The 66,775-nt window shown below is 33.1% G+C and overlaps 3 protein-coding genes and 1 long non-coding RNA gene across 5 annotated transcripts; 3 read left to right on the top strand and 1 right to left on the bottom strand.

Annotated features, from left to right (window-relative positions):
- Positions 1-9,136: 9,136 nt before the first annotated feature.
- Positions 9,137-10,659, top strand: LOC547496 (metallothionein-II protein). 2 transcript variants are annotated; one of them, XM_006601794.4, is made up of 2 exons: positions 9,137-9,298; positions 10,265-10,659. In XM_006601794.4, exons 1-2 carry the CDS (start codon positions 9,174-9,176, stop codon positions 10,437-10,439), a joined length of 300 nt encoding a protein of 99 aa, XP_006601857.1. In that variant the 5' UTR covers positions 9,137-9,173; the 3' UTR covers positions 10,440-10,659.
- A 5,018-nt stretch (positions 10,660-15,677) lies between these two features.
- Positions 15,678-40,051, top strand: LOC106796813 (uncharacterized). Its single transcript, XR_005889584.1, has 6 exons — positions 15,678-16,658; positions 16,762-16,838; positions 18,464-18,510; positions 19,405-19,542; positions 39,623-39,688; positions 39,780-40,051. It is a non-coding gene; the product is annotated as an uncharacterized lncRNA (long non-coding RNA).
- Positions 40,052-44,047: 3,996 nt separating this feature from the next.
- LOC102662763 (serine/threonine-protein kinase MPS1-like) lies at positions 44,048-45,900 on the bottom strand. The gene is made up of 2 exons (XM_006603349.1): positions 45,855-45,900; positions 44,048-44,817 (listed from the first exon to the last, which is right to left on the bottom strand). The coding sequence occupies exons 1-2, from the start codon at positions 45,898-45,900 to the stop codon at positions 44,048-44,050; spliced, it is 816 nt and encodes a 271-aa protein (XP_006603412.1).
- Positions 45,901-57,932: 12,032 nt separating this feature from the next.
- On the top strand, positions 57,933-65,984 carry LOC102662893 (DNA polymerase epsilon catalytic subunit B). Its single transcript, XM_041011891.1, has 9 exons — positions 57,933-60,840; positions 60,934-61,034; positions 61,742-61,922; positions 62,021-62,126; positions 62,204-62,283; positions 62,393-62,569; positions 62,929-63,016; positions 63,153-63,299; positions 65,125-65,984. The coding sequence occupies exons 3-8, from the start codon at positions 61,891-61,893 to the stop codon at positions 63,213-63,215; spliced, it is 546 nt and encodes a 181-aa protein (XP_040867825.1). The 5' UTR covers positions 57,933-60,840; positions 60,934-61,034; positions 61,742-61,890; the 3' UTR covers positions 63,216-63,299; positions 65,125-65,984.
- Positions 65,985-66,775: the final 791 nt, after the last annotated feature.

Below are 66,775 nucleotides of genomic sequence, written 5' to 3'. Positions count from 1 at the left end.
TCTTTTAAAATTCACAAGATTTTTTTTATACTAAAATAATTTTTAAAATCTTTTGAAATCCTAATTAAATGTACTCCCTTATTTAAGAGGTCATTACTCCTTTGTATTTGTATAATTTTTTTACCATGCTAAACCGTTTTCTTTTAATCCGTGGAAATTAAAATAATTATGTCTCATCCTACTCAATCAAGTGAGTTAAACTCTCTTAGACATTATGATGTGGACATGGCAAGGACTAAGGGCAAGGAATCTTTAGAAGGAATTGGAGGACATATGACAAGGGCTAGAACAAAGAAGGCCAAGGAAGCTCTTCAACAAGTGTTAACCATGCTATTTGAATTCAGGCCTAAGTTACAAGTGGAGAAGTTTCGGATTGTTAATTGCACTATGTTTCAAGAAGAGTAGAGGGCACCACCTATGTTGAGTGGTTTTATTAGCATTGTGTTAGTTGAAATAAAGGCCCAAACTTGTGTTAAAGTGACTGTTAATTCTCTTTGGATTTGCACCACCTATGGGCTTGTTTTAATTTGAAGAAATTAAGGTTTAATAAGGTGAAAACTCTAGGCTTGTGGCTGCCTCTTGGCTGACCAGGAGTTGCGCATTTTTTCCACATGTTTTTGTGTCTTAATTCAAGTTTTAATTAGGTATAATGACACCATCAATTGTTGTTATTGTCTTAATTCTAGTTTTAATTAGGTATAATGACACCATCAATTGTTGTTATTGGTGATCATTTCATCTTCTCACTTTTGTAACCAACTTGATACCATTCCTATTTATGGGATGCGCATTTTCTAATAAAGAAGACAATAGACCTTGAATTGAGTTTTAATCACCTTCTAAAGTATTGTTGGATCAAGTGGCCTTGAAATAATTAAGAAGGGGGGTTGAATTAATTATGAACGCGTCTTGACTAATTAAAAATTTATCCTTCTTAATGTTACTAGATTCAATTAGGCTTTACTACTAAGTTCTGAGAAAGTAAAGAACAAAAAACAATAACTTAGACAAAAGTAAAGCGGAAATAAAAAGTACACAGCGGAAATTAAAGAGTGTAGGGAAGAAGAAGACAAACACAAAATTTATATTGGTTCGGCAACAATCCGTGCCTACATCCAGTCCCCAAGCAACCACCGGTTCTTGAGATTTCCAATAAACCTTTAAAATCCTTTACAAGCAAATATCCACAAGGGATGTACCCTCCCTTGTTCTCTTTGAACAACTAAGTGGGTGTACGCTCCACTTGAACTGATCCAAAGGAGATGTACCCTCTCTTGTTCTTAGTATAACAACCCAAGTAGATGTACGCTCAACTTGTACCACAAAGGATGTACGCTCCAATGTGTTAAGACAAATAATTCTTAGGCGGTTAGTCCCTTGAATCTTTGTAAGGGGAAACAAAAGATATCTCAGGCGGTTAGTCCTTTGAAATCTTTTGTTTAAAGGGAAAGGGAAGAATCAAAAGAATTCTCAGGCGGTTAGTCCTTTGAATCTTTTGTCAAGAGGCGGAAGGGAGAATCAAAAGAATTCTCAGGCGGTTAGTCCTTTGAATCTTTTGTCAAGAGGAAGAAGGGATGAAAAGATAGCACACTTTTGTTTTCTGCAGAATTTCCACTTGCAGAAAAACAAAGTTTTGAAACAAACTTTAGAAAGCTTTTTGGCAAAGAAAAAGCAATGGGCAATGGTTAGAGAAAGATTGTGAAAAAGAATTGTTTGGAAGAATATCATATATGTATTGAATGTGTGCCAAAGTCATGCTTTTATAGATTCTTCATGTCTGGTCAAAGAAACCATTGGAAGAGTAATGACTTTTAAGAAAACCATGTTAAGAGTTATAACTCTTAACTTTTTCTTCAAAACTGTTCACTGGTAATCGATTACCACAAAGGTGTAATCGATTACATAATGCATTTTATGAAAAGTTGTGACTCTTCACAATTGGATTTGAATTCCATCGTTCAGATTCACTTGTAATCGATTACTAATATAGAGAATCGATTACACTGTTTGAAAATCATTTTGGAACATTGCAAACCATTTGAAAACATTTTGAAAACCAAGCTGGTCACTGGTAATCGATTACCAGAGAGTAATCACTCAGGTAACTTAAAAAATTTGAGAAAATTCTTTTGTAAAACAAAACTGTGCTATTTGGTTTTTGAAAAAATCTTTTAATACTTATACTATATGAAATCTTGACTTGTTGCTTCTTGATTTCTTCTCTTGAATCTTGAATCTTGGATTGGATTCTTGATGCTTGATCTTGAAGTCTTGAATCAATCACTTGGGCTTTTGTGATCGAGGTCGTACCCGAATCAAATAAACATTAAAAATGCAGTATCTAGGAAGTGATCCTAGGTCGTCTCCCAACGAGCAATGGTCAACCAAACATTCATAACAGATAGTAATAAAACAGTAACGAATTGGGGGGGGGTTGTTTGTTTTTGTAATTTAAACAGCGAGCAAATTTTAATTAGAAAATAACAGAATTAAAACATGTTGTTTCCCCTTGATTCACAAGCAAGTCTCTTATCCTAGGTTTCGAGAATTTATCCTCTATCAGTTCAACCACTTAATCCAACCCTAAATTAAATTACTAAGCGAAATTTAACATAAGGATGTCATTATGTGATTAAGCAACACATACACCAATTAATCATGAACGAAACTAATCATTAAGCATGAATGTAAATTAAGCACAGAGACAATTAATCAAGCACTAAGCATGCATGGATTAATAACAACAAATACAAAGTAATTGGTGAAGAGGAAAAACTGATTAGAATTCAATAGTAATAATAAAACCTCAAAGAGAGTTGTGCTTGATCCTCAAGAGAAAATAACGCTGGAGACTTAGCCTTCCATTAATCAGTAGAAAATGAAATTGCATATTAAAGCAGAAAATGAAATTGCAGCTTGAAGCAGAAAATGAATTTTATTGCTACGTGAATAGTACGCATGAACAGTAAAAACTAGAATTGCAAAACCTAAAATTATTCTCCTCTCCAAACGAAAAACTCCTCAAACTAAAACCTTGGTGCTGTTATATAGGTTCTCAGCCCCAAAGCTTACAAATCTGTTTTAAGTCCAAGCCCATAAATAAAATAAAATCTAGACAAGAAAAGATAAGATTTGATAAAATAAAATCTAGATAAGATAAGATAAGATTGGATGAAATAATATCTAGATGAGATAAAATCTGGATAAGATAAGATTTGATAAAATTGTTTGCTCTTTCAAGTCCAAGACCAATTCTGGATTCAAGCCTAATTGCTTATAATTCTCCTAAAATTAAATTAAAAACACAAAATTAGTCCAGTAGGCCCAAATGATAAAACTGCATAATTAATTTGACAATTAAGGCTAATCAATAATTAAAATGGTGACAAAAAGGGTTAAGAAATAGGAGAAAATGATGACACATCATTTTGGCATCATCAAAATTTCTTGGTTCATCATCATGAAGCTTGCTTCTACAATCTTCCCCTTTTTGATGATGACAAACCTGAAATCAAGAAATGCATACAAGCTCTATCTTCTAATCGATCACTCAGATAATTCTCCCCCTTTGTTTTTGAGTTTAAGCTTTACTTGAAATTAAGTTATTTAATTATATGAGTTCTTGATTTAATCCCAACTTTCTCTCCCCCTTTGGCATCAACAAAAAGCCAAAGTGCGTATAGAGACATAAAATCATACATTCACTCATAATCATTCAAGCAAGGAAGACAATAATGCATACATAAACTAAGCAAGGATGATAATAATTCATTCATAAACTATAATATAATGTCAGATACTTTAGAGAGTCATCCAAGATAACCAAATTAAAACAACTAAATTAGAAAGTAACATACTAATAAGTGTTTCAAAACATAGCCAAATACACGCTAGAAATCAAAATACTAATAATAATAGTAATGTCTAAATGATGGTGGTGGTGAGGTAAATCAAAGCAGTCACGAATAATGGTGACATCTTCTTCAACCTTTGAATCCTTGAGTTCATCTCCTCGAATCGTGTGTCCACTTGATGTTCCAAGGAGTCAAACCTCTCACCAACATAGGTTTGAAGTCCATCAAACTGTCCAAAATACTCTGAAGGAGAGAAGAGTCCCCTTCAACCGGTAAGTGTCCTTCATCATCATTTGGTTGAGCACCTTTTTTACCCAAGAGCCATCACGCTCTTTGCGGTAACCAAAGGAGGCAACCACAGCACACCGATCAAGAAAGATCTCTTGATTGGAACATAAGGTTCAGAATCAAGAGGGATGTTAAAATGTTGAAGGAACAAAGTACTAAGTGAGGATAGGGCAAAGGAGCATTTAATCGCAATGCCTTATGCATGTGATACCGACTAGATGTGCCCAATCAATTTGTCGGCCAGTATGAAAGGCCCACATGACTATAGATCTTCTTCAGAAACTGTGCAAGGTTTGAAGATCTGGGAGTAAGATACGAACAATAGATAATGGAGGATGCGCTTTCAAGAGCCAATGAACCGGCAAGCAGCCTTCCGTCATATCCCTTGGTTGGTGCAAACCAACCGGCGGGCATCATGCACAGAAAAATCAAATTCCAATCATCATCCAGTGCACCTTCAAATGGTACACCTCACTAGACAATTGGGTCAAATCATAGAAGAGGGATTGGTCAATGACCATCTTTATCCATAGACCTCAAAAATCAAGGTACTTTCTTGAATTTCAAGGTTAGAATAAAAGCTTTTACCAATTCAGAATACACAGGCAGTTTTAAAGACATAAAGGGAATGAGATTTGAGTTTGAAATGCTTGAATGCATTGAAACTCTCATCAGAAAAGAAATCCATATCTATGAACTTAGGGTCAATGATAGAACGAGAGGAGAAGAGGTTTGTGTACCGTGTACGTTGTTCTTCCGATGAGAACAATGAGGATGAGGAAATGGAGGAAGGAATTGGAGTATCCTGAGCCTCGGAGTGCCGTTGGCTTCTACTCGAAGAACCTTTGCGCTTCTTTGATGGTTCCGCCATTTGAGAGACTTATTCGAAATTTGAATTGGTTGAAATGAAAGAGAATGAAAAAAGATGAATTTTGGGCTTTGTGGGAGTGATTTGGATAAGAAATGAGTAAGTTATGGCAGAAAGAAAATTGGGAATGAGGGTTTCGTGAATTATGAAATTTGAATTTATAAGCACAGGGACGCGTTGTAATCAATTACATCTTTTGGTAATCGATTACACTTAGTCTGCCTGCTGTAATCGATTACACATTGTGGTAATCGATTACCAGAGAGCATTTTAGCAAAACTTAAGTGCTGAATGAATTCTTAGGTGAAAGGATTTGAAAGGGGTCAAAATACTTTATATCTAAAAACTCTTATATGAAAATAAATATATATAACATAATAGATTTTTAAAAAACTTTATGAATGACTTTTTAAGCAAGTAATTCACATATCATACAAAAAATCATGCAAGAATCATAGACATCATCAAATATTTGTTTTAAAAAAAACTTCATGCTTGGAAAAAAATAACTCAATCAAACATATAAGCAAATATTCACATAGCAAACAATCAAGACAAACAAATAAAATTTTGTTAGTCATCATATATCAAGTTAATTAAAGAAAATTTCAACCCACTTAATTTAAAAGAGAATGGTTTTGATGTTACCTTTTTCATGATTTAAGTGCTTAGATTTCAAAGATGGAAGTTAGACTTTTGCTTTTCGCTTAAACTTCTGAGAGATGTTCTCATCGCTTTCATAGTCCTTGGATAGAAGGTTGATCTCCTTCTCCGAACCATCGGATGAGTCATTGTCATCCCAAGCAATATACGACTTCTTGGATCTTCTTTCTTCATGCTTTTCTTCTCATTCTTCTCGGCCATGATCATTTGAGGGGCAGTTTGCCTTTATGTGACCGGGTTGATTACACTTATAGCATTTAAGTGTTGGAGAACTTCTTGGATCTCTTCCATTGTTGAAGTTATGGCTTCTCTCATTCTTCTATTTTTGACGAATTTATGAAACTTCTTCACAAAGAGTGAGAAGTCCTCTTCATCATCAGATTCTTCTTTCTTCTTCTTCTTCTTGCATTGAGGAGGAGGCTTTAGTGTATGCTTCTTTTCCTTTTGTCGGTCTCTTCATTTTGGTTGAGACGTTGAAGTTCCATTTCATGTTCCTGCAATTTGCCAAAAAGAGTGGCAAGAGACATAGAGAAAGATCTTTACTTTCAGAAATGGCAGTTACCTTGGGCTGCCATTCCCTACTTAAGCATCTCAAAACTTTATTAATTAAATCTTCATTAGGAAAGGTTTTTCCTAAGGAGGCAAGTGATTAACTATGTGTGTGAATCTTTTCTGCATACTTTGGATGTTCTCATTAGTGTTCATCCTAAATAATTCATATTCATGTGTAAGGTATTGACTCTAGATCTTTTCACATCAGTGGTGCCTTCATGTGTAAGTTGGAGAGTATCCCACATCTCTTTGCATTTGAACAGTTTGACACTCTAAAATATTCATCTATTCCTAGGCAGAAGTAATAATGTTTTTGGCTTTAAGATTATATTGGATTCTTCTTCTATCCTCTTCAGTCCATTTATCTCTAGGTTTTTCTATTGTTGTGCTTGTGCTGCATCTACTACGGTGGGTACATAAGGTCCTATTTCTATTGCTTCCTAAATGTTTAAATCTATGGCTTCAATAAAGATTTGCATTCGGATTTTCCAATAGTGGTAACCCTCACCATTAAAGATAGGTGGCCTATGGATGGAGTTTCCCTCGAGAAACAAAGAATTTGAGGAGGCCATGAATCTTGAAGTTGTGGAACTTTTCTCAAGAAATCTGCTATGATATCACTTGTTGGATCAAGTGGCCTTGGAATAATTAAGAAGGGGGGTGAATTAATTATGAACGTGTCTTGACTAATTAAAAATTTATCCTTCTTAATGTTACTAGATTCAATTAGGCTTTACTACTAAGTTATGAGAAAGTAAAGAACAAAAAACAATAACTTAGACAAAAGTAAAGCGGAAATAAAAAGTACATAGTGGAAATTAAAGAGTGTAGGGAAGAAGACGACAAACACAAGATTTATACTGGTTCAGCAACAACCCGTGCCTACATCCAATCCCCAAGCAACCACCAGTTCTTGAGATTTCCAATAACCTTGTAAAATCCTTTACAAGCAAAGATCCACACGGGATGTACCCTCCCTTGTTCTCTTTGAACAACCAAGTGGATGTACGCTCCATTTGAACTGATCCACAAGAGATGTACTCTCTCTTGTTCTCAGTATAACAACCCAAGTAGATGTACGCTCTACTTGTACCACAAAGGATGTACGCTCCAATGTGTTAAGACAAAGAATTTTTAGGCGGTTAGTCCCTTGAATCTTTGTAAGGGGAAACAAAAGATATCTCAGGCGGTTAGTCCTTTAAAATCTTTTGTTTAAAGGGAAAGAGAAGAATCAAAAGAATTCTCAGACGGTTAGTCCTTTGAATCTTTTGTCAAGAGGAAGAAGGGATGAAAAGACAGCACACTTTTGTTTTCTGCAGAATTTCCACTTGCAGAAAAACAAAGTTTTGAAACAAACTTTAGAAAGCTTTTTGGCAAAGAAAAAGCAATGGGCAATGGTTAGAGAAAGATTGTAAAGAAGAATTGTTTGGAAGAATATCATATATGTATTGAATGTGTGCCAAAGTCATGCTTTTATAGATTCTTCATCTCTGGTCAAAGAAACCATTGGAGGAGTAATGACTTTTAAGAAAACCATGTTAAGAGTTATAACTCTTAACTTTTTCTTCAAAATTGTTCACTGGTAATCGATTACCACAAAGGTGTAATCGATTACATAATGCATTTTATGAAAAGTTGTGACTCTTCCCAATTGGATTTGAGTTCCATCGTTCAGATTCACTTGTAATCGATTACTAATATAGAGAATCGATTACACTGTTTGAAAATCATTTTGGAACATTGCAAACCATTTGAAAACATTTTGAAAACCAAGCTGGTCACTGGTAATCGATTACCAGAGAGTAATCACTCAGGTAACTTAAAAAATTTGAGAAAATTCTTTTGTAAAACAAAACTGTGCTATTTGGTTTTTGAAAAAAATCTTTTAATACTTATCCTATATGAAATCTTGACTTGTTGCTTCTTGATTTCTTCTCTTGAATCTTAAATCTTGGATTGGATTCTTGATGCTTGATCTTGAAGTCTTGAATCAATCTTGAATCAATCACTTGGGCTTTTGGCATCATCAAAATTGCTTGGTTAATCATCGTGAAGCTTGCTTCTACAAGTATGAGAGTGAATCTTCTTAGTTACTTGAGTAGTTCAAGAAATTGATTTATCAAGAAACACCACCTTATGTGTGACACCAATTCCTAATGAGTGATTCTTCCAACCACCTTCTTCATTCTCCTTCTTCATCATTCTAAACCATCATTCTTTATCTAAACACATTTAGACTTTGAACCAAATTCTTTCCATTCAGCCCTCCATTAACTCGCCACTTTCTTTCTCCTTATCGAATCCATTTTTTGAATTTTCATACAAATACAAAAAAAAAATCTTTGAAGATTCATCCTGAACCCTTGTGTAAATGGATTTAGATCACATTATACTCTCTTGACATGCTAAACTGTTGCTACAATAATCTTTTGAATAATTATTTTCTATTTATTGAAATTTACTTAATTTTTGAAGTCTTTCTCTCCCCATTTATAAAATATTTAATAATTTTTATCTAATAAGAGAAGTGTATCAGAAAGAAAATACTAAAAAGCATGTCTAGAACCCTTCTTATTATCAAATACATCCTAAGCATGAACGAACATGCTCGAAATAGGCATAAGGGGTACGCATATTAATTTATAGGACACGAAGCTTTGCGTGTGATTCACGAAAGATGATGGAGAATAGGACAAAAGATAAAATGTTCTACAACATTTAATTTATTAGTTGGGGATGGATGGGTGCCAATTCAACTAGATTGATCCTAATCCAAAGTTTCTTGCATGTTCTATATGTACGTGGTTTCAGCTTATGAATTGCATGCGAAGCTTTTGCCACGTAGAGTGTGAAATAACATTCGGTATTCTCTCCTCACGTATATAAAAAGGCTACATATAGTGAACACCCTCGAAGCATTTGAGACTAACTCTTAGAGAGAAAAAAAAATGGCTGATACAGGTGGAGGAGATGCAGTGAGACCAGTGGTAATATGTGATAACAAGTGTGGCTGCACACTTCCATGCACTGGTGGTTCCACTTGCAGGTCTCTTAATTTCATGATTTCAACAAAGTAACTTGCTTAAAATAGTTCCTTTTTTTTTTTTTCACATCGTACTGATGTTCTGATATTCGAATTTATGATCTCTTACATTTTAACATACTATTCTAATTCTCTTCCGTTAGGCCGACCTAATGTTCTCCTTGTTTGCTTTATTGCTACCCGAATCTCTCTAGTTTCTGGGTTCGATAGATGCACAATTTCTTTGATTCGAGTTTTTAATTTCTTCTAAAATCAAATACTTGTGTTGTTGAAAAATTACCATATTGAGACTTTTATCAATTTTCTGTTAATTTCTGTAAACATTATTATTACAGAGATATAATTCATGGATTAGTTTTGAATGAAGTGTCCTTCAGAAATTTTCTTTTTTCTACATGTTGAGATTTAGTTATCTTCCTCTCTAAAATAAGAGGAAAATTTTAAGAGATCCTTTCTTCGATTTCATAAAAAGAAATAAAATGAATATAGGAAATACTTTTGTGATTAATAGAGAAAATAATAAAAAATAAAATATATTTTTAAACTCCCATGTGGAGAAATAAAACGCGAGACATATATTAACAAAATAAAAACTTATAATTTCATAAAGTTATAAATATTCTCCATATTAATTCTTAACAAAAGGATATTTTGGTCCTTTTGTGATTATTTGAAAATAAGATCATGATATTTGTGATTTTTTTAGATTAAGATATTATTTATATTTTTAAGTACTGATATATGAGTATTTGTCATATTTTTCTATTTTATTCCCGTACAAAATTTCTTATTATTTTATAAAAAATAATATTAAATGAAAAAAGTCTTAAAAAAAAGAGGAGAGTAGAACAATGCAGAATTTCTGAGATGAAAGTTCCTATAGTCATGAATGTTTTAGGACTTATATATATCCTGCATAATTGTGGTAAGTACCAAAACAGACAAAGGGTTAGAGAAGACTGAGAAGTGAAAATTTATTTTGCAACTCGCATGCAGGTGCACAAGTGCTGGCACTGCCACAGGAGGGGGTGCCACAGGAGGGGGTGATCACGTGACATGCTCGTGCGGAGAGCACTGTGGTTGCAATCCATGCTCATGTCCCAAGATTGCGGCTGCTGGAAGTGGTTGCAGATGTGGCACAGATTGTGCATGTGCCTCCTGCCGCACTTAGTATCACACCTTAAGGCTTAAACTTCACGTTTTATTTTATGTCTTCAAATCTTGAATACGTTTTCTATATATTAGTCTTGTTTAAAGTTCAAAGTGTGGACGTGGTTTCTACTTAGTACTCAAACGTATTAGTAATTGGTATCAAAACTGTCCAACAACAGTCTATTGAGAATGGTACTTTCTCTTCGATTTTTACCAATAAAAAAAATCTTAGTTTAACATATTGGTATATCTCGTTTTGTATTTTTAAATAATCTTATAAGAGTATGTGAATTTTGAATATTATATTTTGTTAGAATCGTCAAAATGACTTGTTCCACCCGACCTTGTTCCACATGGGCTAGAACAAGAAAGGTCCACATTAAAAAGTCATGTAGGTTAGGGTCGGTTCTTGTGGTCAACTCGGTTAAGGTTGGTAAAAAATAATCTCATTGAATTAGTCTATAGATGAACTCAATCGAGGTTGAACGTAAATAGTTTTGACTAAGGTTGGTAAAAAAATAATCTCATTGAATTAGTCTCTATCAAAGTTAATCATTGAGGTTGATCGAAGTTAACCATACCATAGTGAAGTCGACCAAAAATAATCATGACTGAGGTTGATGAAAAATAATTCTAGTCAAGATTGGTCAAAATTAATCCTAGTCAAAGTTAACTGAAAACAATTCTAGTAGTCGGCTAAAAAAATCTTAATCAATGTTGATAAAAAAAAAAAAAGTAACCCTAATCAAGGTTGGCCAAGTGAGGTTTGACCAAATTAAAAATATATGTTTTGAACTTTTAAAAAAATATTTTTAAAGTATTATGACTCGTGGGCTAGTCCTGATCACATATTAAGTGGGATTGTGAGAATAGGGTAGTGTAAGGCCTCAAATTAGGTGAACTATGGTCTCCTAGGGCTATTATGGATGGTCAATGCTTAGCATATAACAACTCTATAACTTGTAATAACTTTTCTCACTTGAGAGACTATGTTTTCTTTTTCTTTTTATAATTGTAATAATCATTGATCAAATTTAAAGTTTTCATGTATCTATTTTAATCTCCACTATTAGGTCAAAACTTAAAAAAAAAAACAATTTGGTCCCTAAATCATTAAATTATGTCGCTAACAATGTTAGCGATCGAAATACCTATGTCACAAAAATCCTAGTCCCTAAGCCCTTAGTGACCGAAGTATTTGGTCACAAGTACAAAAAATTCAATCATTGTGTATTTTGTTGTTATTGTACTTGGACCAAATCAGCAACTGAAGCATTTAGTCGCTAATAATTAATTAAATTTGAATTATAAAATAAATTAAAATAAAATTCGGTCGCTATTGAATAATTAATTTCTAAATAAAATTAAAAAAAATGAATACATTCGTTCGCTAATTTTATAATATAAAGTGAATTAAAAAAATCGATTGTTATTTAGTAATGAATTTTAAATTAAAATAAATTGGTCGGAGATTCAGTAACTAAACGAAAATATGCTGTATTTTTTTTTTCATTTATTACATTTTGACCTGCTTACTTGTAAATATAATTCTTAATTAAACTTTATAATCAAACTTATTATAAATAAAAGTGGACATTCATAATGTGTAAATATATCTAAGTTCTAATTTAAAGATTGATAAAATTCAAATTCAAAGGTTTCAAAGTTTAATAAAATGCATGCAATGTCAAATTTTAATAAAGTTCAAATTCATAATTAATATGACAGAATCAAACTAAAATAAACAATAACTAGAAGTCAATGGTCCTTTGACATGTCACAAGGACGATCAAAAGACCAAACCAGTCAAGCTTTTATTCTTCACCAACTACTCCATGGCTTCACACCTTGATTTTGGCAGACACTACACTCTCAGTTGCTACAGGTTTTTGCTACAGATATCCCTTATATTCCAAAGGAGCTACAATTCAGGTCAGGTTGTAAACATTAATCTAAGGATTACACTCATAGTGTACAGGAGCCAAAAAAATCAATATTTATAGGAAACAGAGCACCAATTTCAAGAAGCATCACAATGTAAAAGATCACATGTAAAACCAGCTTCCTTCCAATAACATGTAAAACTGAAGCATAACAAAACTTGAGTGAGAATCAGTTTTTCCTTAAATATAGGGGTGGAAATATTACCGATAGTGATTTATACTCAAAAAGTTCAGCTGAAAAAGGTCTTTTTCTTCTTCTAACATTTTCGGCTAGAGTCAATGGACCTAATCAAGCATAAGAGAGAAAAAGATTTTTAAATCATCTCAGTAATCTAAGAATAGACATGTTCAAAAGAGGAAGAATTAACATTCCTAGTGATCGTCATCTACTAGTTTTTGATCTTATTGACTTGACTTGATTTCAAGAAATTTCTCCTAATTTCCATGTTCAATTTCCTTTGGCTTTTGAGCTAAGGAGAGAATCCCATCTCAAGAAAACCTCATCAAGAAGCCACCAGGTATTCATAATCAAAATATTCTAAACTTCTAAGTTTAGTGATTACTTCTTCATCCAATCAGTAAAACCCGTAAACCTGAATGTCAAAATATCATATCAATTAAAAAAGAGGCAGACAAAAGATAAAAAAATTACGAACCAATTGGCGTGGGCACTGCTGCAAAAGATAAGAAAATTCTAATGTTCAAAAATCAATTTAACAATAAGTTATTCTATTTAATTTTGTTTTTTATGAACTATATTTATTTTCATTAGATTTTAGGGAATAAAATGATGATTTATAAGAAAAAATGTATCAGGGAAATAATGTAGTTTTTTTAAGAGAGTTTCTTTTTTTTAATGAGAGGCATGCTTTATATATCCAAATTATATAAGCATGAAACTTTCATGAGTAAGCCAATGGTGATGGACTTGAATAGTTTGCAAGAGGCATATAGTTCAAACCGTTACTATGGAACAAAAAAAATTGAATATACTTTCATTTCAGTTTTTGAAATTATGAGCCATATACTGAATGGCATTTTTAATTACATTGTTGATGCTAATACTGACACTAATATATTACATATTCAAGAGTATATATCTATTTCTTCTACTTGATATCATCTAAAACTCTCTTTCAAAAAGTATACTTGGTCCGGGAAGATTTACATTCATCATATATAATGCTAATATTCCATGACTTACTATAACCAATCCCAATATTGATATATTTACACGTGACTAGATTATATTAAATTTCAAGAATAGCTAATTTGTCCGTTATGTGTTGTTAGAAATTCAAGTGTGGATTTTAAGTTTCACATTAGTTGTGAATGAACTTAATGCAGATAAATATAAGGAAATAGATTATATATTTAGAGACAGTGGTTAGTGCGGAGCCATGTTGTGGATATTTGACTCTGTTAATAATCTTGTTGACCCGTTTGCTCATAGATACTTCCCTTGAGGAAGAAATAAGACATTTTAATTGACTTCGACTTAATGAGAAGAATGTTAGATTTTTTATTTTTATGTTAGAAATTTAAGTGAAATATTCACTGAGAGCAGGCTTAATGAAGATAATATAAGGGAACACACCCTTTTCTTTTGAACATATACCTATATACATAATGTCTTAAGATATTTTCGATTAAAGATGCAGTAATGCAGGTCCCTCCTTACTTTTAGGCTCCCTCACCCCAACTATGAACATCTTCCAAGGAAGTTCATAAGATCTTTAATTTGATGGCCAAAAGTGTTGTAACAATAGTTTATGGCAAACCGAAAAAATTACTGGTTGAGTCGCAGACAATGTCGTTTTCTTTAAGACGTTTCGTGGCACTGGCAAAAATTGTGCAAGCAGACTATCAACCACGAAGTCTCCACGATAAAACAGCCCAGATCACTGTATAAGATTCCCACTGCACTTAGGGAACATTTCTAGAATTACACCCTCTTGTATGACTTGAAAAGTCACTCTAAAGCCATCCAAAAATATGACTTGAAAAGTTACTCTAACAGCCAACAAAAAATATGACTTGAAAAGTCACTCTAATAGTCAATCGAAAAGTATGACTTGAAAAGTCACTATTATAGCCAACCGAAAATATGACTTAAAAAGTCACTCTTATAGCCAACCGAAATTATGACTTAAAAAGTCGTTCTTATAGCCAACCAAAAATATGACTTAAAAAGTCACTCTTATAGCCAACCGAAATTATGACTTAAAAAGTCACTCTTATAGCCAACCGGAATTTTTTAGAGCGACAGAAAGAAAGAGGGAGAAGTTTGCCAGAAATGCATCGGCTGAAATATGAGAGGGAGAAAGAAAAGTTGAGGAAATGCTTCTCAATTGGGGCAAGAAAAATGAAGAAAGAAGCTCTCTATATATAGGGAGTGAAACACTATTCAAGTGTTTATCCTGAGCGATGTGGGACTTGAAGCCTTTTTTTTTCTTTTTTTTCCTTTCTTTTTTTCAAACTTTCATCCACATTCTCCTTTGTTCTAATAATCCCCCACTTGAAATTTGAAAAGAAGATTTTCGAGGATTTCTTAAAATTGTGCATAAACAAAGGTGTCATACAACTTGAACCTTTGCATAGTGAGTAAGATTCAGATTTTACTAGAGTGACTCGAAGTCTTGAACTCTATCTCCGACATCAAACCACACACAACCTTTTCATAGGTGTATTCTATAAAGCCCGTGCGTTAAAGGCCATGCACGTCTATCCCGGTATAGTGAACGCTCTAGAAATTTTTGTCCAAAATTTCATATGAAGCGGCCCCCACTTCAACATTCACATAGGTGAGTCTATCAAGAGTACTTCTGTAGCCTAGGTACTCCACTCAACATAGAGTATAGATCTCATTAAGAATTACAATTTTTTTTTTCATAACTCATCCTCTTGTTACTTCAGGAATCATGCTGCATTCAGTTATAACAGCATGTTCATCTCATATCACTTCATAACTTGTTATTACCCATTGAACTTACACTACTACAAAAATCAAATTCAACGACGTAAGTTCAACAACGGTCCTTTGAAAATGTCGTTATTTTTAAAAGAATGGCATTTTTGTAAATATAATAATTATTTTAAAGGCGGTTTGTAAGAAAACCGTCTTTGTACAATTAAAATGATAAAACAAGGACGGTCTTGATATATGACTGACGTGAATATCAAATATTCAAAGACGGTCATTTTAAAAAACCGCCTTTGAATGAAAATGAATTTTTTTTTTTTATTTTAATGCGTTGTACTGCTGAAGGTTCTAGAGAGAGTAGATAGGAAGAGGAAAAGCCGTCGACCTCCTACCCCCTCCCTCTCCCTCTCCCTCTCAGTGTATTTGAGTAATAACACGGTCCCTCTCCCTCTCCCTCTCCATCCCATCACAAAGAAAACAACGATTCGCATTATTAGCATCATCAAACCAGAATAATTGAATCTGAAGTTGAAGTCGCAGTGAAACCAACCAGAATAATTGACGCATCATCAATTACATCGAGCTCTTAGAAATGAAGGATGAGAACGGGCTTCCAACGACGACGACAACCGCGGCCACGAAGAAGGAAAGCATGGATTCGAGTCTGTTTAGGAAAGGGAGGTAAGTTCATGATAAAGCTTTGTGAAACAGTGACCATCTTCAAAACTAACCTGTATCATCTTCTTTGTCTTTCGTCTGTCTCTCTTCTTTCCCCTCTTTCGAGGGTTTTTCTTTTTCTTTTTTCCCTTTTTATTTTTCCTTTATTTTGATTTTTTCTTTCTCTTGTTTTTCAGTTTTGCTTCCATTTCCTTTGAATCCCCATTTATTCTTCTTCTTCTGCAACCCTAACCCTAGAATTGAAGATGCAGCCACAGAGGTTAAGGCAGCAAGCCATGATGCAACCATCTCTCTACCACGAGGAGGGTGGATAATTTTACTTTTAGGAACTCTTTTTTTTTGTCTTCTTACATTTTTATTTTGCAAATAGAGCCTATCTTGAGTGGAAATCTGCCACCTGGCTTTGATTCGAGTTCATGCCGCAGTGTGAGTGTTAATAGACATTTTATTTTCATTTTTTTAAAATTAACATATTCGACTGTTCTTTGTTTATTTTGATTTAGTCATTTTTTTTCTTCCAGTTTAGTTTCATTAAGACACTTGTTGACTTCATTGTCTCTTTTCTAAGATGATAATCTTTTCAAAATTCTAACAAGTGATAGTCTCTTGTCCATACACAGTGAGTCATTCTGAATCTCTGATTTGGAAAAGGAAGGAAGAAGAAGCATTGCACGCCAGTGGACTTCCATACACAGTGAGTCATTCTGAATCTCTGATACTAACAACACAAAAGTGTAGGGTTCTATTTGACTAATTATTTTGACTAATTATATACATAATTTTCTTTCAAATTCCAGGTGGCTCTTTCAGTGATATTGACTGCTGCCGGAGTTCTCATTGCTACCCTTGGAGATTTTTCCTTTGACCTTTTTGGGTATAGCATGGCCTTTGTTTCCATTTTTTTCCTGGTGATACGCTGATATATCATAGTTCTTAATCTTATAATGGATTAATGGACACAGTAATTGTGCATGGTTTGCTCATAGTGCAGCTTACTCATACGCAGACCATATACCTTGTGCTTGTGGAAAAATCTGGTGCTGAGGATGGGCTTTCATCCTTGGAATCATGTTCTATAACAGCTTTTTATCTCTTCCATTTTTTATGTTTCTCATCATAGCCATAGGGGAATTCCCAAATTCTTTATCTATATTATTTGCAAAGGTCAGAATCTTAACCTGGTTCTTGGTATTGGAATTGATTCATGATTACACTACCATGAATTGGATTTTTGGACATTTTAAATCTTTTTTCCTTTTGTATACTCTTATCAAATAAATTCAATTGTTTCAAAAGGAACTGCTAAAAGCCTTAGTGATAGTATAGTTAATCCCAAACAGCAAATATGTTAGTTATGTACTCATTCATTTCGTTATAGTTAATTAATGATTATTACATTTGTGATTCTACAGAGGTAGGTAACTTGGTGATGTATTAATATTAATATTTTCCTTGTCCTGTGATTTGGCTGAATGGTACTAAATATATATATATATATCCTGAAGGAAGAAGGGAAGGGTTGTAAATGTCTCATCAAGATGTCATAAATTATCATATCCTGAAGGGATTAGATTTGATAAAATCAATGATAAATCAGGGTAACAATATGCTCAATGGTATAAAAGTGGAAAATTCGGTTGCACCGTCGCTAAGAGCCAATGTCTCAATTGTTGGCACACTAGGGTGCTTTACTCAGCCTTGATGTGATGGTGGCAAAAAAGTGGAAAATTCAGTGATTCCAAGGACCTCATTAGGAGTATTTGTGGGTGACACTTGGTGTAAAGGTAGGTTCCTCCTGTCTTGTGAGATAAAAGTCATGGTTTCAAATCTAGGACATGATCCCTCCACTTGCTAGGTGTAAAGTTGTATACATTTACCCTCAATAAACCTCTCCTAGTGGGAACCTGTTGCACTAGGATTTCTCTTTAAAGGTACTAATTTAGAAATTGCTCACATACTCATAGTAATTAAAACTTCTATATATTTAAAGCCAAGGAAGGGAAATATGATATATTCTACTCATTTTGATAGACAGTAGGATTTTAGAACCTAACACACAGATTGAATCAAAATTACCATCTTAAACTATATGTTACTACTTACCAATAGCATAGAAATTGTGGGGTGTGTTCACACGTGTGAATATGTTGGTTCTATATAGAGACTTCTAGGACCTTATGCTTTAAGCTTGTTGCTTTCAGATTTATTTAATAGTTAAATTGGATTTTATTGGTATTTATGCCAATCAATCACAAACTGAGATAGAAATGGTGCCCTGAAACAGTAGAGAAAATTCAAGGAAATGACATGTAACACAGTTATTTTTTCTTGAAAAAAATATAATGATACTTCTTGACACTACATTAGATTTCTTTATCACCCTTCCATATTGAATATATCCAATTTGTTGGTGTTTCATTGTTTTCTTCTTTGTATCTGAAGATATGCTTGTAGTTGTTTAGCTTGTTATATTGACAGCTTGCTCAAATTCTTATGCAGTGTTTGTTGGTATACTTGGTAAATATGCGATGAAAAATATACAGCAGGTAATTGATTTTGAATATTTTAATTAGTTCTTGTGTTTTATTTGATTACTAGTATTTTATCATGTCGATCTATAGTTATATAAGATACATGTTTATTTTTATATAATTATTAAAATATGTTATAATCTTTTTAATATGTAATAAATATATGTTGATGGGAGTATAATTGGTCAACAAAAAGGTCAAACTAAAAAAAAACGCAAGTATAGATGATTAAGTTCATTTACTTTTCTATTTTCATTAAAAAAATGCAAGTATAGATGGAAAATTACCTCCACAAATTTTAATGTAAAAAAGCCAACTATAGTGTACTTATTGGGTAAAAATAATAAATAGTTATCTGTGTTTGGACTTGGGGCTAGGATGCTCTTCAATATAAAAAAAAAAAACTATGCACTTTCGTTTTATGTTATACACTACAATGAAAATGAAACTTTAAATAGATTTTGCTTCCAGACTTTTCATGTGACCATTAAAGTATTATCAAATATGCTGAGTACGTATCCTAGTATTGATTAGACTTGATTTCAGCAATAAAATTTGGCTTTTACCACGCGTGCCTACCAACTAATAGTAGTGCAGTATTCCTCCGGTCATAATTGTAATTTATAAAGGATAAAATAAGAAATCTTTTTATTTGTAAGAATTCAAATATTTATAATAATTTTATTTAATTAATTAAGCTAGATTTATTTAATAAAATAAGATATTTATGTTGTTTAACAGATCTATTTATAATAATACTTTTATTATAATAATTTTATTTAATTAATTCAAATATTTATAACATTGTTTTTATTTTTATTTTTGGTTTTCATGTGTGATTGATTCATGCAGTAACAAGTCTGTTTTTTATTTTTGTTGATCTGTTCTAATGTATTGATTTTTATTTAGTTCTAACTTGAGGAGATAACTACCATCATGGATGACTTTAATGAGCCTGGATCTCTTGCTCCAATAGGATTGTATCTCGGTGGCACCAAATATATGGTCATCCAGGCTGAATCCGGTGCTGTCATTCGAGGGAAGAAGGTAACTATCATTTTTTTATCTCTGTCTGAAATTTGTTCATAGATTCGTATGTGTTTGAATGAACATTTGTAAAATTGATTTTGAAATAATATGATTTATGCAAGGATGATTTTATTCTAGAACCATGTTAGTAGTAAAACTCTAATTTTTTTTATCTAATGTAAAACCAATTCTAAATCCAAATATGCTATACTAATATGTGATGATTTACTATTTTTGTGAAGATATGATTTTCCATTTTTTTTAACTATATAGATTTTAGTTAATCATGAAATAAAATCACAGTCTACTTAGTTTCCTGACAGCCAATCATAAATATGATTGGTGATCTAGCCAGTAAGCTCTTTCAATTTTTTTATCAACAAAAATAAATGAGATATTAAAAAAAACTTTTTAAGGCAGTTCTTCACAAAACCGATGTAGAAAGAACTATAGAATATAATACTTTCTAAGGCGGTTCTAAGTAGAACCGATGTAGAAAGCAGTATATTTTAAGACGGTTTTATGTAAAACCGATGTAGAAGGTCTTAGAATAAAATATTTTCTAAGGCGGTTCTAAATAGAACCGATGTAGAAAGCAACATATTTTAAGACGGTTTTATGTAAAACCGATGTAAAGGATAGTATATTTTAAGACGGTCCCCTCAAAACACCCGTCTTAGAATGTCAATACATTCTAAGACGGTCTCTTTGAACTGTCGTTGTAGGTGCACTTACTTTTTACGACACCCGCAACAAAGACGATTCAAAACCGTCGTAGAAAGTGTTTTAAAACCGATGTAAAATCCTCTTTTTGTAGTAGTGCTAGTTCTTGGGATCTCAAGTCATTTAGGTCGGGTTACCATCATAAATGATCATCGCAATAAGGGCAATAGTCCCATTCTTTTAGAAGTGTAATGGACTTTCTCTCTAGCTAATCCTTTCGTCAAAGGATCTGCTAAATTATCATCAGTGCGTATGTGATCCACTCTAACAGCTCCTGTTGAGAGTAATTCTCTAATAGTGTTGTGCTTACAACGTATCTGTCGTTTCTTACCATTGTAATAACGGTTCTCAATTTTTTTTCAATAGTCGCGGTACTATCGCAATGGATCAACACAGCTGATATCGGTCTTTCCCATAACGGAATCTCTGCAAGTAGGCTTCTCAGCCAACTTGTTTCCTCACTAGCAGTTGCTAGTGCTATCATCTCAAATTCCATAGTGGACTGAGCTAAGATAGTCTGTTTCTTTGACTTCCAAGAAACAGCCCCACCAGCTATGCTAAATATATAGCTGCTGGATGCTTTGGAATCATCTGAAAGAGTGTTCCAATCTGCATCGCTGTATCTTTCAAGTACAACGGGAAACCTTTTATAATGTAATCCAAGGTTTATGGTTCTTTTAAGGCACCTCATTACCCTTTCAATAGCGTGCCAATGCTCCTTACTAGGTCTACTGGTAAACCTGCATAATAATCCCACAACATAGGCTATGTCGGGTCTAGTACAATCAGTGGCATACCTAAGGCTACCAATGATACTTGCGTACTCAGTTTGTCGTATACCTTCACCAGTGTTCTTAAACAGTTTTACACTTGGATCATATGATGTACTAGCAGGTTTACAATCAAAGTAGTCATATTTCTTTAAGATCTTCTCAATGTAGTGAGATTGATCCAGAGAAATTCCCTCTTTTGATCTAGTAATCTTAATACCAAGGATTACACTTGCTTCTCCGAGGTCTTTCATATCAAAGTTGTTACACAACAATGATTTCACATCTAATAGGTTTGCAGCCAAGAGACAAGTCTACTAAATGCCAGGTCTTGTTAGATTCTAAAGAATCCATCTCATTATTAATGGCTTCTTGCCACAAGTCAGCATCCAAAGAAGACAAAGCTTCTTGGAGGTTTGATGGATCCTCCTCTAATGTATAAGTCATATAATCGGGCCCATACTCTTTAGCAATTCTTGCTTTCTTACCTCTTCGAGGCTCTATATCTAGTTCTGGTTGTGCAAGATTTTCACTACTAATAGCAGGAAGATGACTAGATGAAGTACCCCTACTATTCCTTAATTTAAAAGAAAATCAGAAACCAAATTCTTTCTTATCTCTGGAGTATGCATCACATCTTTGAGAATCAAAGTCTTTCCAGAGGTAAACTTCAGTTCAACATCTCCAGTTCCAGTAACCGTAGAGGTGTGGGAATCACCCAGCAACACTTTCTTATTCGTGTATGTTTTAAACGTAGCACGATCATAGTAGACATAGCGGGAGGCGCCAGTGTCTACCCACCATCCATCTAATCCTCTAATCATATTGATCTCAGTTACCACAGCTATGTATGACTCTTGAGCAATTTTCTGTATCTCATGGGATTGAGACTCTACTGATTTATCATTAGTCATTTGATACTTGAGGTAGCGGCTAACAACATACTTTTTAGTCCCAGCTTCCTCAATATCATATTAATTTGGCAGACTTATATAGGCTATAATAATCATAAAGATCATCAGCTAACCCATTCAGAATGAAATTATTGCATAGGTAATCATTTTCATTCCAAAGAGCTAATTCCATAGTCATTTTATCCTTCACTTCCTTCTCAGCATCTTTAGGCATCACTGGAATGTCAGTGTTCAAAACATAGGCAACTTTTTTCATAGAAAACATCATCTTTTGTTTCCAATGTTTGAAATGATACCCTTCAAACCTAAAAGGTTTGTTGAGGTCATTCCTGTTCGAGCCAGTAATATCTATGGTAGCCATAGCAGAGCCGAAATCGTCTTAAAATTGTTGTAACAATAGTTTATGGCAAACTGAAAAAATTACTAGCTGAGTCGCGGACAATGTCGCTTTCTTTAAGACGTTTCGTGGCACTGCCAAAAATTGTGCAAGCAAACTATCAACCACGAAGTCCCCATGATAAAACCGCCCAGATCACTGTATAAGATTCCCACTGCACTGAGGGAACCTTTCTAGAATTACACCCTCTTGTATGACTTGAAAAGTCACTCTAAAGCCATCCAAAAATATGACTTGAAAAGTCACTCTAACAGCCAACCAAAAATATGACTTGAAAAGTCACTCTAATAGCCAACCGAAAATATGACTTAAAAAGCCACTCTTATAGCCAACCGAAATTATGACTTAAAAATTCATTCTTATAGCCAACCAAAAATATGACTTAAAAAGTCACTCTTATAGCCAACCGAAATTATGACTTAAAAAGTCACTCTTATAGCCAACCGAAATTATGACTTAAAAAGTCACTCTTATAGCCAACGAAATTTTTTAGAGCGACAGAAAGAAAGAGGGAGAAGTTTGCTGGAAATGCATCGGCTGAAATATGAGAGGGAGAAAGAAAAGTTGAGGAAATGCTTCTCAACTGAGGCAAGAAAAATGAAGAAAGAAGATCTCTATATATAGGGAGTGAAACACTATTCAAGTGTTTATCCTGAGCGATGTGGGACTTGAAGCTTTTTTTTCTTTCTTTTTTTTCCTTTTTTTTTTTCAAACTTTCATCCACATTCTCCTTTGTTCTAACAAAAAGTGATAATATTTTCTAGAGATAGATGATTTAATGCTTGAAGAAATAAGGTGTGAGAATTGAGAAAGCAAAATGATTCAATAAATAAAGATAAGAACGGTAGAGGAAATGAAATTTTTACTCTCCTAACCATATTCAAAGCCAAATTTAGAAGATTACGTTTGATTTCAATAATATAGTTCACAAGCCCAAACAAAAGAGAAGGCCAAAGAATCATGAAGGTGACAATAACATCAGACAAGTTCAATTGGAATTTGAGGCTATCAAGCGGTAGCTGTTAAAGCAAGAATAATTGAAAAAATAAGCAACAGAGCATATGATCTCTATTAAAAACCATATTAGCTCAACAATGGTGAGACTCTTTATTCACCCAAAAAAAAAGAAGACAATGGGACTCTTGAATTATGCATTTTACACCTTGAAACTTTGAACATACTCCTTCAAAGTTCAAAACCAATAATTGAGTTTATAATTTTTGTTTGTCATAATCACAAACTCCTAGTCTCATGCAATTTGGTAGGGACAAAAAGCCTGGGATGCTGATGTATAATCGTATAGCTAACTATAAATATCAATCATAACAACAATAAAAAATTTTATTCTTACTAACTAGATTTTTTTTATTAATATTCTACGTGTCCATTGCCTACTTATACATGTTCCTTTGATAGCATGATAAGAAATATCCTAAACTCCAAGATGTTTCCTCTATCATAACTAAATTAATTAATTAATTGGTAACAAGTCATGCTCTTTCTTAAGAGGCAAAATGTAATACATTAAAAATACAGACTAACCACAAGTTTTTTTTATGAGTCAAGAAAATTTTTTGTACTAAAAACGCTAACCTTTACAATTCACGTAAGTTGTATGAAAGGCTAGCACTATTAGAAAATATGCTTTCTACATCTGTTATCTATGACTTTCAACATCGGCTTTTGAACCGATGTTGAAAGTACCAACGTTGATAGTATTATCGTTAACATCGATTTTTTAAAAATCGATGTTAACGTAAAATTACCAACATCGGTTATATAAATAACCGATGTTGGTAATATGAATTACACCTAAAAAATGTATATTGATGTTGAAAGTTAACATCAGTTTTCTGTAAAAAAAAAAAAAACCGATGTTAACGAATGCGTTAATGTTGACAGTTAACATCGGTTTTCTGTAAAAAACCGATGTTAACGTTTTTTATATTAACATCGGTTTTTTACAAAAAACCGATGTTAACTGTCAACATTAACACACTCGTTAACATCGGTTTTTCCAAAAAACCGATATTAATATCGTTAACATCGGTTTTTTAAAAAAACCGATGTTAATTGTCAAATTAACACATTCGTTAACATCGGTTTTTCCAAAAAATCGATGTTATTTTCAGGAATAAAAATCATAACAATTTAAGGTCACAGGAATAACATGATATGAAAACTTGAGATTAGAGTAGCCATGCTGATTAGAAAATGTTATAGGTCAAACACTGCAATTCTTAAAAAGCTTAGGCTTATCATTCTATAACATTTAAGAATTAGATGAAAAGAAAAAGAAAGCATGAGAAACATAATATAGGAAATATTTTGGGTACTTGACAACAAATTTTCCCGCAATGCTAGATATGCTTAAACCTATAGTACAAGTTTAGAACAAATTCAACCAGATTCCCATACAAATAATCAAATTATGCCCTTCCAACAAGTCAGTCAGGTAACAGGATAGTCATTTCCAATAAGAAGATAGACTAACTGGAAAAATTTGAGATGAAAATGGAATCGCCATTATCCAATATGATTCCTATTCTAACCATCAGTCTACAAAGCACCAATACTTGCATTTGCTTCACTATCCAATATGAATATTTGGATACTTCATACTTATTTGATGTCCTCTTTACACACCCACACACACATTGCAAGCATTGTTTCCTATATAGTAACACAGTATCAACCGTCCAGGGTCGGCTTAATGTTGGGCCTAGAGTAGTATACATGAGGTCATGAATCAAAATTCAGTGACTATTGTAAAAAAAAAAATACATTGAATATCTATTTTTTTTTTGGAGTGAATTACATTGTATATCTTTTACTTTACCATTCCATCAAACAAACATGCATATTATATCCGTGCATCATAGCCATTAATAGATAAAATATCAGCAAAACATTTAGTGATCCTTTAATGATTTGGCATGGAAATTGCATGACAACTCATTCAATGTTCAAGAAAATTAAGCAGAAATAAGAATTAATTAAGAAAATAAAAAAAAAGTTTAGGAGCATCGCAACCCTAGCGGTGGGAGTGGAAGGAGGAGAAATGGGAACTCACCGACAAAGTGATATAAGTGTGGTGGTGAAACAAAGGTTGGAGAAAAAGAAGAAACATAGATCTAGAGAGAGAAACGATGAGGTGTGAGTGGAATGCTTGTTGAGTCTGCAAAGAATGGGATGCGAGGGCGCTTATGTAGAGGAGGAGGATGTGAGGTGTACGCAACGCGTTCCCACTCTCTTTGTTGTTTCACAGACACAGGCCATAGCCACTTCACCTTTATTCAAAATTAAATTAAATAAGGAGAAAGAATCAGAGAATATCTGTTTGGTAAGGTGCCGAATAAAAAAATATAATGTAAGAAAGAAAATAAATATAAAAAGAAAAAAATGAAAGAAATAAAATTTTAATTAAATGATGAAACAAAGGGATTCAAGAGCATATCAAACAACAAATCACAATGGTGAATCAACAGACCTTGCGTAGATGAAAACATATTCCTTGAACTCGTATCAAGACATTTGTTTCGTGGCTGATTTTCAGAGACCTAATTAATTGAATATATTTTTAAAATATATATGAGAAAAAATATAACTGAAATCAGTGTTGGAATCTTATATATGAAGAAAACTATATAGTATAAGAGAAAAATGGTATGCTAATAATGGAAAGAAGGAATTATTACCAGGCCTTTACTCTGGAGTGGAGAGATGCAGAAGAAGAGGAAAATGATGGTGAAGGGGAAGAAGGAGAGGATTTAGAGGAAGAAAACTCGCATTCTTCCTCGTAGATGGTCTCAACTACTACCCCTAATTGATTCAAACCCCTCATCTGTTTCTCTCGCTTCTCTTTCTTTGAATTGAATCGCTCTTATGCACTATGCACAGGACACACTTCTGAAAAGATTTTTCAATGCTTTAATTATAATCATATTCATAGGTATTGTTATTCACTGTAATAAGATCAATAACGGGTGAGAAAACTGGAAATAGCAACAGTTCCAGGGCGATAGCGATGAGGCTTCTTGACTCCACCGGTTGTCGGTGCAGATTTCCTTGTAGCCTACATAGAAATCACGCGTTTATTGAATTATTAATATCCAAAATCACATAATTACGTAATTGAAGAATCAATTGTCAATAAACCTTCGGGAAATTAGGAATAAAAGGTAATTGAAATCGAGAAACCCTAACTAGAAAAAAAAACGAAACACTAAATAAAAAAAAATAGTACCTTGGTGGCGAGTTACTTCCTAGGAGCCTTTCCATCGGTGGATTTGCGAGCGGTTTGCTTGGTACGAGCCACGGAAAACGATTGAGAGAGGAAGAAGACGCAGAGAAGACAAAAAATTGATTTTCGAAGATGCAAAAGAATAATTGATATGCGATGTGGAAAAGATGGAACAGTTGATTTGTTTTTTATATGGGCGTGTAATACGAGGGTTTTCTATAAAAAAAAAATAGAAAGGATTTTAAATAAGAAACACAAAATATTTTTGGAAAACCGATGTTAAGAAGGATACTTTATTTACAAATATGCCACCGCGTTTAACTTAACATCGGTTTTGTCCAAAACTGATGTTAATAAGCCAATGTTAAAATTGCTTTTTGTAGTAGTGTAGAGACAAAAAGTGATCATTCAACACTTATGTTGGAAGCAAAGAAAAAGACAATACTACCATTTTATGGAGCATTAGCACAAAACAAGAGATGCGACAAATAATACGGAGGAAATAGGAGATTCATCCTTAGATTCGAAAGAGATGCATGACGAAAATATGCAGAAAGTGCTAAACAAACATGTTCATTTATGCAGAAGACTTGTTATTGAGGAGAAAATCAGTATATGTAAGAATCGGCCGCAACAGAATCAAAGTTAGCCAAAATCACACGAAATCCATAAAATAATGAACAGAGAAATGTAGATTTACTCAGTCAATCGAAGCACGGAGGGAGGAAACGGTTAGATCAAGCGAGAAAAGGGAAGTGGAAAATAAGAACGTGAGATTGAAACAGAGAGAGAACCATAGATAACATTGATTTAAACAATAAAATAGAATACAATAAAATTCTAGAGAATTTTAAATTCTGAGAATTTTAAATGCTTCAATTTAAATTCTTTCATTTATAAAATTTTGTGTTTGGATAAAAAATTAGATTTCTTCATTTTTAAAATTTTGTGTTTGGATAAAGAAATTAAATTTCTTCATTTTCAAAATTGTGTCTGGATAATGAAATTGAATTTCTTCATTTTTAAAATTTCTTATTTTGATAAAATAATCAAATGCATTTTCTTTTAAAATTTTATATTTTAATAAAACAATTTTTAATAAAATAATTATATTTTTCATTAATAAATTCTATGTACTATTTGTCGAGTGTGATATTCCAATAAATATGTACTATTTTAATCTATTTCAATTAAAAATATATAATTTAAATATTTAAATTATTATTTCATTTACGACACACTACACCACTCATAACATAAACAATATTTAGTACCATTTCACCTTATAATGTTATTTAAAAGTCTATAGATGAAACTTATTTTTTTGCCGAAGTCATTGGTCAGTAATGCAATTACACCAAAATAAACTTTACTAAAATAAAATCTAGTCACAAAATAAGTCCAACTTCCAAAATAATTCTGAATTTTCTAATTGCATTTGCTTCAACACAAGAATTCCTTCACATATTTTCTGCAAAAGAAGACATAATGTTAAGTGTCACTAAACAAATCATATTTGTTAAAACATAATTTGTTATATAAAATGAAAGATATAAATGTAAAACATAATTATACAACATCAACATACTTGTCATAATATCAAACGTACCTATAATTCGACATCAAGGCATAAAAGATAAGATGCAATCCTCTTTCTCATCCAATGGAAGAGCTTTTATAATCGCAAACTTAATGGGATTTTCTGTCAACCAATCAATTGCTCTATGTCTAAGTGCACCATTAAAATTAGGTATATTATCTAGCTCACTCACCATTTCATGTACCACTTCTTGAGCTTCTTTTATCTCCATCTTTTTTTTTGTTCTCCATCTTCTTCTTAGTCACTTCAACAAATTATTTCAATGACTCGGCTACTTCTTTCATTGAGGAAATCATCCCTTCTTTCTCTCCTCTCTTACTTGGGCGAATGTTTTTTCTCGTGGCAGAACTTGATCCCTCTAAGTCAAAACTCACACTATGAATTGCTTCCTCTTCATTTGTTTCTTTGCTCATGATATCATCTGCATCTAATGCATTTTCTACTCCGAGTCCAATAGCTCTATCCTTTGCACATAGGTCAACAATATCATCCCAATTAGGAATGACTTTGAATCGAAATCGTTTGGCCTTTTCATGTGACTTGAAAAAAAATAGAAACATGTTAATAACAACACAAATAATAACTACTATTGAATAAAATTGAAAGATAATTGGCTACCTTAACATATTCATTCCATGCAATTTCATTTTCAATGGTAATCATGTACTTTGTGTTATCCCAATCAAATCCACTTTGACTAAGAATGTCACTCACAATTCCATACCATGTTCTCCTAAGCTTAAAACGATTCTTAACATTATCTGCCATGAGGTGAACTCCAAAACGCTTGGACAAAATTTGAGCTGCAGTACTGCGTGCTACTGCTTTCCAATTCCATCACCTTTATTGCCCAAATTTCTTTGATCTCTAAGCACATCAGCTAGCACACGCTCCATTTCCAAGTTCCATGCGAAGTAACTTCTTGTGTCCTCACTAGACATCTTTCTTTTTCCACTTGACTTGTTCTTCACATTGCTTGATTCCATTCCTCTAGACAAAAAAAAAAATCTCGCATATATAATTACATATATATAAAGGTGAGACATGTCAAATTAGCATTCTACAAAAGTATAAAATTAACTACACATAAAAAGAAAACAAAATCCAAAGTATTATGAAATACAAAAATCCAAAGTATCACACATACATGAGTATAGAGTCAATTACACATAAGAAACAAAATCCAAATCCACTAAAAACATCTCCCTAATCAAAGTTTCTTCTTATTCGATAGGTGGCAAACATATTCATTGCTAAAGTATCACGGAATCTTGTCCATTCCTCAGTTGCTTGGATAGTTGTGACTTCATATCCAATATTATTTGTTGATTGATTAACTCATTGTCAACAACAGATAAAAATTCCAAGTCTTGGGCTTCCAAAATTGGATCACTATGTTGTTCATCTCTTATGAAATTATGTAGCATGAAACAAGCATTAATAATTCTTATTTGTGTTCTTATATCAAAAAAAGAAGGAGTTCTTAATATACTCCATCTTTTCTTCAATACCCCAAATGACCTTTCAATAACATTCCTTGCACTTGCATGACGAAGATTAAATAACTCCTTGTAGTTTTGAGGAGTGTTTCCGATCCACTCATTAAGATGATATCTAGTCCCTCGATAAGGTGCTAAAAATCCAGGGCCATTTGTATACCCCGCATCCACAAGAAAATATTTACCTACAATGGTTAAAAAAAATATTATATATAAAAATATGCATATTTCTTTTATATGTTAAATAAAGTTTCATCATTTCATGATATTACCATTTGGTATATGGAGACAATTTTGACGATGCAAAGCATCTCGCAATACTCGAGAATCTCCTGCTGACCCTTCCCATCCGGGCAACACATATATAAACCTTAAATCTGGACCACTAACTCCTAAAACATTTACGATATCTAGGTCTATCTTCTGCAGAAATTGTTACTGGAATATGTATCCCATCAAGTGCTCCAATCGAATTCTAAAAACATTTCAAAATAAAAAATAAGTCACAATCACTTAAAGTACCTTATAATTACTAACAAATGACAAATTTACCTTAAACCATCTCCATTTGTTTTCCACTGAGCTCTCTAGATTATACTCATGGAACTTCAAATATTCTTTGCTTACTTTCATTATAGCTCGCAGGACATTCTTGAATTGCCTACTAATTGTTTCCATGGATCTACAATAACTAAAGTGCACAACTCTATACTTTAGGTTGTGAGCAAGAATATGCAAAAACATTGCCACAACTTCATCTATAGGAACATTTTTTGTTTTTACCAATTGTCCTTTCTCTTGTAAAATTCTACAAAGCTTAAAAAATGCCTTTTTACTGACCCTTAATTGTTCAATGCAATCAGTTTCTGTTCCCCTGTATAGACGATTGAGGAAACTATGCCTTTCTAATTCCAAATTTCGGGCAGGTTCCTTAACAAAGTACTTGTCATGATACCAAGTCAGTGCACCCAAAAGCATAGTGACAACACTAACAATAATGAAAAATACTTGTTCAAGTTCTTCTTCCTCTTCTTCATCTCTTCTACGTTTTCTTGAAGCAGCCGAAGCATCAACTATACTACTTTCCATTTCTAGATAATCCACACTATATAAATAAAAAAAGAAAAGTAATATAAATAAGTGCATGATCATAGCCAAATAAAAAATAATCTAGTCTTGCAATAAGTGCTTTAGCCACGTGTATGGACCAACAATTGAATTGCTTGTGGGAGATTCCTTTTTTTTTTTTTGGCTCCCACATTCACCGGTGTCATATGATTAATTAGGAAGCTGATGCATATGCTTATCAAGAATAATGATAAAAATTCAATTGAACAATCAATAGAAATTCAAATACATCATTACCATCTCTTAAAAATGTCAAAGCAAATATTTTCTCCCTCTTCTCCCAGTGCAGAAACCATAATACAGCTTCTCTCATTATCAATTTAATCTCTAAAGACAAGTACCACTAATCAATTTAAATCTTAATTAAAGTAGTTAATCATCGATCATTTTGGTTTTTAATTTGGTAATTTTAAAACTTAAAACACGATAATCCTTTTCAAGGTTGTTTAGAATAGTCATAGTCTAATAATTTAAGGATTGAAATATTATTAATTTTTACGATTGCAAATACTACTAAATTCTCTTTTTTTTTCCACGCAAAATATAGAAGTAGGAAAAACTTTATTGAAGTTCAGTGGCAGTCTGCATATATTCTGGGTGATACTGCAATGCTGCATTTGGTAAGTTTTTCATCTTAAAAGTTGAAACGTAATCTAATAAACTGTTGATGCTGGAATCACTTGTTGTAGTTCCTAAAAATTGAAACGTAATCTATCCACGGACAGAGGTTACAACTTAAAAGTGTAGGTAGAACTTAGAAATAGTAAACTAGCACACATAAACTTTTATTTATTATTTATAATAAAAAAAAAAAACCAAGGTTAGTATTTAGTAGAATTGCATCCAATTTATTTACTGAAATCACAGGTACACACTTTTCACAAAGCATGGTGCAAGACTTATCACACTTGTGTATACCAGATTCCATCTATATATGAATACTATTTGTGAGTTGTGAAACAATTTTATAATTAGGTGATAATATTATTTATTTATTTATTCAATGTGATGATCCAATTCAATTAGATTAGATTACTCATAAAAAGTTAAATTCAATTTAATATGATGTAATTGAGTTGGATTAAAAATTATTTAACCAAGCAAAACACGGCCTCTAAACAAAAGCTATAATAGTTAAAAATCAAACCAACACAAGGGGATAATTTTGACAAAGCAAAATAAAAGGTTTTCTCCGTCTCCTGTTTTTCATTGGGTAATTGAGATGAAATTCTGGCTGTGCCAAATTTACCATGAACCAAAATACTTTCAACTTTCACTCCAACCAATGTAACAGCCAATTTTTATGGTAGAAAACATGAGCAAGCGTAAAATGGACTGAAGCTGAGCTGCTCAACAGTACAAAAATGTATCTCAGACTCTAACAAAAAATAAATTGGTTGTTGTATAGATTCTTATGAAAAGATTACATCAAGTGATTCCAGCATCAATAGTTTCTTACTTTCTTCTATGTCCCTCCCTTTTCTACACTGAGCTAAGCAAATCAATGATTTTTTTTACAACACCGAAATTCAAAATTTAGGAAGTGAGAAAAGAATAAACTTTCTCATATGAATAGAGAGGAACTCGATTTACAAAAAGAAAAGGGGAAGAAGCTTGAGCATACATGAAAATAAATAAATAAATATGATAGAAGAAAGCTAAGACAGGTTGATGAGGAAGTAGACAACAATGTTTAGAAAGAGATATGAGAAAGGCATTGTGATAGGTATTAATTATCAATGGGATCTACAAATAAGAGAAGGAAACAGAGAGAAGGGTGAGAGCACAAATGAAATGAAAGCAAATGCTCTACCAAGCTAGAGAGAGGTTCTTTGAGCTCCAAGTTCTATTGCAAATCCATCATATCCCCACAACTCAAACCCCAATTCCAATATAATAGAATCACTCCTCAATTTCATTATGACAACAGTCTACAAAGGATTAACTACAGTGAAAACCTCTGTTATTTGAAGAATTAAAACTAGTGTTGTGACACCTTAATATTTAAATTCAGCTGGCTTTCTCGTTAATTATAAAACTGGTACAATAGATTGTCATTGGATGAGTGCTAACCAATATTATCATACAAGGAAGCAATGTATAAATTAGTGATCAATATTTTCTCAATGTCTTGTTTTAACAGCAACTAAATTCTTAAATTGATAAGATTTTCTCACTCTAAAGAAGAACAAGACAAAAACAACAGGAAGATTCAACTTCAATTCAATTACTAAGTTTTAGACATAGGTATCTCCCTCAGATTTCTACATTAACAAGTGGGTATTATAGATGCATTCCATCCAAATCCACTAAATCCTTAAATCCACAAGCACTCAATCTTAAGCTTTAACTAGACCTGAATAAATACTTTTAATTGATGATCCAATGGAATTACCAACGAGCACTCAAGTTTCAAGCGCGGATTGCTTTTGCACGGCTTCAGGCAACTCATCCACACTTAAACCAAATTATGTCACGAAGGAAATTGGCAGAATCAAACCAAATATTAACATAAACAACTAGTAAATAACATTTAGACAGATCATTCTTACGGAATACAGAATCTGCACACGAACAAGGCATAATAAGTGAGATTTATCAATTTACAAAAGTCAGCTGGCTCTACTCTGCTGTTGGTACTTCCCATTCTGTCATTTTACTACTACAACAAAAATTAGATGAGTGACCATGAATCTAAAAGAAAATAGTTCCTTTTATACACACTCTTTGAACAAGATTAGCCTTTCAAGTTCCAAGACACATGCCCTTTGCATATCAAGTTAGCAAAGTATCTAGTAGGGGAAAATATCAGATTTGGCTTAGGCACAAATTTTACCATATTAATGGTTGCTAGTACATTTGTGATATGCAACTAGATCGACATGGCCAAGACTATGTGCGCAATTGTAGCTTGGTGGTACGAACTTTAGTAACATTCTAGTCTAGTGGGACTTAGGAACCTAAATAATTGTAGTGATATTGTACTAAGTTAGGAATTCCTTATATCTTTTGCTAATATATGTATTCTTCTTTAGTTTAGCTTCCTTTAAATCACCATAAGATTCATATACAGTATTTCTATAGGCCCACAACTTGTTTATTTCTTGTATCTATATGCTAAATTCGCCTGCATCGTCACCATCTTAGAACCCACATTCATTTCCCCCGCTTTGTTAATTATATTTATTGTAATCCAATTGGACCTTGCTAGGAAATGGGACATAGTATTGGAAGTTTTAACTTAGAAAAATCAAGAAAAAAATAAGATTCAACACTAATTCCCACGAGGTCCACCAATTAATGAATTGCATTATCTTCCCCAGCAGAAACGAACAAATGTGAACCTTATATATAATCCAAAGAAATTAAAGACCATTAAACAGAAAATTTATTCATGTGGTTCCCTTTGTTAGTAACAATGTTTTTGGTAGGGGAAGCAACTTGATGTGATCTAGATCTCTGTTAAGGCTTCCTTGAGCAGAAAGAATCAAAGGGGACTTGTTAATGTACCATAGCCAGCTAACTTCACCCTCCAATGAATTAAACACAGTGAAGAATAAACACAAAGTGAAAAAACCAAAGTTCTCATTGAAGAATAAACACAAGCACCTACAGTGCAAGGTCTATTCCTAACAAATTTGCAAAAATGCCTACATTACAAATTAACGAAATCAAACAATGAGTACCCATAGTACAAAACCAATGAAATCAAACAACTAAATAAAAAATAAATCACAAATTAACAAAAAAAATAAACACACTATGACACAACAAGAGTGTGGGTCAAAATCGCAAAAGAAACTTACTTGCGTGTGCAGTGTGAGAGAGTGGCTGAGAGGGGAAGAGCGTGAGAGAATGGCTAAGAGGGGAAGAGAGCCTCGTCTGCGTGAGTGGCTGAGAGAGCATGTCCGTGGAAGAGGAATTTTAATTCCTCTCTTTTTTGTGAGAATTTGAAATTCTCCCAATTTAGTTTATTAAAATTCTTTAAAAAATGATGACATTTTAATTACTTCAAAAATATTTTACCCAAACAGATTATTTTATAAGAAAGCATTTTAATATCCCAATTAAAATACTTTACCCACTTTAATTACTCCATCCAAACAGACACTAAAGATAAAGAGATAATGAGAGAGAAGTACCTGAAAGTGTGAACGAGAAGGTTTGTTAGAGCGCACAGAAAATGTGTGAAGAGGAGGGAGTGAGAGGGAGGGCAAAGATTGAGTTAAAATATTTAAAACAGAGGCCATAGGTTTGGAATTCAAAAGTAGTCTTCAGTCCTTCCCTTGAATCCAATTTGCCCAAAAGTGAGGACAATGAACAAGCCAAGGTGCCACGTAACAAGACATAACCTGCACACGATGTATGTCTCGTGTTAATTATTAGTGTGTCTTGAAGAAATACTTTGAAAGAGAAAACAGTAGTAGAAGATGTGTTTTATTCATCTTATTTAATATATTGCATCCTTATTTCTTCTTTCATACACCTTTTTAATAGGGGGCCACACCATATCATACCCCCTATATGTTAGTTACAAATAGCAAAACAATCAGATTTTATTTTACTCACTAGCACAAGATAACAACAATATCGATCAACTAGAGCTTAACAATTCATTTTAAAATTTCAAATGCATTTCCACTTTCCGAAATGTTAAAAAAAAGGAATTATATGAGGCTAAAATTCTACATACTGCCCATTCATGCATGGATATGACAAACAAAGAATTAGGAAGAGAATATCAAATTATAAGCATTGGAAAATCATATTTTATGGCAAGAAAATCACAAAGTCTTACTTTAGCATATACACACAATATTCATGCATGGATATGACAAACATGGCAAGTCTGCACAAAATTTGAATATGGCAAGTCTGTAAAAACATTTAGTATGTTTTGCACTAAATGTAACTATTTTGAGGATCCCTTTCAAGATGAAACCTTTTATCTTTGGACAAAATTGGTTATTTTTCTATCTACTAAGTTGTGTTAAGCTGGGAAGTTATCTTCACTAATATCATTTTGTTAAGTAAAATACTGAGAAATATTGTTTTATCCATCTTATAGTCTATTTTATTGAGTTTTAAGATAAATATAATTTAAAAGCTATTGACAGAGTTCTTATATTTTTTTAAAAGAAAATTTATTAGATCCCTGTTCATTAAAGCTATTGACATGCCTGTGAATTGTGTATTCATGACACCGAATAAATTTGAAATATCTAATGCCAAACATACATATCATATTCAACTCAAATCAATGTTCTAACTACTACACTAAATGGCAAACAACTTACCTTCCCAATAAACAGAGAATCTAAGACAATAGAAGTGCCATACTCCTTTGTCTCTATCGACCCTATTTGCAACAAAAATCAAAGTCATGAGCAACGGAACAATGGAAGGATTTTCATTTTCATTTGAACAAAATTAGAGGTGAAATTAAAGGTGAGAAATACTTGAGGTTAGGGATATTTTAGAACTTGCTTTGCTAAAAAAAATTGTCGCGTCGATTGCAAACCAAAGGCTTCTGCGAAGTGGAAATGAGAGAGCAACCTAATATGTTTAAAGAAAATGTGTTTAGATCTTGATTCAAATCTAAAAGCGAGTTCAAATCCTGATTTATACATGTGAGAACTCTATGAGAGAGATGGAGAGCGACCAAGGAGAGAGAAAGATAGAGATAGAGAGCGAGCGAGCGAGAAGATAGAAAGATTGGAATTACTCTTTCTCTCTGTTACTATCTTTGATCCGCAATGTTGTATCGAAGGTGAGGGTTTTCCTTCACTAAGATCAGAGAAACCCTCTCTATGTGAGAACTCAACGAGAGATGAACTATAGAGCTTCACTTAGCATGAAATTTTTTATTTTGATCAGAGAACACTTAAGCGAGCTGAAAAATCTAAGTTGTATATTATAATTTAATTTAGAAATTAAGGCGTGTATCAATTAATTTAGAACTATTGAGCTTGACTCTTTTACATAATTAAGTGAGAGTTAGTACATATATAAGTGCATGACTTTTTTCTCATAATATAATTAATTTTACTATTTTTAAAATATATATTTAATCTTAAATTAATTTTGATAAAATAAAAAAAATAATAATTTATCAACTTGTGTATCACCATTGGGCCTTATTGGATTTCAATCAACCATTAGTCCATATGTTACACTAAAGTCATATTGAAAAGTGGTGAATGTAAGTTACACACTCATTTACCAATACATCCACATGCCATTTTGGATATTTGGTGTAAAATATAGCATTAATATAAATTTTATGTAAAAATAGTTCAAAATTCAAACTTTATTCTTTTTTAATCTATTATATTTTTATAATCTTATATATTATCTTTTAAAATATTTATATATATATGATTTAATGAGAGTATTTTTTTAACCTATATTAAGATATTCTTGTTATTTATTATAACCATATATTTTTTATTTATATTTAAATTTATTTAATCAGGGTATGTAATTTTTTTAAAGAATTAAATTATATAGTAAATATACATAATTAAATAAAATGAAAATATTTTCTATTTTTGTAAAATATTTTTGTATGTGATTTATTGACAGCATTTTTTATCTATATTACAATAATTAAATGAATATCTTAATATATATAAAAAAGGTGTTGTCACTAAATCTCAATCATTATTTTAAAATATAAATATAATATATAAAATAAAAATAAAACTTATATAAATATACATATTCTAATTTATTTATGTTCAAATAAAATTAATCATATATATTATATTTTAAAAGATAATATATAAGATTATAAAAATATAATAAATTAAAAAATAATAAAATTTGAATTTTGAACTATTTTTGCATAAAACTTATATTAATATCATATTTTACACCAAATATTTAAATGAGTACTTGGGTGTAATGATAAAGGAGTGTGTTTCTCACTCCAATGATCAAGTTTCTAGTCCTTTCTCAAACATTTTGAAGTTATCATTTTTTTAGAAAATGTTGATCAACTTTCTAGTTAACAATCAACCATTAAAACTCAGTGCACATGTTGTACTAAAGTCAACTTGGGTCTCTATCAATGCATAAATTCCACGTACACCACATTGAACCTTAATGAATCATTAGTGTTACACTTATGCCTTATATTTTAAAATACTTAATTTTACCAAATTTGATTATGACATATTTTCATAATATAAAGGGTATTTATTTATTATAAGTTTTAAATAATTATATAAAATAAACAATCATTTTGTACAAAACACAAAATAAAAGATCAATGATAAGCATGATTTATTTATCTTAGTAAAATAATGTAAATATTGATTTGTTAATTTTATTTAAAATTATCATAGTATAACTAAAATATTATATATTTATTATGATTTATAAAATATTGTAAATATTGATTTGTTAATTTAAAAATATTACTAATATATTAATTTCAATACTTTTCAAGTATAACATGTATTTAAGTATGTTATATATTTATTATGGTTTATAATAAATTAAAAATTTAGTTTCTTAATTTTTTTAGAAAAAAATGCATTTGGTCGCTAATCTCAAAATATTAGTTAGTCTTATAGCGATGAAATATTTTCATTCGCTATCCTCAAGTTCATTTCGGTCGCAATAATACTTGTGTATTTATAGATATATAGCAACCTACATTTCGGTCGCTAGTTCAATAGCTTACGGAAGTTAGCCACCACCAATAAATTCGGTCTCAAATTCGATCACAAATTCGGTCACAAGTAGCGACAGAAAATGTTTGGTCTCTATTTTGGTTGCTAATCACCGATAATTTTTAGTTTCAAATTACGGTCGCTAAATTGCTTTATTTAGTAGTATGTTTAGAGAGATTTTGCTTTGTTTTCAATCAGTTAAGATTGTTGTTAATTACTGCAACTTCTCATATACTGTCAATCTTACATGTATATTAGAGAAATAAATACTCTTTTGGGTAACTATGATCCTTCTATGAAGGTGTTGAACATGGAGGACTCCTTATCTAAACTCGTCAAACAAAGAATGATTTATTAAGCCTTTATTAAAATTATCCTTTTGTGTATATCGTTAAAAGTGGTTAACAATAAGTTTGTGTTATTCAATAAATTCATGTAATAAGGACTCTTTAGATTTTGCATTTCTAATCTCTTCTTTCCATTTTCTAATATTTTTTGCTCATTTTGTAACAATTGAAATTCTGGTCTCTTAGCAATTAAAAAGTTACAACGACGCAATTCTAAATCGGTCCAACGAAACCGTCATTGAATAATAATGTGGTGGCAAATTTGTAATTATGCTATCAAAAATGACGGCGGTGGTGAGTAACCCATCTTCGTATGGATGTTACAACGACGGGTCTAGTTTTGACCGTCGTTGAAATGAGAAATCCACAACATTTATGGATAACTACGGTCGTGGTATGGGAATTTGATTAAAACACATCCTTGCGCCCATCAAGTCACTCACAGACCCTACCCTCTAGAGATTATCTCAGCTCCGGTCCTCCCATCAGTCCTCCGCCCTCGTTGGTTTTTGCGCCACCGTGTAAACGTGTTGCGCCGCCGTGTAAACACAGTGTACCCTGTAGAGATTATCTAACCCTAGTTACCCCTCCATAGTTTACGTGTTTACTCTTCCCTCGACAGGCATATGTGTTGATTGTTCCCTCGACAGGTTTGCTCTCTAGCTACCTAACTATTATAGTTTCTTATGTTCTCAAATGGTGCTTTATTGGTTTTGTTCACCCAATTAGGTTAATTTTAGATTTATGTCAAAGTATACATGCATTCATTTCTGGTCTGCAAATTTGTGGTGTTGATAGGGGTCTACTAGCTCATAAACTAGTTTTGAGGACTAGGGCCTCTATACACAAGAGAAGAAGAGTCAAGTAAGGATAATTTTCATTGATCTTGCTTGTTCATTTACGTAGTTATTTATACTATTCCTAGTAACAAAATTCTTATCTTTTTGTGCCCTAGGAATATTACAAAAGCAGAATTTCTTAAACTTGTCCCCTGCTAGCCGACAAGCACCAAGCAAGATTACAGCTGCCAAAATCCCACCTCACCCTTAGACATAATCTTTGAGGTAAGATGGTTTCAAAATTTCCCTCTTGGGCTTTCCTTCTCTTTGCTCCCCTGCTTTTGGCTTTGTAACTGCTACTCTTATTCCCGTGTCTTCTACTTCTATTTCCTTATCAATTGTCTTATTAGTATGAAATTTTTTTCTTTTGAAAAAAAAATATAGAAAAATGTCTCCATCGCTACATGGTTTTGGGTATACAAGGCAAAACGTTGGGGGTATAATGCCATTGGTAAATTTGCAGACTTTTACGAGTGTTAGACATATAAGGAAATTGTACGCCATATGTATTTCTCCTTTGTAAAGGCTATTGTTAGTTCATACTTCAAACTCTTTCAAAGCATTTTATACCTTTTGAATCATTAAGTTAATTTCAGCTGCTTGAAGTTTTCATAGTTACTTGTATTCTATTCATGTTATTATAGTAAAGGCATTTTCTAAATGACATTGTCCTCCAATTATAGTAAAGGCATTTTCTTAAGTTGAGAGACAACCCTTATGCATTTCCTTCATTAGTTTGCTTCAATTACATTTTTACTTCAAAATATTATATATATGTGTGTGTGTGTGTGTGTGTGTGTGTGTGTGTGTGTGTGTGTGTGTGTGTGTGTGTGTGTGTGTGTGTGTGTGTGTGTGTGTGTGTGTGTGTGTGTGTGTGTGTTGTGTGTTACATAATGGGTTTTGTAGTAGCTACAAAAACAACATTTGATAGAGGACTAGGAAGCCACAAAGGGCCTATTATGTCTGTGTAATTTTTTGTTGGTTTAGTTGGTCCTTTTATTGGGACTTTGTAATTGACTTGTTAGTTTTGTTAGTTAGCAAGTGTTTAGCTTGTTGGGCTGTTGTGCCAAATGGACCTTTTTAGTTAGGAATATAAATATGATGCTCTAAACATTTTGTAAAGATAGATTTCGATGAAATTTGAGATTAGCTTTCGGGGTAAGTGAGAGTTGTGTCTTGGTTCTTGGATTGGAACCTTTTTATTCTTATCTCTTCTGTTATTATATTTTTTAACCCTTTTGATTCCATTTATTGAGTTTTTGATGCTAAAATTTGTGATCCATGCCAATGAAGTCAATGATTAAGTCAATGATCCATTCCAATTAGTTAGAGAATTTATTAATCATTTAGTCTTATTGTTGTATTCTAATAGTTAGGGAAAAATGGGCTAGATGAGATTGTTGGTGAGATAGAAGAGTCTAAAGTCTCTTGAATTTCTGTATGAATTTCATTTGCAGTGTGCCCCGTTTACACTGAGTCTAGTCTAGAATTCAGTTCTTCAATAAAGTAAGATCCATTTTTTTGTTAATTCTATAGTGCCAGTGTAACAACTGGGTCACTTTACCCGTCCAGTGATCCTAATTGAGAAAATATTTTAAGCAACATTAGGTCACTATTCACCCATAGAGGGCAAGCTGGCACCAGTGTTATCAATGGCAGATAGTGAAATAAGGCAGAAGGCAGAAATTCCATCATATAAACACACCATGGCAAGGCAACCTATGGTGCCACCATAGTGAGCCTCCCTTCACAAATTGCCAATGGTGGTTGGCAAAAACTATCATATCATTCTGTCATGGCTGCTATGGTGCCACTATTTAATAACAATGCATGGTGCAAGGGTAAAGTTGAGCCTCCGTGACTGGTGGTTCATGGGTTCAGATCCTAAAACAAGATCTTTGCATATGCAAGGGTAAGACTATACAATGACTCTCCCCTGTAGATTCACATAGCGAGGAGCCTTCTGACACTGGGGAAGTTAGTTTTTTAGGTCACCCATAGAACTTTGGTAAAACCCATGTCATCAATATGGAACTAAAATAACACTTACCTTAATAAGATATTACTTCCATACCTAATTCAAAAAAGAAAAAAAGGGGTGGGTGGGAGCAAGAGCACTATTATCATTATTCAAAATGATTACTGTGGAATTTGGTAGAAGACATGAACAATGTAGATAAGAAAAAGAAGGAAAATGCAAAGTTATAACAAGAAAATTGATTACATACAGACAGTACTTTCTGGCATGTCCTTGACTGTCTAATTCATTTAACCTATATAGAGGAATACCTAGTGTCATACCCTAATTTCGTCCGGGGATTATTATTTGATGATATACAACCTTTGATTGGCCGCTTCGAGATATTTGGCACCCTTTGTTGTACACTATGTGAAGTCCCGAGACGTGCCGAAAATCAAAAGGAAGCAGGCTTACGCGATCCGTAAAAATTTCGTAATGTGACGGAAATCGAAAGGAGGTGTTTTTCGCAATCCGTGAGTTTTTGTAACTTCTTCGAAAGCTAAAAAAGAGTAAATACATAATCCGTGAAGATTCGTAACCTTGCGGAAGGAAAATAAGTATCGTTACGAAATTTGTAAAGTTTCGTAATGTTACGGAAAAAGAATTACCAAAAAAGGTGAAGGGGGTGCATTTAGTAAAAAGGGGGGGTACAAATAGCAATCAGGCCCACTTGGGCCTTCCAAATTCTTCCTCCAGAAGGCTGTTGCTTCTGGAGGAAGCAACCTTGCTTGCCTGGGCAAGTTGCGTGGCAAGCTCCTCCCCTATTTTGCTATAAATAGGGTGAGGAGTGAAGGGAGAAGAGGGTCAGCCTTCTTGGCACTTCTTATTCTCTCGAAATTGCTGAGGAAAATTATTTCCGTGAAGAAAATCCAATCTGTGGCGCTTCCGTAACGTTTCCGTAACGTTTCCGTGAGTAATTACGCGAAGATTCTCGACCGTTCTTCAACATTCATCGTTCGTTCTTCGTTTTCTTCAGTCTTCAACGGGTAAGTACCTCAAACCGAGCTTTTCAATTCATTCTATGTACCCGTGGTGGTCCACATTTCGCTTCATGTATTTTTATTCTCGTTTTCATTTACTTTCCGTACCCCCTTTTGACGTGCTTCAGTCATTTATTTAAGTCGTTTCTCGCCTAATCTAAAAATAAAATAAATTTCCACCGATCATTTGAATTGTATCATCCGTTAATTTCTGTTAAAATGAATTCCGACCGTTCGGTCGTGCCGTAACCACGTTGGAAATCAAAAAAGAGGTAAAATAATAATATAATAATCTGAAAAAAATACCTTTTAGTAGAATAAAGCGAAAAATCAATCGGACGTTTTCTCTTTGGGATTTCTCATTCTTAATTGAATTGACTAATAACTAAAGTGAAACTAAGGCTAAAATCAACTCGCCTAGTCAAGCTCATCCACAAAAAATAGGGTTTTGAAAGTTTATCATTTCAGTTTCTTACCAAGTAAAATGGATCATTTTTAAGGTCCAACGCCTTAAAATGATCACCCTTCAAGTAAAAAAAGAATCACTTGATTCACGCATAAGAAAGAACTACGTAGGTCTGATTTCCTCTTCGATGGAGGGTACGTAGGAGCAAAAGCCCCGCTTTTGTCGACCTCAAAAAATAAAAAGAAATAAAGTTAAGGTAACACATTTTCCACAATTCTAAAAAATAGGCTGTTGTCCTTTGAGACAAACGTGAGAGGTGCTAATACCTTCCTCAAACGTAAATACAACTCCCGAACTTAGAATTTTCATTTTGACTGGTTTCCTTCGGTTTTTCCGACGTTTTCCACAAATAAATGTTGGTGGCGACTCCGCGCATCTTTCCTCCTTTGGAAAGCGCACCCGTGAGCCTCGCCCTCGCTCGCCCGCAAAAGGGCGCATTGCGACACCTAGAAAAGAGTAGAACCTCCAGCTCCAGGCATTAGGAGTGTGAAATTTCTAAGTAGTCATCTATAAGACCATAGGAGAATCCAAACCTATTGAAGGAAACCAAAGGAGGGACATAAGGCATAAAACAGAAAGACTGAATTCAGTACATGGTTGGGATAAGAGAAATATAAAATAGCAATACTTAAAAGTAAGAACTACTATGTATCATATTCATAACAGAAATAGGTTGAGAGTACCTCATAATTAATAAGTTGGATAATATTATTCTTTCCTTTCAGCCTATTTAGATACTCGATCTCTTCACAAAAGCCATATGCAGTGGCATAATCACGACCCTTCAATTTTATCCTTTTAAATACATAGATTGTATAGTCTGATGAAATCACTTTGTGTACCTCATTGCTTCCACCACTACCTATCTTGCCAAGCCATTGATAAAGCTTTCCATTGACTTTGAAAAACAATTCAGGGTCATAGGCAATTGTTAGGAAGGCCTGATAATGCTTTAGAACTTGTATTTTTCTCTTGCTTTTCCAACTTAGAAGACTCCAATTTCACATTTGAAGATGAAGTAGGAACCTGAGGCTGTATGTTGGTAACAGTTGTAGACTCTTCCCCTTTACTTAACATTTCATCACAGCAAGAGGTACATTTTGAAATACTTATATCCTTTAACATACATCCTTGTTGCTCCTTTGATGGGTCACTTTGCTTAAGCGTCAACTCTGCATCAATTAGTGAATTACAATCTTGGACTTCCCTTGCCACCTGATCAATTGACATTGTATTGGTGTCTTTCAGGGAATTATTTGGTGATTTAACATCCCTTTGAGTTATAGGATGAGGATTAACATTCAGGTTCCCATAAGGTTCTGCAGCCACATGTGAACCACTATCTATACAGGAATTAGAACAATGAGTTATAGAATTCAGCATTGGAGCTGAAGTTGAATGGATTGACGTCGTTGTAGGACATGACAATCCCACTATCCAAGATTGTGTAGCTGGTTGCCTCAAAAAGTTTTTGAATTGCTGCAGATGATCTTGAGTAACTATTGTTCTCTTTGGCAGTGGAGAACTGTTGCCTCCCTCATATACCAAACTAGTTTCGGATTCTGCCTGTTGTGTATTTTGGTGCTTCACATGTTGATTGAATCCAATCGATGCTTCATCTGTCAATGCAAGTGAACCCATATGAGATGATATGCTCTCCAACTCAGTGGCTTTCACAACACTGACCCCTGCATATTAAGAGAGGAAAAAGAATATATATGGCAGGGCATAGTGACTACTTTGGGATATGTAGCATAACATAAGCAGTTATTCTCAAAATAACGAGGCAACACCCATGGAAGAGTTTCCAATCCAGTGTAACAATCACAACAAAAAAGTTCAAGTTAGACCCAAATTTCTAGTTGATTATTATTGTTAATTTGAAGTTAATAGTTTGGAATTGTAATTAATATCAAAACATAAGGGGTAATCATTTTATCCACATTATACATAAAACTAAATAACTCTACCTATGGTCTCATAGGTTGTCTCACACCCAATTAAAAGAAGAGGGCCATGTTAGGATCTTAATAACTAACATAAAACTTGTTGAACCCCCAAACAAGGATAACTCAAGATGGATTATTATGTTGCTTTGGATTTTGTTCCTTTTAGTGCACTTGTTTATTTTGGTCTTAGAGGGCAAAGTCACTGTACAAATAATAGCTTTGTACATAATTTATTTTGTACTACAGCCCTACTCTAGTACTATGTAGTCTATTCACAGTGACATGAAGCAATAAGTTTTTTCTCTTTAATATCCTACTCTCTTTACAATTATAATTTGACATCCTCGTGTGACAAAATATTTGATTTTCCAGATTATGCATGTTATTTTTCTTAACAAAGAGTAGGGCTATCTCAACTCAAGATGCCATGGCTGGTTATAATGTTTAAGGTTCTATGAGAATCCCACAGTCTTTAAATTTATTGCATTTTTTTATTGTTTTAGGTTTATGTTTGATGCCATGCATGTAGTTACTGGTGCTTATGCTTCCTGTAATTTTGTTGGAATGTAGTGTAGGGTAAATATCCCATTTTCGATTTATAATTTGATGAAGTTTGTATTAATCCTTATGTGCTTCATCGTTTATGTTATCATGTTGAATTGGACTATAAACTACACAGATAGTTGACTTGCTATCACTAAAGAGCTCCATAGGTTCTTGAATTAGAATAATTAAATCATCAAGTAACCTATTCATCTAGATCAATTCCCAAACACCTTCAGCGCTTGTTGTATATTCTGCCTCTGCACTACTCTTAGCCATTACAGTTTGTTTCTTTCTCCAAGTTGCCAAATTTCCTCATAATCTATACCATGAGTTTGGGTATGTTGTTTGGGCAACTAGTCTTGTAATTATCTATTTTTCCTTCTGCACTCATCTTTGTGCTAAAAATCCTTTTGCATCTTTAAACCTACTTTCCTTTTGGAAAGAGTAATTTCCCAAGTCTTATTTTCATTTAGTGCATCCATTTCATTTAGAACAACAACTATCTAGTTCTGATCTTTCAGATCTTCATAAACTTAGGAATCTATAAATGGTCCAGTTCTGTAACTAAAGATCTGTAGCTTGTATACAGCTTAGAATATGAAAGATAACTTGATACAGGATGTTGTGTTCAACTCCTAACTCCTTAGAACAATGAGCAAATCAAGATCATCAATTGTATATGATTACCACTTCTATTACTTTTGGGGTTTTCTTCATATTTGACTCCATATATGGAGATTGACTTTGCAAAGGAACACAAGATCTGCTGCTGAAAACTTCTATAAAAAATTGAAATTTCCCTTGACTTGTTTCTTGTGTGAGAGATAATGGGCTAATCAAGATCATCAATTTTATGAATACCTTCTTTGTTACTTTTTATGACTTTTTGCCAATCTGGCTCTGTATATGGTGATAGAATTTTCAATAGAACATGAGATCTCACATTAGTAACTTTGGGAAAAAATGAAATTCACCTTGGAGTTTTTTTGCCCTTTTTTTATTCTCCCCCTTGACCTGGTATGGTAGAACACTCATTAACATAGTTACTTGGCAGTGTGATAGTGCTTAAGATGAAATTATAAACCCTTGGTCAGGAGTACTGTAACACTTCTTCTACTTTTGTCTCACCTGTTTCTAGGATCATGCCATGGTTGTTTTTCAATCATTGTGTATATTAATGCCCTTGTAAAATTTAATTCAAAGGTTTACTATTGGCAAGCTGATCATGTTTTTTTAGTGAATAGACAACACAAACAAAGTACCAAGAATAGACACAACCTGTATCCTTCATTGCATTGCACTATGCACACTTCATTTGTTGTAACCAAAGGCCCATTATTAATTTCGTTGCTTCCACTCTTATGTTTTTTTTTCAAACAACTTCAATCCAAGTTGAATTACTGAGAATGTGTTTTTTGGTTGTAGGTACTACCTTGACACAAAAACTTTCAAAGTAAATTCTTGTCCCACCTACTTAGGACTTCAATCTAGACTGTTGTGTTTGGTTTGCCACTACTCTGATCCCAGTTGTAGTTATTGTTATTGACCGTATTTTTTAGGTATGTATTTGTTTTACTCATAACAATCATAATTACATGGTTCTTTATATATGGCATGATGTATTATATAATGAATTATGAGCATTGTGAGTGAACCTTAGTTTCCCATTTAAGATTCCATACAATGATTAATACGGAAAGTTTGCATTAATCGATGTATTGAATCTTGAATTGTCCGTTTGGACAGTTTGGGAAGACTCATTTTTTGTAGTAGATTAATACGTATAGGTTAATTTCCTTTTCTTAAATTTGTCAAGATTTCGGTATAGTTCATTTTACTTTGTTCTCCAAGTGCATACTTGAATGTGGTGGATGATGATATGCCACCGCTTTCATCTCGTGTACTTGGGGACTTAGGTGAAATGCTGTCGAAATTTTGACAAATTTAGAAAAGACAATTAACTTGTAGTATTGAATTTACTATAAAAAAAAAAGTCTTCCTGAATGGGATAGGGCCACTCCTTTAATGAAAAAAAATGAGGCTTACATGCATGTTAGATAACTTGATAAATTCTTACAGCAAAGGGAAAACATGGATCAAAGTTGGATGAAAGAATCATGCATTAGTGATGAGTATGGGAATGGAGTTGAAAAATTCCTCCATTTTAATGAACTGAATGCACCATGTTTGTGCAAAAAAATTTTCTGTCCATGTGTGAAATGTGGAAATGGTAGACACCAGTCGATAAATGACATAAGGTCACATCTAATATGTCACGGGATCATTCCAAATTACACAAAGTGGATATGGCATGGGGAATTTCCAGACAAGCCATCATTCTTTCACACTGAGATAGTCGATATTGACATGGGTTGTCGTATAGAAGACATGATTCGCGACCTAGGGCAGGACGGTTTTCAGCAAGCACATGCACCTTTGTATGAGAAAATAGAGAATGATTCAAAGAAGTCTTTGTATTTTGGGTGCATAGCTTTCACAAGGTTGTCAGAGGTGTTAGCTTTGGTCAACTTGAAGGCACAATTTGGCTGGAGTGACAAGAGCTTTACCGAATTGCTTGTGTTATTGAAGAAATTGCTTCCCGAAGATAACACATTGCCAAAGAATCACTACGAGGCGAAGAAGATATTATGTCCAGTGGGAATGAAGTACCAGAAAAGCCATGCATGTCCAAATGATTGCATATTGTATAGAAATCAATTTGTAGAAATGCGCAATTGCCCAACATGTGGTGTATCACGCTACAAGGTCAACAACCACGAATCAAGTCATGATGCAACCACAGAGAACAGTCATCCAGCAAAGGTTTGTTGGTATCTTCAAATAATATCAAGGTTTAAGCGATTGTTTGCTAATGGACATGATGCAAAACAGTTGATATGGCATGTTGAAGGCAGAAAAACTGGTGGATTGCTCCGACATCCGGTTAATAGTCCGCAATGGAAGACATTTGATTCTTTGTATCCTGATTTTGGGAATGAGGCAAGAAATCTAAGGCTTGCTCTTGCTTCTGGTGGAATGAATCCATTTGGTAACTTAAGCACCAATCACAATTTATGGCCTGTTTTGCTAATGATTTACAACCTTCCTCCTTAGTTGTGCATGAAGTGAAAGTACATAATGTTTTGCATGATGATAGTGGGTCCAAGACAGCCAGGGAATGATATTGACGTCTACTTGTCTCCGTTGATCGAAGACCTGACAAAATTGTGGGAACACGGGGTAGATGTGTGGGATGGGAATCTATGGGAGACCTTTAGGCTGCATGCAATGGTTTTTTGTACAATTAATGACTATCCAACATATGGAAATTTAAGTGGTTATAGTGTCAAAGGCCATCACGCTTGTCCTATATGTGAGATAAATACGAGCTTCTTCCAACTAAAACATGGAAAGAAAACGGTATACACAAGGCACCGAAGATTTCTCAAACATTATCATCTGTATCGGCGATTGAAGAAAGCTTTTAATGGATCTCAGGAAAATGAAATTGTGCCTAAACCATTAAATGGCAAAGAAGTTTATGATCGTGTGAAGAACATCATAACTATCTTTGGGAAGACGCAAAAAAAATCCGCAACTGAGACAAACATATGGAAGAAAAGGTCCATATTCTTTGATCTTCCTTACTAGTATGATCTTGATGTTAGACATTGTATAGACGTGATGCATATGGAGAAAAATGTTTGTGATAGTTTAATTGGCACCCTTCTTAACATTAAAGGCAAGACAAATGACGGTTTGAAGTGTCGTCAAGACTTGGTTGAGATGGGTATACCAGAGCAGTTGCATCCAATATCACAAGGTCCATGAACGTATCTACCCCCGGCATGTCACACAATGTCAACAAATGAGAAAAGGATTTTTTGTCATTGTCTGCGAAATCTCAAAGTCCCACAAGGATACTCTTCAAATATCAAGAGCCTTGTATCCATTAATGATTTGAAATTGGTTGGCTTGAAATCTCATGATTTTCATGTATTAATGCAACAATTATTGCCTGTAGCGATTCGGGGAATCTTGCCTGACAAAGTTCGGGTTGCCATAACTCATCTATGCTTTGTTTTTAATGCTATTAGTAGCAAAGTCCTTGACCCTAGAAGATTGGATGAACTGGAGAACAAGGCTGCCATTGTCCTTTGTCAAATGGAGATGTACTTTCCTCCATCATTTTTTGACATAATGGTTCACTTAATTCTTCATCTAGTGAGGGAGATCCGGTTGTGTGGTCTTGTTTTTTTACGGTGGATGTATCCAGTCGAGTGATACATGAAGGTGTTAAAGGGGTATACCAAGAATCAACACCGACCAGAAGCTTCGATTGTTGAAAGGTATGTTTCTGAAGAATGTATCGAGTTTTGCTCCCAGTACATTGAAGATGGTAAATCTGTCAAGCTTCCTGAAACTCGTCTTGGTAGGACATCGGGGGGTAAGGGTACACAAGGATACAATGTTGTCACAATGACTCGCGACGAGGTCTTACAAGCGCATCTATATATATTAAACAATACAACAGAGGTCATTCCGTACACAGATGCTCACAAAAAAGTTACAACAATGAACCCAAAAATGAACATGATGAGGGTTTTGCAAGAGCACAATAGAACTTTCATTAAATGGTTTAGAGAAACAATATTTGTTGATGACAGTGATTCCAAAACATTACGATTGTTAGTTGTTGGGCCAAATCTGAATGTACCAACTTAGAAAATGTATGATATAAACAATTATTCCTTCAACACCAAGTCTCAAGATGACAAAAGCTTGATGCAGAACAGTGGTATGACTATTGATGCCGATTCTGATCACTTTTGCAGTGCATCAGACAACAATCCCATTCGAGCATCCATGCCTTACTTTGGAGTGATTGAACAAATCTGGGAGCTTGATTATATTGAATTTAGAGTGCCTATGTTTAAGTGTAAGTGGGTCAATGCCAATACGGGTGTCCGCCAAGATGAATTGGGATTTACCTTAGTAGACCTCAATAAGGTGGCTTACATGGATGAACCTTTCATTATGGCCCAACAAGCAAGACAGGTGTTTTACATCGAAGATCCTTGTGATTCATGATATTCGTTGGTTCTACAAGGAAGACCAAGTGGTTTAAATGACACACATGATGGTTCGATGCTTGACATTTGTGAGACACCACCTTTTTCAACAAGAATGCCTAATATCAATGAGTCACACTATGTTGATGATGTACACGCAAATCGTAATGATCATGATGAAGGACTATGGGAGAACATTGATACGTAACTAATTCATATGAAGGACATGTAAAAACCTTATTCCTTGTGTTTTGTAATTTATTTATGTTCATATTTCCATTTACGTAAGTACATAAAATTTGCATGTCGTTGTTTATAACATATTTGCTTGATTTTCATAGGGTCATGGGAACACCACCACCATCCCCTCCGCAATCAGAGGGTATGTCTAGGAATACTAGACAATCCACATGACTAAGGAGGTTGACTTTACGAGCCTTGGATTAGCATTGAGTAGTATTTTCTTTATCTCGTACAAAAACTGAATGCTTTGAAATTATGCAGCTAAAACAAAACAATTTGTAATGTAGACGAAATTTGATATCCCAGAAGTGGCGAATGCAAAGAAAAAGGTGATGTCCACTGTGGCCACTAGATGGAGGCTATTTAAATCAACCCTGACCACTAAATTTGTCTATGCTAACTCTAAGGGACAACATAAACATGATCCTTCAGTAAAATATGGCCTAGATACAGAAACTTGGGAGGAATTTGCCGCAAGCCGCAAAACCCCTAACTGGCAGGTTAGATGTTCATGTGTTTGATTTTTAGTGTGTATTTTTCATTATAAAGGCAAGTTATTTGTTTGATTCAAATAATATTTGCTACATGGCAGGGAATCAGGAAGAAGATGCAGGAGATCCAAAAATACAATGACTGTCCTCATTTACTTTCTCGTGGGGGGTATGATTTGCTTGAAAAGAAGCTATTGGACGAGAAAATGAAGAAAAGACAACATGACGCAATAATGACTGAGAATACACCACACATTGAGGACCCCTCATCTCCCATTGAAAGACATGTTAAGTGGAAGTTGACATGCACAAAGCGATATGGGCAAATGACATCTCAGGCGGCACAATAAATATATGATAAAATTGTGAGTTGGTTGTTCAATTTTTATTACAATTATTTGAAATTTGGATTAATTTTTTGTTTGTGTTTTACATATAATTAGTATTACTTGTTATTTTATCAACAATTATACCTAAGTTTATTGTGTGTTTATTTTGTGCTTCATGAAGGACTCATTGGAAGAACAAACGACACAGTGTACGTTTGTCCCCCATGGTCGTGCCGACATACTTAACACTGCCATTAGGCGACCGGATCATGGAGGTCGTGTTCGTGCAACGGGGTCTGGGGTCACAATAAGTCAATACTATGGAAGGACATCACGTGCCTCCAATAGCTCATCCACATCCATCAGCCAACAACAGTTGGTTGAAATCATAGGAAGCCTTAAGGAAGAGTGGAGGAATGAATTTAAAAAAGAAAACAAACAAAGTCTAGAGATATTGAAACAAGAGTTGAAGGAACAAATCATAATTGTGATGTCGCAAAGGGGATCGTAGTTCTCAACACCTATTGAGGCAGATATACATTTGTTAGGTGCACGAGTGAGCACAAAGGGGAGCAATGCTGAAATTGTTGTTAACCTATCTGGGCAAGAACATGTTGCTCATGTGATACCGACTATGGGGTTGTATGTCCATCGTCAAGATGCTACAGAGTTGGTGGCCTTGGGAAAAATATATGACGGAGCCCCTACCATACATAGTGTGACTTATGCAGATGATGTAGTAAAGGTTAGTGTTAATAAAGTTATTAATGGTGACGCTGAAGTCCCTTTGCCGACATCAGAAATTAAGTATGTCAGGTAGGCCCTTGAAACATTCATTGCATGGCCAACACTCTTGTGAAACTGGTATCAGATGAGGTATTTTAGTTTTTTTGTTTTCCAAATGTATACATACGTACATATATAAAAATTACTTACTAACATTAACTTAATTATTGGTTTCATTAATGATATAGGTTTCAGCCATTACTCCAAATAAAGTGACTGAAGCTGTTCAACCGATGAATGATGTTGTTGTAGATGACCCCTTGCGTGAGTTGATAAAGAGCCTGGTTGACATTTATGAGAAGCCTGTTCAGTTGTTGTGGGATGTTAGTAAATTTGGAATTCCAGATGTAGATGCATCCTTGTTCATAACATGTGCTGATTTCAACGAAATAATATCAGGCATACAATGTTTGAACATAGCTATACTACAGTTGTGGACCATGTAAGTAAAATTGATGCCATTGATTATTAAATCCATATTGGTGCGCTATATACATTATGATAACTGAATTTCTGAAATGTTCAAAATAGGTATATGGATGAATGGAGTAATTGCTTGGGTCATGGATCGGTGTATGGATTCCTTGAGTCGTAGCCAATACTCAATGCAAAGGATAGACGTGGCCAATGTCAAGATTACATCGAGAAATGGCTTAAGGAATCGCATCGAGAGGTGTATCTAGGAGCTTATTTGAATCAGTAAGTAAAATATATTTATGGTATCCTTGTAAAGGATGTTTGTGTTATTCATACACCACTGTTGTATTAATTGCAGGGCCCATTGGCAGCTGATTGTTTTGTGTCCTACAAACAATGTTGTTGTGTGGTTTTGTTTGTTGCGTAAAAAGCCAAATGTTCATATAAAAGCTGCAATTAACAAGTTAAGTAACACATTTTAAGTCATTCAATGTATTTTAAACATGGGTACATAAATAGTGTTGCCCACATTAGCTTACAATTTTAATCTTTCAATGCAGTGCATTTAAGACATTAAAGATGACTTCTGACGGGAAAATTGATCAAAGTACACCACAATGGATTGAAGTCAAGGTTAGTCATACAATTAAACAATGTTAGCAAATGATATTGTTATTAAACATCTGAATCACTGAATGAATTATCCCATTCAATGTAGAGTCACATTCAAAGCGGAGGCTATGAGTGTGGCTATTATGTCATGCATTGGATGTGGAACATAATCAGCGGGGAGTTGAAGACTGATTGGACTATGGTAAATTTTCTATCCCCAAAAGGTTGACAGGAAATCTTAATTTTTTATTCCTTTTTTACTAGAAAATCTCTAATTACTTATTTTTTTTTATAATGTGTAGTGGTTTGGTGATGGCACGCCACTAGACATCGAGACCATGACAACATTACGAAAAAAATGGGCAGCATATTTTTTAAAAGTTAGAATCATCCAATGTAGAAAGCTTTAGATGACATGCCAAGGGCCAAGGGCCACTACAGTGAAAGGGCTGCTGCTTCAATATGTAGGTAGGTTGTTAAGGTTGTTAACACCTGCCATTTTATGGGTGTCATTCATAGGGATCTCAAGTCGGAGAATTTCTTGTTATCGCAAAGGATGGCAAGGGACTTCTTAAGGCCACACATTTTGGCTTGTCAGTCTTCATTGAAGAAGGTAAATTTTGTTATCCATTTGTTGGCCTTTTCCTATCAATTTTTAATTGTTGTGTGGATTCCTGAAAGATAAGTATGTGAACTGTAGCATACATGTGAATAAACTTCTAATGTTTTTGAGGAAAATTTTGTACAATTTCTGTCCATAACTTTTTATTTTTTGTAGGGAATTGGATGCAAAAGTCATGTAAGATTGAAAATGATTTTTCTAATACGTTCTAATAGTGATTGCCAATGCTTGACATCAGTGGCCTGATTGTTTAGACTTGCAAAGTTTTAGGAGCTTTTAATTTGTTACTATTACTGCTGACTGATAGCTTGATTGCAGCATCCTTAAGAATTTTTTGGTTCATGAATTGTAATTTCTCTGCTAATTGATTCCATATTAATCTTTTGACCATTGGAGCTACATGAAATTAGAGCTATTAATGAAAAGCCAAGGAATAGACATGCGAGTTTCTGCTTTGGTATGTTGTTTTAATGTGAATAGTTTTATAAAAGTTTAAGAATTTAATGAAAATACACTTATCCAATCATGAGTTGTCGTATAAGTATAATTGAAAATGGTTGATTTTTGTGCTAATTACTTTCAAAGGCATATGTAGAACGGTTTATAATTGGTTATACAGTGTGCCAATTTATCAAAATTAAATTCCAAGTTTAAACCAATACAGTGGCGATAAAAAAAATATAGCAAATTCCTTCCTAATAGGTGAATGATACTGTGGCAACATTAGCTGGAGCAGAATATTGGGATAATGATGTCGTGATTGCTGTAATTTTGGGTACTAGAACTAGTGCTTGCTATGTTCAACAGATCAGTGTCATTCGTAAGTTATAGGGCCATGTCTCTTCTTTTGGGAAAATGGTTAATAAACACTTATCTCCTTCGTTTCATCATATCTTGTTTTAATGCTTTATATGAACTAGATCATATTAATATGAGAAAAACATTCCTTAATTCTCATATTATTAGCACCATATGGGTGATTTCTCAAATGGTCTCCCTTTAACCAAGATTGATAGGGAAATGGATTAGCATCAATCCGGGTGAGCAGGTAAATTTTGGTAGCAACATTCTTCATAATTTAGTTGTTCTAAAATAGTAGCAAGTAGAAGAATCATTCTCTGCATATTACTTGGCAGATATTTGAAAAGACAATCTCGGGAATGTATCTAGGCGAAATTGTTAGACGAGTGCTGTTGGAAATGGCTGAAGAGGGTGGTTTGTTTGGAAAATCTGTCCCGCCAAAACTATCTACACCTTTCATACTTAGGTAAGATTTTTTATTTTCAATTAAAATCTATGCTCAAATCATATACATTAATACATCACATTGCTAGTAAAATTTGGTAATATGGCATTCACTCTATGCATGTAGCATATTAATCTTTAGACCATCAGATTATGTTTTCAGTTTTTAACAATAAACAAGGATCATATACCATAGATCCTATTTCTTCCTACACCAAAAACCACATACATTATAGAATCACTAATTAATGAATAACTCTATTTAGATTTTATGTCCTTGGGTTTCAATACAAAACTTTGTACTATAGCATAACATGCTCATATGTATTGATTTATTGTATTGATTATTGAACTCATAGAGGATATAATATTCTATAATCTAATTTTCAGTGTTTTTTTTTTTTGTTAGTGCTATTATTATTTCTTTGTTGTCATTGTCATTATTATTATTTCAGGGAAGATGCTTGGGCAGATACTAGTTACCAAACAGACTGGTCCTCAGGGAAAAATAGTTAGCAAGGTTTAAAATTATTCATTCTATATGCAGATATGCTAGCATTTTCAGTATGCATGTATATGCCATGAATTTTCATTTCTAAAAATTGAAATTTTGTTGAGGCAATGCAATGATATCAACCTTCATACACACACACACACACACACACACACACACACACACACACACACACATTATGCTTGAGTAGTTATTGTTTATTTTTTTTTATGGAAATATATGCCACCTTTTTTGAACATGTTCAGATAATAAATTGGTGCTTCCAATCGTTACTTCACATTTACTTTTTTTTTTACCGACCCTGTTGGTTGAACTGCTAAAGTGGCCACCAAAGTAATTTGAACATTTTTTATTTTAAAAGTTTTATATTAATTGTTATTTTTGTTATTTAAGTTATTAACTCATACTCAATACAATAGGATATTGCAAATACATAATGTAATGCTCATAGTTTTGCTATTTTTTAAAACTGGATACACAACAACAACTGCTACTTTGTTTTATTTTGAGTATCATTCAATCCATTTATATAGGAATATACACAAAAAGAGGTTGTTTTTTATGTTGAATTTTTAATTTATATAGGTTTACTTGTGTGCAAAGCTGGATGTAGTAAATGAGATGTACTTTGCTATATATAACACTGGATCGTACGAGTGCTGGTCCAGTAAGTTTCCTATTTCAAAACTTTTCCTTTGATTTTCTTTATATACAAATTTAAATTCTTACAACTTCTATATCATTTTTAATGTATGGCTCCCTCTTCCCTTCAATTACACACTACTACCATTAATACCAGATTATTCCTTGTTAAACAGCTCATCAAATTAATTACTTAATCATAATTGAAATTGGAACAAGTGCTAGGTGTTTCTACAATCCAATATATGATTGCATTATAAACTTAAGGGCATTACAAGCATGCTAATATATATAGTATTTTCATTTTTTTAGCTTCTCTCTATGTCTACTGTTAGGGATAATATCTTGAAGGCTGTCAAAGTTTTAATTGGTACTCTCAATTTTTGGGAAAAAATAATTATTTAATTTAGGAGCTACTTTTTAATAAAAAAAAATTTAATAACTTTTTTTTCTATGAAATGTGTTAGGAATTTTTAATTTGTCAACCTCTTATTTTTATTTAATCTATCATTTAAATCTTTATTTTTTAAATAAATTTTAATATTCTTTCAAAAAAATATCAATAATTAAAAATAATTTTTATTTCAAGGACGGTGCCTACATAAGCACCGTCTTAGAAAGCAAGCTTTCAAGGACGATACTTACTTAGGCACCGTCTTAGAAACCTTACATAGGCTCCGTCCTTGAAAGCAAGCTTTCTAAGACATTTCTAAGACGGTGCATACGTAAGCACTGTCCTTGAAAGCAAGCTTTCTAAGACGATGCTTACGTAGGCACAGTCTTGGAAAGCAAACATTCTAAGACGGTGGTTATGTAAGCATGTCTTAGAAAGCTTACTTTCTGAGACGGTACCTACGAATTACCGACTTCGAAAGTTGGCTATTTTCCAAGACGATGTGTTCTTACTCGTCGTTGAAAGGTAACACTTTCAATGGTGTTAGCTTCTACGACGGTCGACAATCGTCTTTGTATGTTATTTTGGACCGTCGTAGAAAACCATTTTTTCAGTAGTGGTTTAAGGAAGGGTGAAACTTAATTCCAACTCATTCACTAAAATTAGCTTTTGGTCTAGCATTTTTGTGACTTTTTTCTCCTTAAAAGGAAAAATTAGGCCAAACACTTATTATTTTTCATTCACTAACCATGTGTTTGGATGGGGGATTTAAAAATTTCTAGAAAATTCAATTACACAGCATTTTGATTGTCTTGATTTAAATTCCTTTCATTTTGTAAATATTTTGTTTGGATGAGGTAATTCAATTTCTTGTATTTTAATTTCCTTGTTTGGATTAGGTAATTCAATTTCAATGAAATTTCAATTTCAATGAAATTTCAATTTTCATTTTTAAATATTTATTTTGCTTTTGCTTTTTCATGTCTAGTGAAAGACATTGATTCTTCTGATATGCTCTTTTTATTTTTATTTTTCTTTTAAAAAGTGCTTCTGATATGCTGTGGATTTGAGTAAATGGACAATTTAATGAATATCTCAAACATAATTTTTATCCCGAAAAGTCTGACATCTTCTAATAATGATTAAAATGTGATATTGGTCTTATAAATACTTTGATTTCAAATTATATTGCAATGATGACTAAGTTGATGTGATTACCATATACAAATCTCCTAAAAACGAAAGGAGTTCTACATCTTTTTTCAGCACTAGTGATTGTTTCATTCCATGCAATCTTTCATTTTCACGTTATTCATGCAATTAATTATATTTGCATGGTTACAAACAAAAGCTTGATTCTATATTTCATTTCATTTCACTATATATGATACTATGAGAATAGAGTTAGAGATTTTTCTGTACATACTTATGATGCAGAGGTAAATTTTTTAACCAATACCCCAAGCACAATCAAGCAGGGAAAAGTGTCTATTCTTTCTAAAGAATTTTTTAAGTGACTTAAAAACCTAGGGAAAGCTTCTCTTCACTTAAATGTAATCAGCAAACACCACTGAAACCTAGGCCTAATATGAAGCTATAACTACGGTGTCTGCCATGTGCAGTCATGAGCTCCTTAGGAACTCCCAAGGTCCTGACCCCGTTCCAATTCTGCATCAACATTAGTTCATTAACTAAAAGAGAATGCATTGAATCAATGCTCTAAATGTGGCAAGTGTCTTGATAGTGATCAATTCAATTAGGTGGAAAACATTAGCAATAATAATCCTTAAAAATCAATATTACCTCAAGAAGCCAGCAAATGCCCTAAGACCCATATAGATGGTCAAAGCAACCCAAATTCCAATGAAACCACCAGCGGATATCATTGCTATTTTATCCACTGTTTTGCTATGAAACCATCATGTAGTAACATAGCAAGGCATTGATTGGACAAAGTAGTATCTAACCTGCCCAGCAACAACCAGACCATCCGCAAGAAGAGACACTGCCAACCAAACCTGCAGACATACTTGAAATGCAGCCATAGATGTTGGTCCCTGCTGTGCAGCTAGTGATGCAGCCAGTGTCACACAGTGATGACTCTCATTAATAATAGAAAACCTGGATGACAACAACAATATAGGGAAGGAAAAAGATGGTGTCAAGTCTCAATACTAAAGTGTTAGTAAACCTAAACAGAAAAAAAGTAGAAGATTATAAGTATCAATTTGAATGGAAAAAGATATAAAACATCATAGCAATTTCCATAAGAAAATTTTGATTCTGCAAAGTTTATGATTAAATAACATGAAATAAGGTATTGTTTATGTAATATTGCTAGGAAAGAAAATAGCAAATACATCTTTAGTAAATAATTTTAACTATGGTTTCAAGGATGAAATCTTAATACAAGAAATTGGTCTAAGCAAATACAACTACTTCGCCCTACCCAGTTCTTATTTTTTTGTGGATCATTTGGTCTAAGCAAAATAAACCCTTACCATTTTTAAGAAATCGGTCTAATTGTAGATGCTTTATGCTTGGAGGTACAAGGTCAACTTGTTCCAAGTGACGAATAAACACAAAGTGAATAAACACAGTGAAGAATAAACACAAAGTGAAGAAACCAAAGTTCTTATAGAAGAATAAACACAAGCACCTACAGTGCAGGGTCTGTTCCTAACAAATTTACAAAAATGCCCACAGTACAAATTAACGAAATCAAACAATGAGCAACGAAATCAAACAATGAGTACCCACAGTACAAAACCAATGAAATCAAACAACTAAATAAAAAATAAATCACAAATTAACGAAAAAATGAACACACTGTGGCACAACAAGAGTGTGGGTCAAAATCGCAAGGGAAACTTACTTGTGAGAGAACGCTACGTGTGTGGTGCGTGAAAGTGGCTGAGAGGGAGAGAGAGCTACTGTGCTGAGAGGGAGAGAGCGCTAGTGTCGTGTGCGTGAGAGTGGCTGAGAGGAAGAGAGAGCGTGTGTGGCGTGAGAGAGTGGCTAAGAGGGAGAGAGAACGTGCCTGAGACTAGATGGAGAATTTTAATTTCTCTATTTTTTGTGAGAATTTGAAATTCTCCCAATTTAGTCTATTAAAATGTTTTATAAAATGATGGCATTTTAATTACTTCTAAAATATCCTATCCAAACAGATTATTTTACAAGGCATTTTAATATCTCAGTTAAAATACTTTATCCACTTTAATTACTTCATCCAAACACACACTAAGGTTTTTTTTAAGCAAACAATTTATATTAACTATTAGGATTTAATATAATTATTTAGGGAGTTCTATATATATGTCGTAGGCATTATTATTATTATACGGTTAGTTTGATACACTACTAAAATAAATGTTTTTTACGACGTACTTTCAAAGTCGGTCGCAATAGGACCGTCTTTGTATTAGGAGCGGTGGCATTTTGATAAATATTTTACATATTTAAAGACGTTTTCGTTTGGCAACGTCTTTGAAAGGGAGACAGGGGCATTTTTGTAATGATAAAAAAATTACTAAGACGATGTATCTAAACAACGTCGTTGAAATCCCTATATACAAAGACGGGTTTGAAATTTACACCGTCGTGAACCATAAAGACGGCCGTCGTGAACCATATATTATAAAAGTTGTCCCGCGTGTTCTTCTTCTCCTTCGTGAGTACGTCTGAATGAAACCTCCCGCGCTAGCTTCTCGTGGGTGAGTTTCTAAGTGAGTTTCGCAACACCTTGACTCCTTCACATCAAACCTTCCGGCCGCGCTACGTTGCTCGTGAGTGAGTTTTTCAGCTTTTGAGAACCCAAAGATCATTGCAGTGACACTGTTCACGGAGGTAACATCGGCCTCGTTGCATGAAGAGTTGGGTGTGGTGGTTTGAGATATTGTATTTTCGTTGCAGTAATATTGTCCAATTTTGACTTTTCAGGAACTTCTATCTTCAGAAACTTCCTCCCTTGGTGGTTCATAGGCTGGGTTGGGACCCCTAGCTAGTTGTATTTTGCGACAAGGAGATTTATCGCTTTCCAGGTTCGTGTTCTTTGATGCCGTTTTTTGTTTAACAAGATATAGGGTTTGTTGCTTGAATTCCTGTTCATATTTTGATTGTCTTTTATTTTCATTTATGTTTGGAAGTACATATTTCCTCTTAAGTGGTGATTTTTAACTCTAATGAATTTGAAATTCCATGGTTCACAAAAGTGAGATTGACAGGACTTGAAATTCCATGGTTCACAACCTAAAATAAACCCTATTTCTCATCTGCTTTCAGTATTCTGTCAACAAGCTCTGGCGTGAACTTGGTTCTTTGCATTAGGGGATGATGAAACAATGTCTGGGATCTTTGTGACCCCTTCATCAACAAGGACACACTCACACACTTACTTTGAGGGTTCAATAGTAGATTTGTATAACTTTAATATATTGATAGATCTGAAATAACTTCATATGTATACAAATAAATCAGAACATGAAAATTAAAGAAGAAAGTGATATTGTATGTGCATATGCATAATATTTAGAGTTTAGAGTAGGGAATAACTTAAATTTCAAAACATTTAATTGCTTGGGTCTAATCCCTGGGGAATGTTCCATGTAACAAATGTGACAATAATTGAAACTTTCATTCTAAATGCATCAACAGCAACTATTGATGGGTTATCTCGCTACTCTGTCAACAATGTGTCTTACTTGATCCCAGATATACCACTGAAACTAGCTTATTTCTTTTCCAATAGAACTGGTGTATATGAACTTGATGCTTTTTCTAAGAACACTTCAAATGCTAACGCCGTGCGTGGAGTTTTCGTATCTAGTGCATTACTTAAAGGTTGGACTGAGATAGTGCTAGAAAACAATTTAGACATCATTGATACTTGGCATTTGGATGGATATAGCTTCTTTGTTGTTGGGTATAATGTGAGGTTAACCTTTATACATACTCTTTAAGTTTCTACTCCACATTTTTTCATTGCTTGTGTTGTACTAAGCCTCTGTTTTGTGCTATATGGTTGAAGTTTCCGGGATAGAAGATATGAATATAAAGGTCTCAATAAGGTTTGGAAGGGAAAATTGTCAGAGGCCAAGGCTAGTGGAAATTCTATAAAGATCCAGGAAGCACAGGTATGGATGATATTTGTTATGGTTCTTCCACAATTTATTGTGACATGATTTCATTTTAATTATTATTTCATGATTAGGATATGGTTGTGCTTTATGATTCATTGCAAATTGCTCACAAGTGTATACTTAATTCCTTTTATGGATATGTCATGCGCAAGTGAGTATATTGATCTCTATAGTTTCTTGATGTTTCATCATTGGACTTTATTTAGTTACATATGCTATTTTTTCTTGAGTCATCCCGTGCATTGATTTTTATCTTACAGGGGTGCAAGATGGTACTCCATGGAAATGGCTGGAGTAGTGACATATACTGGTGCAAATATCATTCAGAATGCTCGCTTGCTAGTAGAGAAAATAGGAAAACCACTTGAACTAGACACTGATGGTATCTGGTGTGCACTACCTGGATCTTTTCCAGAAAATTTCACTTTTAAAACAAGGTATGCTCTGTTCATATATGATGACACTACATGTATTGAAATTTTAATTGATTGTTTTTATTTTAGTGACAACAGCTTGAACTCTGGGTATTCTAATATGATCATTTTTTAATTTGTTCATATTATGAAGAAATTATGGAAATTGATGACTTTCAAATGGGACATTAATGTGGTTGCATAATTGTTTATTAGGATAATTGGATTGGATATTCTTGCACCATTCCTCCTGCATTTAGTGTAGCTTCAGTTGTTGACTGTAGGCAATATATTGGGTTGGATCCTACCTACTTTTTACCTTGTTTCTTCGAAATTGTTATTGCTAGAAATTATAAATGATTATCATATTTAATGGATTTCAGAGACCCAAAGAAGAAGTTTACAATCTCATACCCATGTGTTATGCTTAATGTTGATGTGGCAATAAATAACTCAAATGATCAATACCAGGTCAGCTTTTAATTTTATCTGTAAATGATTTATTTAATTCACAATTGATGCAGATTCTTCTGCTTTGGTGTTTTGCAGTTGGTGCTTTGCTGTTACTTTTGATTACTACATTCTTTCTATTTTCATTTTCTGACAGACACTCACAGATCCAATCAGGAAAACGTATACAACTCGCAGTGAATGCTCTATCGAATTTTAGGTGAAGAGCTCTATGTGAGGGTTTATGATGTTGATCCCAACCCTGCCAAGGAGAAGCCACCTCCACAGAATCTCCTTCTATGTGGTTAGTCATGTTAAAACCTCCAAGTTTCTTCTACTTGGTTGTCCCTTTTTTCTCCTTTACAAACTTTCACTATTGACTTAACTTCTTGTCTGGTAAATTCATACCTTCTTATAGACGTCTTAGCCACTCTGATTATATGGTTGTGGACATGAGCAAAGGGTATTTGGAAATTACCTTGGCATAAAGTTTATTATAATCATTGGATGTCTTAATCATTTACTAAGTTGCTTTTGAACATGTATATTGCTATACTTGTATGTATCTTTAATTGTTGAAGAATCAATGTTAGCTATACTTTATCAAAGTAATTGTTAAGACAATTTCATATATTGTGAACCTCTTATTTAGATTTATAAAATTAATATTTAATTACAATGCTAACATATATTATTTTTAATTATTTTTATTTTTTCTGATGACTTATCATTCAGGAAAAATAAAAATAATTAAAAATAAGATGTAATTCAAGGACGGTGCTTACGTAAGCAACGTCTTTGAAAGTTCACAAACAAAGACGGTGCTTACATAAGCAAAGACGGTGCTTACATAAGCAACGTCTTTGAAAGTTTACAAATAAAGACGTTGCTTACGTAAGCAACGTCTTTGAAAGTGAATCCCTTTCGACAACGTAGATTTTTGACCCGTCGTTGAACGGTTTTATTTTCCACGACGTTGGAAACAATGACGGTCATCCACCGTCGTTGTATCCTGCTTTCCACTGTCTTAGAATCGCGTTTTTGCAGTAGTGATAACACCTACATGTGCCAACATTTTTAGGTGATACCATACTACACATTAATTATTATTAGACTATTCAATGACATTTTTTTTAATTTTGTAAAATATTTATTGTTTATATATACATTTATTCATTAGAATTATGAACGGTTAGCTTCTTGTTAATTACATAAGTCTGTTTTTTTTTTACTAGCAGAAATACTGTGTCTATATTTCTATTACATTAATATATTTTTTATTATGCATTTGTGTGTATACTAAATTATTTATTTATTGAATAATTTATTTTGTGCTTGATGAATGTTTATTGGTAAGTTATTTTTTATTCTGTCATTTTTAGTTTATTAATTTTTTTTCTCAACACATTTTATTTGTTTTGATAGGATATTAAATTTTTTTGGTTTAAAAGTCAAAGACCATGATTCATTACATCATTGTGAATCCTATGGATTTGATATGATATTAAATTTGATATATTACAATGGTTTTTATTTTTATATATTAATTTATTTATTTATTTATTTATATATTTTAATTGTCATGTGTTGATCGTGTAAACATTTTTGTGTTGTCATTAAAAAAATAATTCTTAAAAAAATTATAATAAATTATTATAAAACATGATAAATTTACCATACAAATGGATCTATAACTGAATTTTAGTATGGTGATAGTGCTTTTAAATTTCACTATTGACATGTGTTAGTTTTAGTTTATAGGATTTTTTTCTCAACATGTGTTTGTGTGTTTGTATTCTTTTATTTTTGTGGCTCTAATACTTTTTGATAATCTATTTATATTTTAATATCTATTTTATGTTAAATTACTTGATATTTTTTAATTGTTTGATTAGATAAACCAATATAATTTAAAAACATTCCAAACTCCCATTACTCTCTATCTTGACCTTTTTTTTTAATAAATAAATCACTATTGCGCTAACGCATTTTTATTGTGTTAGATTTTGTGTATTGTAATGATTTATTGATATTGATATATTGTGCAAAATTATACAACTATTTTGCTTTTTTAAATCTAAAATGTTGATCTCTTGGCATTTATACAACTATTTTCAAACATTTCGCAGCAGTGAATGTTTTCAACATAGCATGCGCCGTTTGGTGTAATCGTAACCAGTGGACATTCAGGCATAATACAATCATTACAATGGACTTGGCAAAAGCTGCAGCTTTGCATGTTAGCTCTCAAATAAGCCATGAAAGGGAGAAACTAACATCAAACGATGCGTTGCATAACACCTGCAGATCGAAAAAAAAAAAAAAAAAGAATTATGATGCCTCAATTGGACACTACTACTGCTATAGTTTTGTTTTTCCATCCGTCTTTTGAACCCAAGGTTGTAGAGGCTGTGGTATTCAGGTAGGCTTTACAACCTGTTGATGTTTGTGTACATACAGTTCTTTATGAAATAGATAGCTAGCAAGTAGCTACTGGTTATATCATAGTCAGAAGAAGCCTAAACTAAATTGCAAAAGCTATTTTCATGGAGTGGTGAAAATTTCAGATTATTGAGTGCAAGATCACAAATTTTTATTGTGGCATCTTCCTTTGGTCTTTTGCAAACAATGAATTGACACAAGTGTTGCAAACAATTTAATTTTACTACTAGGGCTAGAGAGTTGGCCTTCACGGTCAAGTATGAAAGGAGATTCGATCATGTCATACATGTGATCCCTAATAAGAAGCGTACACCTCAAGACACATGTGACAGTTGGATATTAACTGATTTTCTCGTCCTAAAGCATGATATAAAAGGCACAAAATGCTAGTATATATGTAACTAATTTCAAGTCATTCTCTCACTAGACCTTAAATCCTTATTGACTTGAGCGTGGAGTAATTGCAGAGGCTTCACAACACCACCGTTGAACCCTCTTGGTTCCACTATGCTGGAAATTGCCCTTGCAGCTAAGTTCTGAAGTCAAACTTCTATGAACTGGATCTCCATTGATTGTTGAGAATAAAACTCCATGTAGAAAAAAAAATGATTATGGTCAACTTTGGATTAGTATCAATCCCAATATGGCTTGGGTTGGAAGAGTAAAATTTTGTTAGAATTATTTACTCTCTTAATTAATTTGTTATGGTTGGTTAAGGTGTTACTTTGGTGTGACTTCAAAATAAGTTACATTCATCTGACCTATGTATTGTCCAATCATATTATGTCATGTAACTTATATCATCACATAAGATAATTCATTTAATCAAATTTAATAAAATATTGTTTGTCTAATTAACTTTAAATTAATCAATTGTAATTAAATATTATCTAATAAATTTTAAATTTATTTAATAAAATAATATGATCTACTTATATCGAATAAATTGATCTCATAATTATCTTTTATCTAAAATTAGAACAATTATATCTAATAAAAAAATTAATGTAATTATATTTAATATAATTATTATGTAATTAAAAATGTAATGAATCTTTTAGCACAATCTTAAAGTAATTATATTTAATATAATACTAAATATTTTAAAAAATGATAAATTTATATATATATATATATATATATATATATATATATATATATATATATATATATTAAATATTACTAAATACAAAATTACTAAGCACAAATTTAAAAATTTATAATTTAATCCATTGCACGAATATAAACTCTAGTATTTATTTTTAATTTGAAATCCTATAAAATCATTTTTACTTAAAAATCCTATAAATAATTTTTGAATAAATGCTATTTTTGAAT

The sequence above is a fragment of the Glycine max genome, chromosome 18 (assembly GCF_000004515.6).
Source record: "Glycine max cultivar Williams 82 chromosome 18, Glycine_max_v4.0, whole genome shotgun sequence".
In the NCBI taxonomy this organism is placed as follows: domain Eukaryota; kingdom Viridiplantae; phylum Streptophyta; class Magnoliopsida; order Fabales; family Fabaceae; genus Glycine; species Glycine max.
This window is presented reverse-complemented; position numbering and strand designations above follow the sequence as displayed.

Bases quoted from the DNA above. Each gene is read 5' to 3' on its own strand.
- LOC547496 (XM_006601794.4), top strand. From the start codon at position 9,174: ATGGCTGATACAGGTGGAGGAGATGCAGTGAGACCAGTGGTAATATGT. The intron at 9,299-10,264 runs GTAACTTGCTTA...ACTCGCATGCAG, and splicing joins AATTTCATGATTTCAACAAA to GTGCACAAGTGCTGGCACTG.
- LOC102662763 (XM_006603349.1), bottom strand. From the start codon at position 45,900: ATGGCTAAGAGTAGTGCAGAGGCAGAATATACAACAAGCGCTGAAG. The intron at 44,818-45,854 runs GTGTTTGGGAAT...CTTAATATGCAG, and splicing joins ATATACAACAAGCGCTGAAG to GGGTCAGTGTTGTGAAAGCC.
- LOC102662893 (XM_041011891.1), top strand. From the start codon at position 61,891: ATGGATATAGCTTCTTTGTTGTTGGGTATAAT. The intron at 61,923-62,020 runs GTGAGGTTAACC...ATATGGTTGAAG, and splicing joins TCTTTGTTGTTGGGTATAAT to TTTCCGGGATAGAAGATATG. The intron at 62,127-62,203 runs GTATGGATGATA...TTTCATGATTAG, and splicing joins TAAAGATCCAGGAAGCACAG to GATATGGTTGTGCTTTATGA.